This window comes from Miscanthus floridulus, chromosome 4 (assembly GCF_019320115.1).
Source record: "Miscanthus floridulus cultivar M001 chromosome 4, ASM1932011v1, whole genome shotgun sequence".
NCBI lineage: Eukaryota > Viridiplantae > Streptophyta > Magnoliopsida > Poales > Poaceae > Miscanthus > Miscanthus floridulus.
Genome location: NC_089583.1, coordinates 114,859,390 through 114,923,951, shown reverse-complemented (window position 1 = coordinate 114,923,951; position 64,562 = coordinate 114,859,390). Strand labels below are relative to the sequence as shown.

The 64,562-nt window shown below is 45.8% G+C and overlaps 4 protein-coding genes and 1 pseudogene across 5 annotated transcripts; 4 read left to right on the top strand and 1 right to left on the bottom strand.

Moving 5' to 3' along the window:
- The first annotated feature begins 19,540 nt into the window (after positions 1-19,540).
- Positions 19,541-21,126, top strand: LOC136552735 (F-box only protein 13-like). Its single transcript, XM_066544302.1, has one exon. It carries the CDS (start codon positions 19,713-19,715, stop codon positions 20,952-20,954), a length of 1,242 nt encoding a protein of 413 aa, XP_066400399.1. The 5' UTR covers positions 19,541-19,712; the 3' UTR covers positions 20,955-21,126.
- A 2,237-nt stretch (positions 21,127-23,363) lies between these two features.
- Positions 23,364-28,272, bottom strand: LOC136552734 (alanine aminotransferase 2-like). 2 transcript variants are annotated; one of them, XM_066544300.1, is made up of 15 exons: positions 27,920-28,272; positions 27,511-27,561; positions 27,152-27,202; positions 26,996-27,061; positions 26,845-26,906; positions 26,180-26,258; positions 25,997-26,101; positions 25,736-25,846; positions 25,320-25,457; positions 25,043-25,117; positions 24,810-24,930; positions 24,548-24,702; positions 24,396-24,470; positions 23,960-24,163; positions 23,364-23,852 (listed from the first exon to the last, which is right to left on the bottom strand). In XM_066544300.1, the coding sequence occupies exons 1-15, from the start codon at positions 28,121-28,123 to the stop codon at positions 23,736-23,738; spliced, it is 1,614 nt and encodes a 537-aa protein (XP_066400397.1). In that variant the 5' UTR covers positions 28,124-28,272; the 3' UTR covers positions 23,364-23,735. The 2 variants fall into 2 exon arrangements, with proteins under 2 accessions (XP_066400397.1, XP_066400398.1); XM_066544301.1 differs by having other exon boundaries at positions 23,367-23,852; positions 26,180-26,253; positions 27,920-28,057.
- Positions 28,122-31,972, top strand: LOC136549140 (glycerophosphodiester phosphodiesterase GDPDL4-like; annotated as a pseudogene).
- Positions 31,973-44,401: 12,429 nt separating this feature from the next.
- Positions 44,402-53,646, top strand: LOC136549139 (uncharacterized). The gene is made up of 7 exons (XM_066540425.1): positions 44,402-44,447; positions 47,320-47,815; positions 48,011-48,131; positions 50,461-50,538; positions 51,615-51,840; positions 51,921-52,910; positions 53,006-53,646. Exons 1-6 carry the CDS (start codon positions 44,402-44,404, stop codon positions 52,379-52,381), a joined length of 1,428 nt encoding a protein of 475 aa, XP_066396522.1. The 3' UTR covers positions 52,382-52,910; positions 53,006-53,646.
- LOC136552733 (uncharacterized) lies at positions 50,103-51,899 on the top strand. The gene is made up of 2 exons (XM_066544299.1): positions 50,103-50,350; positions 50,461-51,899. The coding sequence occupies exon 2, from the start codon at positions 50,936-50,938 to the stop codon at positions 51,509-51,511; it is 576 nt and encodes a 191-aa protein (XP_066400396.1). The 5' UTR covers positions 50,103-50,350; positions 50,461-50,935; the 3' UTR covers positions 51,512-51,899.
- Positions 53,647-64,562: the final 10,916 nt, after the last annotated feature.

Here is a 64,562-nt window from a genome sequence, read left to right as displayed (position 1 = left end):
GTTATTTCTGGAACGGGGAGGGGTTGTTGTACTGGCTAGTGGCGTGGCGGCCATTGACAAAGGATGAACGACAGCATACGGACAATAAAGAGCCAACGTCGTCGCGTCGTCTCCTGTAGTCACGTCGGCCGTGTCTTTAGGAGTAGGAGTAGGAGTAGGAGCAGGAGTAGGAGTTGGAGTACTGACGGTATCTCCCTCCGACGCCGAGGCACGGTAAACACAGTTACCAGTACCGGTTGGCAACGGCGGATGCAGAATAGGATGGGGCTGGTCTCATCTTCTTCTCTTTTTTTTTTCTTTCCTTCACCTCTTTTTCTCCCTCACACTCCACCAGCTGCTATAGGGGCTGGAGCCCCCTGTAGATCCGCCCCTGCCTGCCTGTTGGTAGGAGTATCTTCACAGAGCTGCCCTGCACGGCCGTCGCAGGGATAGGAATATAGAGATACGTAGGAGAGGGAGAGGGAGAGGGAGAGGGGGTGCTCTACCTCTACTGCTCTGCTCCCTCAGTAGTCTGCGTCCCTGGAGTGTGGAGATGATCCGGACCCGGGCGTGTTACAGTAGCCATTACATCGAATCTTGTGATACATGTATAGAGCATTAAATGTGGATGAAAAAAAAAACTAATTACACAGTTTGGTTGGAAATTGCGAGACGAACATTTTGAGTCTAATTAGTCCATAATTAAACACTATTTGCTAAATAAAAATAAAATGCTACAGTAGCTCAAATTCCTAAATTCAGGAACTAAACACGCGCCAAATCTACGAGAACGAGTCCGTCGAGCACCTGTGCGGCGCAGAGCCTGCCTGCTGATCGCAGCCACCAAGCAAGCATTGGTTGCTTTTGTCAGTGACGCTGTGCCTGTGACGGTGTGCATGTCTGTGTCGCGCCGCGCAGGCGCAGTCGCAGCAGCCCCCTGCTCTCAAGTCTGAAACCTGAATGAATGGGTCGTGTCAGGGGTCACCTCTTTATCTTTGGTCCGAGCTGATGTGTACGAGCACAGTACTCGCTCCAACGTTTGTGTACGTGTACGGGGAGCAGCATCTTTCTTGGTTCCCGGCAAGTTTTGGAACGACTCTGCTGGCTGCTGCTGCATGCACATGACGCCTGCCTGATCATCATTTGCACGGGTTTCCAAGCCAAGCTGTTGGAGAACGGGAGGGAACCTAGTAGTAGCTAGCGCTAGGAAAACCATGCATTGTTGGTAGTTAGCCGTAGGTTTAACAACGAAGACTTGTCGGTAGTAGACACAAGGAAAACCATGCATGGTTAGACCGTCTCCCACGAGCGCGACCCAAGATACAAGAACCGATTTGTCCTTTATAGAGCTACAGACAAAGAATTTAATATCTATTTTTAGTCTTCTTCAATAACAAAATCCAAAAGATAACCCTATTTGTAAATAGGTCTTCAGATATATGTATTTTATTGGTGGCTATAGGTATCGTGTTGGAGACCCATTTTGGGTTTAGGTTCCACAATAATTTTCCTGTTGGAGACAACCTTAGTATTGCATTGGTGTCAGGGTAGATTACTCCTCTGCGTAGTACCGACTATGGATATGGAGTAAGTTGAGTCACTTGTTAGAGAGCAGCGCTACAGAGCAACTGGTTTCAGCGTACTTTAGTGTAGAGGGAAATGGATCTTTGGAGGTCTTTTGGGCCCGTTCGATTCGCTGAAAAAACAAGTCAAAACACTGTTCCGGCTGATTTATTGTGAAAGAAAAATAATATTCTGACTGAAAAAGACGAATTATAAGAGAATGGAACATGCCCTTAGTGTGAAACAACACCATAGGAGTAGGATAGGAGTAACAAAAGAAAGATGCTTTCATTTAGTAAAAGATTTTATTAAGTTAAGAAAGATACTGCGACTATACGGTGAGTGGCACTGCTGTGCTATGCTGGGAACAGTAGTTGTACGGCGTCGGCAGCGCCCTGTGGCAGGTGAGGTCCGTCCAAGCGTGGATGATTACAGCGTTGAAAACTTTAGCCTCTGGGCGGGCATCAGAATCTGAGACGTGCCGTCGTCTGCCTGCCCCTGCCCTGCCCTTGTTGCCAGGCTGACTGACTGGACTGACTCGCTGAGACGCGCGGTGGTGGGCGCTCTCCGTCCGACTCCGACGCACAGTCAAAGTGGCAGTCACACACGCGCAGGCCGCACCGGCATGGCATTGGCAGCGCCTCTCGCCGCCTCTGAATCCGAACCATACGAACGCATCGGATGCTGCGGGCCCGGTCCCCTGCTCGCAGCCTCTCAGTGTGAGGGCAGGCGGCACTGGGGCAGGCCTGAGCTTGACCGGCTCGCGCCGCAGTGCTGCTGCATTGCATGCAGCGGACAGTAGGTTCAGAGACGCCGGCTCGAGGCTTGGGGTGTTTAGACCCGGTACAACCGACCTGACACGGGACTAAAATTTAGTCCGGACAACCCAACGTCTCCAAAGGCTAGGAGGTATCACTTGCGGTGTCATATAGAGTGTTCGAATATTAATAAAAAATAAATAAATTATAGAATTCGTCAATAATTCACTAGACGAATTTATTAAGCTTAATTAATCCATCATTAGCATATGTTTACTGTAGCATCATATTGTCAAATCATGGTCTAATTAGGTTTAAAAAATTCGTCTCGCAAAACAGTCTCAATCTGTGCATTTAGTTTCGTAAATAGTTTATATTTAATACTCTATGCATATGTCAAACATCCGATGAAACAACGACTAAAGTTTTTGGATCATCAGCCCTCCTTGGGGAGCTAATTTGATTAGCTAAAGTTTAGTCAACTAAGGGCCTGTTTAGGACACCTCCACCAGCTCCAGATCCACCAAATTCATATCCAGATCTAAAAAAATTGCCAAACACCTCCAGCTCCACTAGTGGATCTTCTCAAGGGGTGCTCCACCAGATCCTGCTTTAGTGAGGTTGAAAGAAATTACCCACCGATGCCACTGATTACACAAAAATAATGTTTCGATTCGTTCTGTTTCGCTCTTCAACGTCGTGAGCGCCCCTCCCCCTTTCGCATCCCCACGGCCGTCGAGCACGCCGGAGCCCCCTACGGCTGTCGAGCTCACCGGAGCACCACCCGCGGTAGTCTCGCTCGCCAGAGCCCCTCCCGCTGCCATCTCGCTCGTCGGATTTCCGCCTGCGGGGCTGCGTCCGCTGGAGCCACGCCCGACAGCCGAGGCCACGCCCACGCTTGCCCACAGGCAGCTCGTCGGCCGTCGGCCCCGCGCTACGCCCGCAACCGCTCGCCTCGCGCTCCGCTCGTCGGCCGTCCGCAACGTGCCCTCCTCATTGGTAGTCGGTCCAGCATCCGCCAGAGCCGTGTCTGACCAGTGAGGCCGCGCCCACAGGCCGTTGGCCCTGCGCGCGCTGGCATGCCGCGCTCCCCGCGCACCTCTCTTCGGCCATCGGCCGCTGCCACGCCCGCAGGTCGCTCGCCAGCGTGGCCGCACACACCCGCGAGGCCGAGCGCCCGCCTTGCCTCCTTCGTGCATCGAGAGGGAGAAGAAAGGCCAGTGATTTTTTTTCTAGCGTAGTTTTTCAGTTTGCCCCCTGATGCGTGGGGCCTAGATGGAAGTGAGATAGATATGGAGTTAGAGCTATACCAAACACCTCTAGCTCCACCAGCTCCGCTGGTGGATCTACTCCGCCGTGGATCCAGGTGAATCCCAATCCAAATTCACTTTTTGACTAGGTGGAGCTGTCCTAAACAGGCCCTAAAGTTTAGTGGGACTAATTGGATCTTCTAGCTAATGGGTGAATGTTGTATTGTCTCTTTTTTCCTCCGCCCATCCCCATTGCCCTCACTGCCGCATCTGCTCGCCCTCACCTTCTCCGTCGTCCCACGCGCGTGCTCGTCAACTGAACCCAAGCTAGGACCCGGGAGCCGTCATGCGTTGCTGCCCGCCACCGTCGGTACCACCATCCCTGATGAGGACATGACACTCATACATATGACCATGTTTGGCACATGGTATGGAGGGGTAGGAGGCCAGCAAGGGTGTCCAAGTCAAGAAGGAGGTCCGAGGCTAATTCGGTTCGAGTCCCCGAGGTGGCAGGCCCAAAGCAACTCAAGTTCGAGTCTGTCTCGGATTTCAGGACCAGTCTACCTTAAACTGGTCACCCAGGACGCATCCGGACTCCGTTTTCGATGATCCACATATGGATGGAAAGCTAATTGGATAAGGAAGCCAACCCAATTAGTTTCATGTCAAAAGCCCTTCAGAATCAATAGGAATCGTCAAAACAAGTCAGCAGTCTAGAATCTGTCAAGGTGCTGCGACACCGTCTTTTGGTCCGTTGGACCGTGTATCATGTTTGGGCCCATTAGGGGGCGCGTCCAGGGGGGTGACGCCCAAGACTCTATAAATACCAGCCGTCGCTCTCCTTAGGGTTTGGGATTTTGTTTAGTTCTTGATTTCTCGTGAAACAGACATCAGTTTTGCTGCAACTGTGTCGCCAAGGCTGCTTGCTGTGAACCAGGCCCCAGTTCTTGATCTTATTCGCCTGTGGCGATTAGTCCTTTCGAATAAAGACTTGAACTCTTTCTCATTATCATAAGCCTCATATTTATTTACAATTTTAGATTGCGTTTATCTCGTTCTTGCTTGTGTTCTCGATTCGCTTGCAGGAAAGCCTTCTCGGCGAGGTCAATCGCGTTCACGTGGTTGATAACCAATGGAGCAGTGGTGTAACGGTTACGGGGGTCTGAATTAGTCTTGGTTCGTAGCCTAGATCATGAACGTCGAGTCTCCACCAATCGACGCTATCATACCTATCGGAAGATCGGGCCTAGTCTACATCAAGTGGTATCAGAGACCTTGTTGCCCGTTAGGTATAACTTTGTTTTTTCCCCTTTAGATTGCTACTGTTTTTGTTTTACCTATAGTCCACAAAAAGCCAAAAAATATACACTATACATATCTCTAGTCCTATAGCCCTGCCTGTGCCTTTGCAATTTTTTAATTTCAGTTTGCTTTATTGAACTGTCGTCCCTCGCCTGCGTCTTAGTGTTCGTTGTGTTCTGATCTTGTTCTTGGTCTAGTGTCAAGTCTTGTTTCCTAGTGTGGCTTGCATCAGATTGATCTCTAGTTTTTCTTTGGATCTGAAATAGTCACGGAGTGGGTTGCATGATTGAGTTTGTTTTGTCTAGCAATTCCTTCTACGACTTCCTCGATTAAGTATTTTTCTTCCACGGTAGAAATATCTAAAGTCTAATCTCTTATGTGCGGCACTTTTATGAGATAAAAAAATCATAAAACAAAGAAAAAGGCAAAGAGGTGCAAAAACCAAAAGAAGGAAAAAAAGCCGCACCTAAAAGAGAGAGAGAGAAATAAAGAAGGAAAGAAAAAGAAAGTGAAAAAAAGTTCAGAAGTGCTTGCATCCTTTTGAGTCCTTGTGCTGAGTTGTATTGTATTGCTTGCTTGAACTAGGTTCAGGACGAGTTTAGGCCAGCGACATAGACTAGCTTGGGACTACTTTTCAATCTTGCAATTTCTGAATTAAATTATTGCTATTCCTTGCTACTATATTGTGTCTGTCCAAGCTCTACTTTCTTCTAATCAAGTACAGGTTCGCCTTGCAACTGTTACACTCAAGCTACAACGGTATTACAGTCACCGACCGATTGCACCGCTTGTTGCTTTGATAAGAACACTTGTAAGACCATGGTAAGACGCTTAAGAGTTGAGTGCCTTGATTTTTCCTTGTCCACAACCTAAGTAGTTGGTAGGGATAATACTTTTGTGTTGTCTTTTGCTATCTTCTAACAATGACAGGTTGTTCGTATCCTACCGACTTATAATGGTATAGGTGCTGATGAGTACATGGAGTGGGAAATTGCCATCGATAACATATTTGCTACTCGCTTTATGTGTCCAAGGAGGAAGGTAAAAAATGCAAGTTAGTGTTTTATGCGACATTCTGCTTTATCTTGGTGGGAGTCTTTAGATCCTTCTGATAAGCCTCAAACTTGGAATGATATGAAAGATCTTATGAGAGAAAATTTTGTTAATCCATCTCTTGTAATTAATTCAAATGCTGAGGTGCACCATTTAGAGGATGAGTCTGTTGTTATTCCTCTTGCTATGACTAACCTTCTGCAGGATAATGTACATAAGCGAGAGGATGACATGGAAGAAAATGAGGAACTCACAACCTCATATGCAAATTCAGAACCATCACTTCACAATGCACCTATTACTCCTACTGAGAACATAGGTAATGCCCATGGTGCTACACTCACGGAAGGTGAGAATAGTTTTAATGTACTAAATTCTTCCACAAACCATGCTATCATAGAGCAATTGTTAGTGGAAACCCTCTCTTGATTCATCTCTGTCCCATGATAATTTGCTTGAAGTTCCTTATGATAAAGATGAATTGGTTGATGATGCCTCAGTTTTACATGTTTTGGAACCAGTCACTTGTGCTGAAAATAAACATGTTATTCATATTGCTACTAAAACTGATGAGTTCAAACTGTTGTCTTCTTCACATACTTTGGGTTACATTGAATTTGATATTTTGTGTAACCTATATTGTTTGGAGGAGAGCCTATTTAAATATGTTGATTTGCCTTAGGTTTTCTAAACATACATATCATGTTATTGGCAAATATAACAACAAGGGACAATATATGATACATCGAGTATACATTCGTAGTAATATGAATTCTCCTTTTGTTGTACAAGATTATGATCGTTTAGAGGGTAGCCATAATAATACAAACATTTTCTCATGTTCCTCAAAGAAACAAGTTCACTTCCAAGAAGGGGAGCATTGTTGGTTGCTACCTATGTCTGCTAGATCATCTATTCCTACATTGTCTTTGGTTAGTTCTAATCTTTTGCAGGATAGTGTTAACATACATTGTGTGCATTCGGATCAAGGAGTCTACATGCTTGCTGAAATTTTTATGCGAGATGACACGCTAAAAACTTAGAAACATGGTCATGTTCCTTCTCACAATTATTTCAGTTCCTTTTGTCTTCGCAACCCCGTTCTCCTTTGTGTTGTGCAGGATCAGTTTCAAGCACAATCGACGTCGAGGACGGCTTTTTGTCAAGAAGGGGAGGATGATGAGGACATGACACCCATACATATAACCATGTTTGGCACATGGTATGGAGGGGTAGGAGGCCAGCACGGGTGTTCAAGTCAAGAAGGAGGTCCGAGTCTAATTCAGCTCGAGTCCCCGAGGTGGACGCCCAAAACAACTAAAGTTCGAGTCTGTCTCGGATTCCAGGACCAGTCTGTCTTAAACTGGTCACCCAGGACACATCCGGACTCCGTTTTAGATGGTCCACATATGGATGGAAAGCTAATTGGATAAGGAAGCCAACCCAATTGGTTTCACGTCAAAATCACTTCGGAATCAACAGGAATCGTCAAAACAAGTCAGCGTCCTAGAATCTAGTCAAGGTGCTGTGACACCGTCTTTTGGTCCGTTGGACCGTGTATCGTGTTTGGGCCCATTAGGGGGCGCGTCCAGGGGGGTGATGCCCAAGACTCTATAAATACCAGCCGTCGCTCTCCTTAGGGTTTGGGTTTTGTTTAGTTCTTGATTTCCGTCGTGAAACAGACATCGTTTTGCTGCAACTGTTGCCGCCAAGGCTGCTTGCTGTGAACCAGGGCTCTAGTTCTTGATCTTGTTCGCCTGTGGCGATTAGTCCTTTCGAATAAAGACTTGAACTCTTTCTCATTATCATAAGCCTCATATTTATTTTGCAATTTCAGATTGCGTTTATCTCGTTCTTGCTTGTGTTCTCGATTCGCTTGCAGGAAAGCCTTCTCGGCGAGGTCAATCGTGTTCGCGTGGTTGATAACCAACAGAGCAGTGGTGTAACGGTTGCGGGGGTCCGAATCAGTCTTGGTTCGAAGCCTAGATCGTGAACGTCGAGTCTCCACCAATCGACGCTATCATACCTTTCGGAAGATCGGACCTAGTCTACATCAATCCCGCCTGCTCGCGTGGCCAGAGGCCCGCACCGCCGTTTGCCGAGGAGCACCCACCCCCTTCAATCTCCCCTGCTCGCAAGAGCCCGCCGTCGTAGCGCCGCGGTAGCCAAGCCACCGCCATCCATGGGGCTCCGCCGTGTGCACCGTCTTCGTCGACCCACAACAGTCGCGAGGAGCCACGGCGGTTCCACCTCCCTCCATCGGCCTCCCCTTTCCTCTCTGTGGCAGTGGCGGCGGCGAGGGGCCCGCGAGCACCGAACCAGTTGGGGGGAAAGCAGAGCGCTGAAGACGCGGGCGTGAGCGGTCCCCAGCGTGTCGATAGGGACAAAACAGGAGGACAATTTCGTTATTCACTGGTTTTAGCTACCATTAGCTGGGTTGGAACGGCTAATGGGATTAGTTGGTTCTCATTAGGTAGGAGTCCTTTTAGTTGCTAATGGGATAGGCTGTTTAGATCCACCGTAACTAAATTTAGCAGCTAAAATTTAACCGGTGGGTCAAAAAGACCTTGCTTCAGGGTGACCGGGTGAGCGAGTGACTAGTGCCACCCTCTGTTGAAGTGTTGAACGGCAGTGATACAACAAAGGACTACTGCTACTAGTAGTAGTGCTTGTTGAGTTGTTGTAGTGTTGGTGTTGACGTCCTGTAACGTGGCTCAGATACACTGTACTCCTACACTAGTACCAGTACAGTACTCGCTGTTATGTGTAGTACTCGGACAGTGTGGAGCGAACAAGGAGGGCCCACCTCGTATTCGGTTGCCCAGGCCCCGCCCATCCATTTGACTTGCGCAAAAAGCAAAAGCTCACCCATCCATGTCGAGACCACACATGCAGACCGCCCGACCCACAAGAGGATATATACTCCCTCCTCCCAGTCGTGATAAGGTTCAAAGCTAATTGTGTCTTTTTTCTGTACGAAGGAGTATAGAAAAAGAGATTCCCGCTGCCTGTGCGGCCTGCTGCCGCTGCCGCTGCCCCTACGACTACGAGGAGGAGGCGAGAGCTGAGAGGCGCACGCAGGGCAAGACGAGACGTGCAGCAGCGGAGCCTAGCTTCTTCGTGCCCTACCTCTTGTCGCTTGCATTGCTGCTGCTTTTGTTAACGACGGACGGAACGGGGGGCCTCAGGCCTCAGGCCTCAGGCCTCAGGCTTCGGCCCTCCTGTTTCTGTTTGCGGTGGAAGTGGAACCCAAACCCAAGCTACCCAAGTACTGTACCCAACGGGGCCGGCTGCTCTGCTGCCGAGGTCAGCCGCGGACCGACGGACGGGTTGAGTTCCCCAGGCCGAGCCCCGTCGCACTCGCACCTTTGACATAGGAGTAGGCACTCGTCGTAGTAGGCGCCGTGCGGGCACACAGCCACACAGTAGGGCGGCCCGGGAGTGCACATGTGCCCGTGCGCCGTATTTCCGCCGGGTCCCTTCTCCCTCCCTCTCTTGTTTTCCTTTGGCTGCACGGCATGCACCTGCCTGCACTGCACTTCTGCCGTGGCACTCGTCGTAGTAGGCGCCGTGCGGGCACACAGCCACACAGTAGGGCGGCCCGGGAGCGCACATGTGCCCGTGCGCCGTATTTCCGCCGGGTCCCTTCTCCCTCCCTCTCTTGTTTTCCTTTGGCTGCACGGCATGCACCTGCCTGCACTGCACTTCTGCCGTGCCAAGGAGGAGGACAGGACCTTGGCCCGTCTGCCGCCGTCCGTCCGTGGTGTACGCGCCCCTGTGCCAGGAGCATGGATGACGAGGAAGTGCAGTCCACCTTCCGGCCAGTGCATTGCGTCCAGCCGTCGAGGTCAAAACGACGAGGACGGCAGAGCAGCAGCAGCCCGTTGCACCGCCACCCGTCTTCAAGACTGCAGGCTGCACGCCTGCACATACTAAGACGTCTCCAACACAGCATGCAATCCGAGACCTAAACACAAAATAGGTTCGGCACATTGTTTTGGCTACCGAAACAACGCTCCAACAGAAGACCCAAACACCTCACCCATTTTGGATACAGGCTTCGCCAAAACGCAAATCTGGGTCATCGAGAGAGAACGACGCAAATCTCTGCCGACACGCAAGGAAGGGGGGAAAGGGCGCAAGTCACCTGGAGGCCGGCGCGGGCCGAATCAGCGCAGATCAAGGGGCGAATCGGGCGGATCTCGCCGCCGATTCGGGAAATCAAACGACGAATCGCGCGAATCGGGCCGAGTGGGTTCGGATAAGACGGAGGCGGGGGTCAGAGCGCAGCGGAAGCCCCTGATGGCGGCATCGCGGGGCGGGAGCTTCTTGAAGAGCAGCAGCCACGCGGCGGCCGGGCCGCCGCCGCGCGGAGGACGCCGAGGAGAGGTGGTAGAGGCGGCGGAAGTCCAGGGAGGAGATGAGGCTGGAGAGCGGGCGCGCCACGGAGCGCACGCGGAGGAGCTTCGGGATGGCGAGGCAGAGCAGGATCTCGTGGAGGAGCTCCGACGGGAGCAGCAGCAGCGGGCCCAGCGCCGTGGCGGCCGAGCTCGCGGGCGATGGGTGGGGGTGCTCGCCGGCGAGGGGGTGGTGGTCGGCCATGGGAGGCGGGGAGCCCCCGCGGCACCATCCCTGCTCGCCCCCCGCGGCACCACCTCCTCGCCCGCGACCGCTGATTGAGATTGAGGAGAGAGGGACAGACTTTTGTTTAGGCTGTTGGAGAACGGCGAGTCTTGGGTGCGGGATCTTTTACTGTGCATGACCCAAAATATGGAATGGGTCTTCGATTTGGGTATGTGCTATTGGAGATAGTCTAAGGCACGTTTGTTTACTTGATGGAGCTGTCGTGTGCCAGGAATTTAGATATCTGGGACTTCAAATATCGCGCTTCACACTTTTGTCATTTGTAACATTAACTTTACAAAAATAGGAGTCAAAGGAGAGGTAGATAGATAGGACGAAGTCTTGCTTGATCAGGACCCTTGCTTTATTGCCAATGTCATTTTTTTTGTATTTCCTCTCTTTTCTAATATCTCTCCTTGTATTTGGCACCTCAAAGGATACTTTCACCCTCCTAATATCATAATCATTTTATTTTTCCTCATCCATGTTCCATTTATTTCTACGATGCTAGACATTGGTCAAGCAGATATCGTCTCAAACCCAATGACTCATAGCTGGGTAGCCCAAACACACACCTCGTCTGTACCACAAGCACAGACAAGACTGGCCCTTCCCAAACCTGTCACAGGCTCCAGAGTCCTTGCCCAACTCGGACTCCAAGTCCCAACACTGCAGGCAATGCGGCAAGCTGGTGCCCTTGCAACTTATAACACCTTCGGTGTTACGCCCTAAACAAACTACTAAATCATGCCATGAACATCATGTTTATATAATAATGCATGTGATAAAATGTGTTAATAAATTTCTTGTAGCCTAAAATGACCAATAAAAATGTTAAATAGAAATTTATTCAATAACTCATGTTATGTCAAGTGGGGGTGGAAAACCAATTTTTGTTGAGCAAAAGTATTATAGAACATGTGTGTGACACCTAAATAAGGTTTGAAATACAAACTTTGTAGATGACAATGCAACTCTTGCCGTAGAAAAATAATATGACCAGCTAGTATTTCTAATGGCTTGAAAATGGAACTTGGTGTCAAATTCAGCTCAAGACTTGGAAGAAATTTTAAGTTTGAAAACAGTGCGACAATGCCACGTTGGTGAATTAATTCTGAAAAATCTAGCTAAAGGTCAATGCTGTGTTTTTGCTCCTTATGGTAGACTGATGTACCATCGTTAGCATGGTCGAGGTAGTATAGTTTCAACCGTGTTAGGTTAGTTTCTAGACGCGCTTTAAAATTCGTGCACATCATATGCATGGCTCGCGGTCACCTCGCGCGGCCGCTCGGCGTCATGTGGCTGGCCGCGTTCCGCGCGCTGCGGTGTCGAGCCCGGTTGGCCTGTCTGGCCGTGGCCAGCCCTAGCGGGCCACTGTCATCGCCCTGCAGCTGCTAGTCGTCGCGCTGCTGCCCCACCTCGTTGTCACGCTACTGCCCCCGCTACCGCCCTTCCCGCCTCGCGCTGTGCTGCTGCTGCTGCTGCTGTCCTTCTCGCCATCACACATGTGGGCTTGTCCTTGCTGCCGGCACCGTGGCGTCGCCGTTGTGTCCTCGCAACAACTGGGTTTGCATCATCATCAATTGCTCTAGGGTAACAAGAGGTGGCGGCGGCAAATCCTCGCATCCTTTGTTGTTTATGCTCGTGTTCACCATCTGTAGATACATCATATAAGTCTCATATGCCCAAAATATATATCCTTCAAGAGATAATGGCCTAATGAGGGTAGGTATCACAAGATCAAAGACAAGATATATATATATATATATATATATATATATATATATATATATATATATATATATATATATATATAATAATTGTTCTGAACTTTCCAACGAGTTGGACAAACAATAGTGTAGTAAAATGAGCATATCTCACTCTCTGTTTATCATATGAATGCGAATTTTACCTTTCTGGAAAGCTTATAAAATTCTCTACAACTTTAATTTAGAACACACTTTCAGATTCTGACGTTTAATCAGGAAAAAAATAGACGACAAGCAGTACTGCTCTAGATTTCTGATAGCACGGAAACATCAACTTATAACAGCTGTATCTCATAACTCGTAATAGGCATTGAGGTGATTCCAGTGCCAAAAGAAAGATGCAGAAGTCTACTTATCTCCATAAAATTTTCACGACCATTAGACATCTAGAACATGAGATATGAACTAATAAAGGTGGACTGCTCAGATATAGAACAGACAACAAGATAAAAAAACCAACTATTTATTCATATCATCCATAAGCCTTAATCTTAACTAAATGACTGTGGACATGCCCATAAATCATCACAGTCATGACAAAAATCCAAATCAAACATTATCTATCATGACAATCATCCAACCACTCAAGTAACAATTGTTCAACCATTAAAAAAAGAAACTAACACACTCTCGCAAATCTATGCGTGTTTATTACATATTTTTGGGAAATCCTCCTATGGGTCTATGTTGGTGCTGGTGTTGGGGTCTCCATAGCCTCCTCTATTCCTTGGGGGTGATTCAACGGGAATTATTGGCGTCTCCACATCAGGACCACCTTGCTGCTGCTTCAACGTAGCATTTTCAAGAGCAAGCTGTAGGTATGCCTTCCCCATGACATCTAGCTCATCCAAGGTTTGAACCAAGTCAGTGTTGGTCTAGGCCAAGCTCATCAAGGTAGGCCTAAGCCTATGGTTCTCCCCCCCCAAGTGGTGCGGCGATGTTGTAGGTGGATTGGCCGCTCCGACGGCGGGGAAGATAACGATCCTGCTCTCATTTGATGTCGTCGAAGTGGCGGTCGTGATTGACCACCAACGCTTGTCGAGCAGCATCCCGGATGGTGGCTGCACGTGTGAGCCATGCAGTGATAGCACGATGGATGTAGCGCACCCGACTCCCTTCACGGATGTACACCTCTGTCTCCCAAAAGCCGGTGTAGTCGGGGTGGGTCCAATGCTCCGTCCTGTACTGCACGGTGCACCTGGTGTGGTAGCAGCATACAAGGAAGAGAAGCTTTGGGTGGTAGTAGGCATCGCTCTGTAAATCATAGTGGATCTTCGTGGTCCACCCCTTAGCCAACAGTGCATCATGGTAGTCATCACCATCTTCTCCATCTCCGTCACCATCACCACCATCATCTCCACTGTCATCACCATCACCACCATCATCTCCATCACCACCATCATTACCCCCATCATCAGAATCAGAGCTGTCAGAAGCATCACCATCATCAGGATCACCAGCTCTATCCTGACCCCCTGTTCATCTCCCTCTATGGGCTCCTCCTCAAATTCTTCTATCTCTATGGGCTCCTCATACACGAGCCTCTCTTTAGTCTCCTCATCCATAGGTTCATCCTCCATCTAATCCTCTAGAGGTTCCTCCATGGGCACCTCCATAGGCGGTTCCTCCTGGGGCTCCTCCACCATGTTCCTCAAAGCCTCAACTAGGTGTGGAGGAACACGCTTGCCAAGTGTGAACCTCGTCCTCCTTGTTGGCATCACAATGGTACACTTGCAGGCTGTCAGCTTGGTGCGGACCATCTATAAGATTGAAAAGGTTGAGTATTAGAATAAGATAATTTTTGCAACAGATAATAGACAGAATATAAGCAAAAAAATTATAGTAAATTAAAGGTAGCAAAATAAATATAATGTGATCCTAAAACATGTATTTCTAACTAGGTTGATCGTCCTACAGTCAGTTATAGCTTTGATACCAATTTGTCGCACCTAATTTTGCATAATAAAACTAAGTGCTCATATATGTGCACCCAGGATGTCCAAACACACATATAATCTCAAATTCCAATAATATCAAAGTAAAGTACTTTATTACATCGCATAATCTCATCACATAATTGTCACAAGCCTTGGTCGTCAGCAATATTATTACATAGAGTAGATCATTAAGCCCACTATGCCATAGGGACTCCAACTGGGGGACATCTTTCTAGTAGTCCTAGACATCCTCTGGAAACTCTTCATATGTATTATCTGTTACCCATCCGAGATTTTCATTAAATATAAAACAAGTGTAAGCTCGCCATGCTTAGCAAGTATATCAAAGGGATCTATGAGGCTCAAAGGCTAGACACGGTTTGACTACGGTTAGCAATTTTAGTTGGTCAAGTTTTAGCATCCTGAATCACTACTTTAGTGAGTAAACCCAACCCAAGTGATAGTAATGAATAATCAAGATTATGTCAATTCCCAACCATCTATAGTAACCACTAATCATGAAGGATCCAGATCGCTCGTATCCGTGAGCACGACTGTTATAACAGGTTAAATATTTTTATAGAAATTGTACAACTTTATCCACCGAGCTGTGATTCCCAATGCCGGGGTTTGCAAAGCCCACATCACCTCTACCTAGGAAGTGTGGCAGGGTTTCACTATGTAACCCTTCGCTAGTCGCACTAACAGGTCGTAGCTACAAAGGTTTCAGCCGTCTAGCCATATGTGGCCCTCCTCTAGGAGTGGCACTCGTGGTCGTGGCACGGTACACACCCTAGCAGGAAAAGAAACATACCAACTGATGTAAGTAAACTCAAGAGTAATAGTGCAGCCCCTCTTCTGCAGCCACATCTTTGGGTGGAGGTGGAGCAGTAACTAACACTCGGCCTACTAGTACTAGCCGCAAGTTGCTGCAACCACTGATGTAAGTAAACCCAAGAGTAATAGTGCTAGTGGCAGATTGTATTTATTAGTTACATATTGCTTGTTTCCCATGTCCTGCATGCCATGTTTGTTATGCCTGATAAATTTTTTACATGATTGTCGTCAAAACTCTAGAATATAACTCTCACATAAAAATGCCTCCATATGAGGTAAGTTGCCTGTCTTTTAGCTTCCATGTAACAAAAGGTTCGTATATGAGTATGGCTCATGTGGTCTGTAGCACATCTATGCCAGCTCATTGGATTCCAATATAAGGATATTTTTCACCTTGTTAATAACTACATGATTGCATCATTTTGATAGTCGACATGATTTAGGACTCAAGCCATCTACTGAAATTGAAATATGTGAGCAAGTGCAATTAACTATTGACAATAAGGGAGAAATAATTAGATTTAGCTGCGAAAACATGGATGCATTTTTTATCTAGTTCTAAAGCATGCAGGAAAAGAACTGCAAGCACACTTACCTTGTGAGAATATCCAGGTTGCTAGCATTTTTTTACTCCTCCATGGTACCATAGGCAAGGGCAAATAAATCTTCTCATATTTCATGTCATATTTTTTATATGGTATAGATCAAAAAAATGAGTTCTAGCAGTGAAGGTGAATGCTCACAAACTGCAGTTCAGATCTCAGAGCCTATTGAAATAGAAGACGATGAAGATCCTATTGAAGAAGATGAAGATGGTCCTGCTAGTGGTACAAAGAGGAAGCTCACCTCAGTGGTTTGGAAAGAGTTCAAGAGAGTTAAGTACATGGGCACAATAAAGGCAAAGCGCATGTATTGTTTCAAGAAGCTATCAGGTGAAACAAACCATGGAACTAAGCACTTACATGATCATTTGAAGTCGTGTACACTTAGAAAGATGAAGACAACAGGGAACAAGACTTTGTCACAATCCTGTTTGAGGTTTGGTTCCACAGATTCAGGTACCGTTCAAGTTGAAAACTACACATTTGACCAAGAAGTAGCTAGAAAGGAACTTGCTGCAATGATTATTCTACATGAGTATCCTTTGAGCATGGTAGACCATGCTGGTTTTCAGAGATTTGCAAGTGCGCTTTAGCCACTATTCAAGATGGGTACTAGGAATACAATAAGGTTTGTTCCTTAATCCTTACTGTTTGGTCTTGCTGCCATTGTAATTTTCATATTCATTTTTTAATATTCCTTCAAAATTTTCAGAAAGGATATTGTGATGCAATATGAGCTAGAGAGGAAAAAAGCTATTGAATATATGGCTAGTATTGATTCAAGGGTGGCCATAACTACCGACTTGTGGATGTCTGACAACCAGAAAAGGGGCTATATGGCAGTCACATCCCATTTCATCGATGAATCTTGGACTTTGAGAAACATTATCATGAGGTACATCCCCTATAACATGAGGTGCTAGATACATGTTTTATTAGACTGTTCTAGTGTTTCAGACAACACTACAAAACTGTTTTAGCATTTCAAACTACACTGCACAAAGTGCACATAAGCTTTAGTGTTTTAGTGCTCTATTTGTATCTGAACTGCAATTAGAAGATTCTAGTTACACTTGCTGTGAAAGTATAATCTCATGGCTACATCCATGACATATGAAGATCTCATGAATGGTTCTATATATCTTGTTTTGATTGTAGAGAGGGACCGGACATGTGCAGTAGCTGCTGCATTGCCATCACATGGCCTGTTAGGATAGTTACATGACTTGTATTTCTTACATTTGTAGCACTGCAGCTTCGGTCTTCTGAGTTTATTTTGCAAGACAACTAGAATGTAGCTTAAGATTGATATGTTGAACATTGTACTATCTGATCTATGTACAATGTTAAGATATGGTTATATGTATTCTATCTTCCCAATTGTTGGATAATGTGGCTGTACTGATAACATGCTGTCGCATATGGAGCAAAGTGACAGGAGTGTGATCATGTGGCTGTACTGATAACATGCTGTCCCAGTTGTTGTATAGATTGAGGCATATAATATAGATAAAAAAAATATTGTATCTCTGTCGTATCTTTAAGATGTAAGTACTATAGAAATCTGAAGATACTAAAGAAAACATTTTAGAAATTTGAGTATTACGATAACAGAACACATAATATCCTGGACACACATTATCATGAGGTACAATCTAAAATCTGATTACATACGTTGTTACATGTACAAGTTCATCTATGTACCAGCCCCTCACACATCTAAAGTGATTGGTGAAGAACTATACGAGTCCTTGGTTGATTGGAACCTTGATGAGAAGATATCCACAATTACCCTTGACAACTTACAACTAATGATGCGGCCATCCCTTATTGGTGAGGAAGATTAGAAAAAGTAAGCTTATAAATGAAGGGAAACTACTACACATGCGTTGTTGTGCTCATATTCTCAATTTGATTGTTAAGGATGGTCTAGAACATATTAAAACTACTATTGAGAATATCTGTGAAAGTGTGGCTTATTGGACAGCAACACCAAAAAGGATAGAGAAGTTTGAGGAGATAGCTAAGTTTGTTAAGGTTAGTTTGGATCATAAGATAAACATTGACTGCAAGACTAGATGGAATTCAATATTTAAGATGCTTAGTGTTGTAGTCCCCTATAAAGTTGTTTTTATTAGAGCAAGTCGTGTTGATAAGCAATATACATGTTTACCTAGTGAGGAGGAATGGAACTTTGCTGCTGATGTTGTAGAACGGCTTCGAGTGTTCAATGACATAACTTTGTTGTTTTCTGGAACTGAATATGTTACTGCCAACATATACTTTATAAAAATTTGTGAGATTAGGAAGAAAATCAGACAATGGTCAACTTGTGGTAGTACAAAGATTGAAGAGATGTCTGTTAGCATGATAGCCAAATTTGACAAATATTGGTCGGACATCCAAGGATTGATGGGTATTGCAACACTTCTAGATCCTCGTCTCAAAAAAATTGAGCTTGCTGATGTGTTTTGAGTGGCTAACTGGTACAACTGGTTACATTTGTGAAGATAAGGCTGCTGAAATCATAGATATGTTAACTGAATTGATGATTGAATACCATGTGGAAGAAGACTGTGACAATAGCGAATCATCAGCGGCTGCACCAACTGAAGACATGGAGTTCTTATCTTCATTTAGTGCAAGAGTTGCTAGTACAAGGCCATCTGCTGTGTGATTCAAATCAGAACTAGATCGCTACTTAGAAGATGAATTGGTATCTCTGGAAACTAAGGGTTTCAAGGTGCTGGATTGGTGGAAGGTGGCTGGAGTACGTTATCCAACCTTGAGAAGGATAGCAAATGATATTTATGCAATTCCTATCACTACAGTGGCATCTGAATCTGCATTCAGCACTAGTGGGAGAGTACTCAGTGAGCATCGCAGTAGGCTGACTTCAAAAATGATAGAGGCTCTTATGTGCTCACAAGATTGGTTGCGGAACAAGTACAAAAGTATGTCAATTCTCTTCTTTTGTAGTTTGATTCTCTTTACTTTGATTTTATCTAATTGCTGGTTTTTCTTTTTAGTTGACAACAAGGAAAAAGAAGCTGCCACCTTCTGGTCAGAAGCTGCCACCTTCTGGTCTTGCCTCCCAGACATTCAAGAGGGTCTACAGGAACTTGAACTTTGAGCAAAGCAAGTTTGTAATTGATGCTTCCCCTTAGAACATGTCTTGCTCTACAAATTCTGATATCTGAACATGGCATATTGCCATTGCTACTCATCTCAGTCTGTCGTGAAAAACAGAAACTGTGTGTTTGCATTTGTTTGTTGTCTGGAGGTGAGTGAGACATTGCTGCTTCAACAGGAGGTAGGGTACTTACAAGATGGCTACACTCTTCTTCAGTGTTGCAGTGCATCACTTGTTCTAGACTCTTAATTTACAGAAGATATTATTATATGCTATTATTTGTCTAATTTTATGTGCTCTGATTTTCATGTGTGTGAATAAATTATTGACGGGTACAGATGACCCGACGGATATGATTTACCTGGCCGGATATGGGTCTGGGGAAAATTCTCCACCCATAACGAGTATGGATATTCTAACGGTACCAAATTTTTATGACGATGATAAATCTAGAGTGACCATACCCGATGGAGATTTACCCATTGCCATCCTTAGGCTCAACGGCGGACCGAGACGGGGAACAAACGACCTGCAAAGGTGGTGCCTACGCTACACACGCTCGCTTGTGACGCGACGAGTCCACGGCTGCCTCGCCCACCACCACCACCACCACCACCACCTGCTCACGCCGGCCCAAAGCCGCTGCGCCTTTCTCTTTCCCTCCTCCCGTGCTCCGCATGTCAACGCGACGCGAACAAAAAGAGCCCCCCCCCACCCCGCCCCTCCCCCCCCGGTCCATCGCTGCCCTGCCACACAAGGAAGGTTCGTTCCCACCACCGCCGCTCCTCCGCTCCAACCTCCAACCTCCACTAGTGGCTCTTGCTTGGATTCCCTCCGGCCTCCGCTCCGGCTCTGCTGCCAAGCTCTTCTTGAGCCTCCTCCTGCCCGCCCGCCCTTGCGTCGGGCATGGCGGCCACGCTGGACGGAGCTGCCGGAGGCAAGAAGCGCAAGCGCGCGGCGCCCGGCCTCGCCGACCTCCACGACGACATGCTCGAGCGCGTGCTCGCGCGCCTCCCGCCGGCCAGCTACTTCCGCCTCCGTGGCGTCTCCCGCCGGTGGCGAGCCGCGGCGGAGTCCCGCACCTTCCGCGCCGCCTGCGCGCGCATCACGGCACGGGACCCATGGTTCCTCATGCTCGAGGACCCCGACCACCAGGACCAGGACCAGGACGAGCGGCGGCGGCGCCCCGCCGCCGTCTTCGACTCCGCCGAGCGCGCCTGGGCGCCGTGGCGTGGCGCGCCGGGGCCGCTGCAGCCGGTGGCCGCCGCGGGCGGGCTCGTGCTGTACCGCGACCCGGGCACGGGTGGCCTCACGGTGGTCAGCCCGCTCACGGGCGCGTCCCGCGCGCTCCCGCCGCCGCCGGCGCGCGCGGCGGGCGTGCTGCAGGCTGTCGCCATGTACGGCTCGCCGTACCGCGTGGTGCTCATCCTGGGCGAGCTCCCGGACCTGTCCACGGTGGTGTACGACTCGTCTACGAACGCGTGGGGCGACGAGGCGGCGCTGTCGCGGAAACCGGCCGAGGACGCCTCGTCCCGGGAGGAGCGCGTCGCGGAGGACGGCGACGACACGGTCTACTTCCTGAGCAAGTCCGGCGACGTCGTGGCCACCACCATGCAGCGGAGCGCGTCGCGGCAGTACTCGTCCGCCGTGGCTTGCCGCGACGGCGACGCCCTGATCTACTTCCTGAGCCGCTCGGGCACGGTGGTGGCCTGCGACGTGGCGCGCCGCGCGTTCGCGGAGCTGCCCCGGATCCTTCCCGCGTACCACGAGTACTCCATCGACGTGGTGGCGTGCGGCGGCGGCGCCTACGCGGTGGTGCTCTCGGAGTTCCTCGACGCGGCCAGCCTCCGCGTGTGGGAGTTCGCGGGCGGCGCGTGGCGGCAGGTGGCCGCGATGCCGCCGTCCATGTCGCATGCCTTCCGCGGCGCCAAGGCGGACGTGAACTGCGTCGGCCACGGCGCCCGCGTCATGGTCTGCGTCAGCTCCAGCTCCGCCGGCGGCGCCAGCGGCTGCTTCATGTGCGACGTCAGGACCAACCGGTGGGAGGAGCTCCCGCGGCGCGCCGGCGTGGACGTCGCGGACGAGGACGCCGTCACGAGCTTCGTGGCCGCGCTCTCGTTCGAGCCGAGAATGGAGGCTGCCGTCTGAGTCTCATCTCCTGGAGCCTCCGGCATTGCCGGTTTCTTTCCTGCTTAGCTTAGCAGTAGATTGTTTGGCGGCATCCCTTGTGCCTAGTGAGCGTGTGCGTAGTGTGATTCCATGATTGTTCGCGTGTGATTTGAGATGATTTTGTCTTGTGAATCAAATCAACAGGCCTGTCCGTCCGTCGCTTCCATCATTCCATGCGTGTTGTGGCATTGTGCTGCGGATTCTGTCTGACCTCAGGCTGCTGTCGCTTCTTGAGCCTCCTGCCACTGGCACACCGAGCTCTCTCAATCAGTCAATTGAGAGCGCACTTTTCCTTCCTAAATTAGCAAATGCCAGATGCCAGTTGTGTGAGAAATGGATCCGGTTGATGATCCATCCTACTCCTAACCATCATGAATCGGCGGCTTACAATCACCAATGACAACCTATAGTGACCCTGCGAAGTTTGCAGAATCAGGAAGAGCAACGAGAGCAAGAACAAGTGCTAGACACCGGAGGCAAACGCACCAGGCCTGGCCGCCTGGCCTTCATCTCAACATCTCAGATCAGGTGATCAGGCACGCAGAGCTTCTTCAAAAGCTTGGCCACCCTCGGCCCTGCAAGAAAGAAAAGAAGACCCCAGGGGAGTCGAAGAGCCGACGACGGTCTGGACTCTGGAGAAGCGGAGCACCAAGCAACAAACCAGCGGCGGTGCCTTTTCCTTTTTGCGCGCAAGTGCAAGGCCACCATGATGCGGTGCTCGCCCATGCAACAGCGAAAGCGCCCTTCGCTTTGCTTTGGAAGCGGTCTGCTCTGCTCTCCCACTGACGCCGCCCGGCCGGCCCCGTCTCGCCGAGAGACACGGCCTGTAAAGTCAGTCACGGGCACGAGCACAACACAATCCTTGTGGGGATATCGCCGTCTCATCTTGCTGTTCGTTCATGCTCGCCACTGCCTCCCTCTCTTTTACTCTGCTCCATGTGTTCTGTTTGGCCACGAGCCAAGCTCCCAGCTGCGGAGCTGCGTCGCGTTTGCTTTGCGTGGATCACTGTGAACTGATCTGTGGCCGTGCAATGCGAGTGCCTAGTGTGCGTGTGCGTGGCTGCGCGCTGCGTGCTTTTCTTGTGGATTTTTTTGGTTGCTTTGTTTGCTTTGAGGCGTAGTAGTGGTGACTGGTGTGGGTGTGGGTGTGGGTGTGGATGGAGCTAGGGGCTGCTTTGGCAAGTGCAAACAAAGCTCGCCCAAAGCGTGCTTACGCCTTTAGTAGTTGCAGCCTCTCGCGGAGGCCTTTCTTTTCCCTGCCCCGTTTCCGTTCGGGCTTCTTTTAGCCAAGCGTTAGTTACTGCTGTGACCGGTGTAATCCTATGCTGGTGTCCCTGTGACACTTGCACTGACGGACCTACCACCAGCTTCTTTTACACTAGCATTGGTATATCCATACAAGCGATGCTGCCTGCTGCCATGGTGAGCTCTGAATTGTGCCGGATCACTGAATTCGCCATGCATGCGTGGTGCCTGAACTTGTGACTGCTTTGTGTTTGTGGGCAAAACGTGAAGGGGACAGGGAATCATGAGCTCGTGGATGCAATGCAATGGAAATATGATGGAATGGTTGACAATGCGGCGAGGGATTATATTTACTATCATTGCGCTTACATCTGGCAGCCACCGATGCCCGGGAGGGACAGCGAGCAACGCAAAAGCCACAATCCTCGCCTCTGGCGGGTCGCTACAAAGTCTAGAGCTAGCTTATATAGATCAGTTGGTAGAGGGTATTATAGATGTATGCCCAGACTATCCAGGTTCTAACTCATCGTCGAGTCAAATTTTGGTGCCTAGTCTCTTCTTATTGATATTGATATATTACTATAAAATGTCACCTAATTGTTCCAGTTTTTTTTTACAAGTCTAAGCTCTGCGTGCTTAACGTCAACGAGGGGATGGCTACTGGTGTGGTGACCCATTGTTTCCTACGGGTATGCTGAGAATTTTCTTTCCAGTGACTTCCTACGGTTCGTCAGTTAAACAAGTGGTCAATAAAAACACAGTGAATTGTAATGATGTGCGGCTAATCGTGAAGGGTTTTCAGAAGCTAGATGCTTTGTTAAGCAGCACGAGTGCAGTACTGAAGCAGGCAAAGCTAATCCAGGCTGGGCTGAGGCGCTTTGGGCCCATCAGTGCAGGTGTCCGATGGACCACCTACACAAGGCTCTACTTAACCCTGGTATTGGACATATCCTGGCTGAAGCGAACATGCAATGCAATTGAAAACAATTTGCTCAAACTCTCTATGAAAGTGTTATTTTGTACAGGATCTCCACTCCCTGCATTAGTCATATCTGGGACAATGGTAGTAGATGCAAGTTCGACACTCCTACTGGTGTCTTTACCTGTAGCAATGTCAAATGAGCAGAAGCAGAGCAGTCAGCTAGTCACCAAACAGATCACCTGGACAATAAAGATTCTCCGCGACACAAGGCAGAATTTCAGGATGCGCCGAGACATTTCAGCTTGACCTCAAAATTCGGGTATGTTTGTACACATCAGGGCTCAGAACCTAGCCTAAATACACTTCTCACAAGGCAAACAGAAGCATGGAATTGCAGTGCCCGAGATTCTGTAAGGTTTCATAGGATCTGCCTGTAACAGAAGTTAGGATGGTGTTTGCCTGTAGCATCCATAGGACGATGAGGGGCGGTCACCAATTGACAACCTTATTATTTCAACAGAAAAATTACAGGATGCCCTCTGGCAGAAAACTAATGGTATACCAAGATTGAGATGGACGCCAGTGATGGATACTCAATCACGGAATTCATCCATAAACTTCTCGTGAAACTCCTTGAACCTAGATATTATTGCAGGTATTTTGTCCTCCTGCGGCAGTATCGTGCATCTGAAGTGCCATGTTCCAGGGACCTTCACAGTATCACAAAGTTAAAATCCAACAAAACGATGTCTCAGTACAAAGCTTAATGATGCTTTGAAACGACAAGGACTTTCACGAGACTTTTGAGATTACCAACCTGTCCAAAACCAGAACCAGGGACGACAACAATCCCAGTGGCTTCTAGTAGGCGTTTAGCATAGTATGCATCTGGGGCAGTGCCAGCTGCTTGGGCAGCTCCGATCGCCTTCTGGGGTAAATGAAGGCGTGGGAACAGATACATTGCACCTTCGGCTTTATTGCATGTAATACCTTCTAAACTATTGAATGCTTCTTCTAAAGCCTGTGACAAATAAGAATATGTAACAATAAGATGGTGCTTAAAATATTCAGGGGGAAAAATCTTTAAGTTGTTGCATATGTTAACGGACTACTCGACCAGGGGTAGCTTTTATTATTATTGATATTTTTGTATTAGGTCTCTAAACATGGAAGGGAAAAAGTAATACATTGAGACTTGCACTTTCAGCCTGGTACAATCAATCAATCTTAGAATGGGCAGAAGTAGCACAAACCTTTGCACGCCGAGCCAATGATGAAAGGATATCATCCCTCTCTAACATGAAGGATTCAAAGGATTCATCCCCAGCCTGTGGAGGTACAAAATATCTTAGTTACTGCCATCATTGTTGTACTTAAGAGTGTCCTATAAGCATCCTACACTGACCTTTGGTGGGTTCATTACAAGGCTAGCAAGAATTTGCCCTGAAACATTGGAGCATAGATTTATTGATGCCACCTTGTAAATTTGTTCCCGTACTTCAGGACTGAATCCAGTTATCTCCATATAACCACCTCGTTTTCCACATTCTCCGTAGTAGCCTAGCAGCGGTGCAGCACAAAGAGCAAGTTTTACAAAAAAAAAACTAGGAGAGGCAAACAGAATAGGACTATAGAGCATAGAACCACCTGAGTTTGATTTTGACTACCTTTAGAAACCGACTGGAATGATACCAAAGGAAGATCATCATCAGTGTATCCCAGTGATCGTGCAATTTTTTTGAATGAGTGGAATTGCTTATCTTCAACATATATATTTTCTTGGTAAACCTAGAGGGGATATGGATAAATAAATGGTGTTAGTAGACATACCATGTTTAAGTGTGTGAACAGCTCATGGGTATTGTTATGGTGAAAACCTCAAACACAAGTTCCGACTCACCTCATCTGCGAGAAGAACAAGTCCATCATTCTTGCAGAATTCGACAATTTTCTTTTGGTTTTCCTCAGCAAGAACCTACCAAGATCATAATTCTTGTAAAAAATGGGATAGGATGCCATTATTTGTCTTATAGGTAATTTTTTTTTATCTCGGCACCTCGCATAATATTACATGATGTTAAAATTTTAATCCGCAATGCCTTATGAGGTATATTTTTCCTAATGAGAACCATGCAAGATCTGTCATTTTTGCATGTAACAATTAGACAAATAATTACCTGTCCTGTTGGATTTCCTGGATTTATGACAACAAGCGCCCTGACAGTGATGCCCTTAGATCGAGCCTCTTCCAGTTGTTTCTTCAGCTCATCAACCTCGAGTCCCCACCCTGCCTCTTCATCAAGAAAATAAGGAACCTGAAAGAAAATTTGTTCACAAATCAAATTGTCAGACATACAGATCATATTACTGCAGGTTTGCTATGTTAGTAGCATATAACAGCAGTCATACATACAAACCAATTTTGACTGGTGATGATAGATTCACTAATCATTATGAAATGACTTTTACTGAACTCAGTGAATTATATGAAAGATTTAACTCAAATTATTGCCTAAAACTGCAAGTTGAGATGACATTGATCTGATTCAACAAGCAATAACAAGCAGCATAGAAGCATTGTCACAGAACATACAAGGGAACCACCGTGAAGAGCAATTGATGCAGAGTACAGTGGGTACTGTGGAATAGGGCAGAGAATGCCATCCTTCTCAGAACTTATCAACAACTGCATCATCATGTGCACCTAGTTGAAAAAAGAAATCACACTATATCAGTAACAAGGGCAAGCTTTTGTCCATATGTACAGTCAGCCGATTACAGCTAGTCAGATGAATAAGCTCTTATTCCACATAAATGGACTACCACTGATCAAAACAAGATATATAGTACATACTGCTGGGCTTGCTCCATCTGTTAGGAAGATGTTATCTCCGCTTGCATGAAACCCATCACGGGTAGCAATTCCAGCAGCAATTTCATCACGTAAACCTTTTACACCCTGAAATAGAGAGCAACATGGGTGATCAAGCTCATCCAATCATAACAGCATTCATCCAAGAGTGCATTATATATGTACCTGACTATGGCTATATGCTCCTGTCGCTCTACCTGGTATCTTCTCTATAATTTGCCATGCTCTCTCTATAGCATCTGAACTGTATGAAAACATAAATATAAATCAACATTCTAGGCCCCAAAACAAATTGTATGTAGTTAGCCACCCACCTAGCACCTAAATGATCAGTTTAGTGACTAGGAAAGCTGTTTAAAACTAAATGTGTCAATATGCAAATGTTCCTACAGATTCAAAGGGTTTAAGAGAAAGCTCAAGTGCATGTGACAAGACACTATAGATGACAGTTTCTACAGATTCAAAGGGTTTGGAAATTTCAGAACTAACTTATACCTGCTCGAGAAATTGAGTTCTCATTTCTCATGAGCCACAACATCATGAGTGCACCACGACAGAAAAGGTTCCTAAAAGATTAAGCAACTAATTTTGTCCCCAAAACATGAGCAGGCAGATAAATGGTTATGCTGAGCAGTTACTAAACTTCTTATACTTGTCTCTTACATACTGACATAGCTCTAAAAACAGTTACAAATGACTGAGACAGAAAGTTGGTTCTTGTCATTTTAGATTATTACTAGGCGTGTGGCCTAGCATATAGTATTGAAGTCAACTAACCAATTTAGCATTGATTTACTTGTGCTTATCTAATATTGAATTCTTGCATGTACCTGTACAAAGCATGAGTTTCACTTTTGTCCAGGAGAGCCGGATGATCACATAAAGAGAGAACCTGAAAAGCCAACATGAGCTAGTAAGCAACCATGAACATTCCATTGGTAGTTGCATCGAATAACCAAAATACAAGGAACAGAAACTCACTTCTCTGAAATAGGTAACTGGTTGTTGTCCAAGTGATTGGGGATTTCCAATATTACAGTAGAGTATCTGCCATTAAAATAAATAGATGTAACAAACTCCATTGACCATCGGAAACAATAAGTGCAGAGATGCAGTTCATGGGATCCAAATACAAACCTCGTCGAAAGGAAGTGATTCTGGATTTTTCTGCAATTCCTGTTGTAAATTCTGCAGAAGGAAATCAAGATCATAAACCGAGTCCAGCAGAGTCATATTAAAAACTATTCAAGATAGTGCAGTCCTCTTTCATATAAGAAACATAAGGTCATATCATGTCGGCATCAGCATATACACCATCAACTTCCACCCCAACCCTGGAATAAGTTCCTTGTTTCTCCCGACATGAAGTAGCATGGAGTAGCAGTTGATTTGTTTTTGAATTAAGACCGTGGGGTAGCAATAAACATCTCCAAGTTACTCGAGACAGCAAAATTTACTATCGATTATCATTTTTTTCAGTTTCATATTTGACGTACCTGAGCATGTGTAACAATCTCTCCCCGAACTGCATATTCACACTTCAAGACCTGAAGAAACATAACAAATCACATCCATTCAGGGTTATACAATTTGCAGGTTAAAGCAACGATGCATTGTAGAATTCGCATTACTACTGACCCCTCCCAATAGTGCTCAGAAGTAAGCTTTTTACTTCGATCTCTTACATGGACGGACACTGAACACCCAACAGTTTTTTTTTATCAAAACTCCCAACAGTCACAGTACGAACAGAACAGAGCAACCCAACTAATAAAAGCAGCAACACGCTTTCAACACACTCTAACAGAGATCGAAACTTTCAATCGCCCCGCTAATCGATCACAGAACAGAGCAACCCAAACTAGCTAAACAGAGGAATCAAAGAAGGGAGCACACAAGCGGCACCTTGGGGTTGATGGTGTCGAGTGACACTGGCGGCGCGCCCGCGGCCGCCGTGGACATGGCGGCCGCCATAGCCGCCGCCCCCACCGGGTAGGCTGGATGACGCGGCGCCGGAGGGTGAGGCGACGGCGCTGCTGATCTGGACGCTGCGCCGCGCAGGGACGCGGCCACCGCGCGGCGCGCCCTGTCGGCTGCGAAGCGGCGCATGGCGGCAGCGGCGATGCGATGCGATGCGGCGCGGGCGATGCAGGGATGGCGACCGAAGACGGCGCTCAGGCGGGGGCGTGATGGCGTGATGCTGATAAGTGGGATTAGGGAGGAAGGCCAAGTGTGAATTTTCTATCTCACCGCGGCTTCCGTTTTTCCTATTTTGTTCGAGCGGGTTTTGCGTTCTCGGCAAGAAAGAAACGAGGCGCTCCCGGTTGAATTTTGCTTGACCAAAAAGGCAAGGCGCGATCTACATTTGTCAGGCTTAAAAAGATTTATTTCTTGGAAAGAAGTACTAAAGATTCATTTTTTAGAAGAAGTGTATTTTTCATAGTAGATCTATATGGAGATATAAAGGATTTCTTAAAAAAAAAGACCATCTACACACATTTAACTATCATCACAAGTTCGATTTGTCATTTTTAATAAAAAAAACTAGTTTTTTAGACTCCTAAGACTTTTGAAACCATTCAGTTTGAATAGTTTTGAAACACATGTGGCGCCACGTCAGTTCAGGAAGATCTAGACTTTATAAAAAATAATAGTATCTTTTCAAAAAAAATTATCCAAATATTTTCTAAAATAAATATGCATTTAAAAATACTAAAATCTGATTTAATATTAGTAAATTGATACGAAATGTTTGAACTTGGAAAAATATAAAACCAATTTCATATTTTCTCTAAAATAACGCTCAATGCTTTTTCTGAACTGGGCGCCATAATATAGAACTTAACAGCCTGTTCGCTTACTCGTAAATGATCGTAAATTTCCAGTCAGAAACAGTATTTTTCTCTCATACTAAATCAACCAGCAGTAAATAATCCACGATTATTTACGGCCTCCCGAACAGGCTGATGAAGTTTGGTATCCGAGACCGCCCAAACCCTTTCTGCTCAATCATATCCTCTCGGTTCATGTGTAGACCAAAAGTAGTACAATAGCTAATCGACAGACGACAAATTAAATAAAGCTCGATTCCTGAAACGACCAAAGGTAGTATAGTAAGAGCCCGTTTGAGGGGCTTCCCCCGGTTCTGGCTCCTGGCTCCGACACTGTAGCAGTACATACTTGTTCTAGAATGTTCATTCAGGCCACCTCTCTTTCGCTGACGATTTAGGTGCTTTGTTTTCTAAGACCTTAGTAGCAATTTGGTTATTGCTTCTGCAAATTCCAGAATTCAGCTTCGGTTCTCTCCTGTCATGTGGGTTCAAGTTCAGATTTGTCTATGTCATTCATGAGTTGAAATGAACCTGGTATTTCATCAAAAAGAAAAAAATTCAACCTGGTAAAATTAATCGAGTGGTTATCTGAGCTGATATATATTCTCTGATGGGAAACCACGGCAACAATTATGAGCATCTGTTCTTTCTCCAGGCGCCGCTCCACTTGTGGTCGCCAAAGGTGGATTTTCGGGAGTGTTTCCAGATTCCAGCCAAGGTGGTGTGACGTCCAACTAACAAAGGATGGTGTTGGAGTCTGCCTTCGGGATATAAATATGAAAAACTGCACCACTGTCGACCAAGCGTACCTATGTCATCGATGGCGTGCGCAAAACTGGATGGTTTGTTTTAGACTTCACCATTGCTGAGCTTCAGTCTGTTTTTCGTGAGTACAACGATACCACTGCAACTATTCCGTTTAAATCGATTCCATCATTGCATTTTTTTGCATAATCTCTGTACATCTCACTATCTCAGATGTGTAGTAAGTACAAACTAATTAATAGCTTGGAAAACACCAAATAGATGCACCGCCAAGTTTATGAGTCTTGAAAATCATAACAGAATATCATGTTCTGTTTCGTTTTATTTTTGTTATATGTAACTAGTTTTACATTATGGACATCTTGAATTGTTTGCGTTGACATTATTACTACTATTATTTTTATCCTTGTTTGCTCAAAGCATTTCTACGATTATGTGCTTTTTATGGCCTACAAATTTATTTTAATGAAGTAAGCTATACTTCTTATCTTAACTGATTATCTACTTTATTGAGCAGTGACACAAGCAATTTGGTCTCGCACTGAGAGATTCGACGGCATCTATCCTATCGTCAGTGTTACTGACTTTCGGTCCCTTGTCATGCCATCTCCTGTTTGGTTGAATGTACAGGTTGAATTGTTATTTTTGGAACTTAACAAGAATTTACTGTTGCTAGTGTTATACTACCTTCAAAAGCTAATTTTGTTTCCATATGTATAGCATGACATCTTCTACAAACAACGTGGTTTGGACATGAGGAACTACATACTTTCAATCAAAAAGCGTGTATCCATGGATTATATCTCATCACCTGAACTGGGCTTCCTCAAAAATATATCTGGAAGAGTTGGCCGCAAAACAAAGCTTGTGTTTAGATTTCTTGATAAAGCCCTCTTAGATCATTCTATAAACCAAACATATGGTTCACTGTCAAGTAACCTAAAGTTTATTAAGTCTATTGCATCTGGCATAATAGTCCCTAAGAGTTACATTTGGCCGGTGACAAAGGATAACTATCTACTGCCATCCACATCAATTGTCTCAGAAGCCCACAATGCAGGGCTAGAAATATATGCCTCTGATTTTGCCAATGATAGAATTATTCCCTATAACTACAGCTATGATCCGTTGGCAGAATACCTGAACTTTATCAATGGTGGTGGCTTCTCTGTTGATGGTGTATTGTCAGAGCACCCAATTACTGCATCAGAGGCAATTGGTAAGCTACTAAGTTTTGCATTAGTACATGTTAAAGATCCAGCTACTCTATTGTTATCGATTCCCACCTTTTCAGCCTATGAACTACGTCCTCTGTTCTCCTATGAACAATATTTTGGATTTTCACGTTTACTAAGTAAAAGGCATAATATTACAATCCTCCATTGGAACTTGTCTTCTAACGCCTCATGTTGATATTAGATTGTTTTGTTCCCTCATCCCCCATTTAGTCTTATAGTGTTCACTGTCCAATGATGAAATATTTTATTATTGTAGGGTTTAAAATAACTTTACCGTATTTTAAGATATGTCTGTGCCCATCGCAGAAACATAGTGTGATGTTTAGTTGTTTTTATGAACAAATAAGTGACATATATTTTTAATGCATTTGAATCTCCTTATCTGCAGGTTGTTTTACCAAACTGAATTCAAATAAGAATGATCATGGTACGTATCGTATGGGAGTAAGGCCTACTTAGTAATTGTACCGTGATGGTTGGATGTCTTCTATTTCTATTCAGTTTAATTATTTGTAGTTCTTTTTTGCAGGGGAACCCTTAGTTATCTCACATAATGGTGCTAGTGGAGACTACCCGGACTGTACAGACCTGGCCTACCACAGTGCAATTGATGATGGCGCAGATTTCATTGATTGTCCTGTTCAAGTGACAAGTGACGGAATTCTTATGTGCATGAGTTCCATTAACCTGCTTGACACCACGAATGTTCAGAGAACAACTTACACCTCTCTTGTTTCTGTTGTTCGGGAAATTCAGCCTCAACCAGGAATCTTCACATTCAACCTCACTTGGGCCGATATTAACAGTAATGCTTTAAAACGTGAGTTTGTTTTGTAGCATTATAACATTACAAATACATGAATAGCTCACAAAAGGCACAAACTTATAATTAGCCTTTTGACTGGCCCTTTATATACAGCCAAAATATCTTCCCCAGTAAGTGGTTATTCTCTTGTAAGGAACCCAAGGTACACAAATCAAGGAAAGTTTTTGAAGTTATCTGACTTTCTAGCAATCGCAATGGATAAGGACTTGTCTGGTGTCATGATCATCATTGAGGTGATACTTTCGCGCGAAGTTTTGCTTATTTGTTATGATCTCAGAGAATTGAACTTTCCACCTGATTTTTGTCTCTCTATTATGAATTTGTGACACCTGCCCATTTCGTTCAAAAAAAGTAGGAAAAAGTCTACTTCACCCCCCCCACCTTTCATACTTGGTCTACTTCACCCCCTCAACTATGAAACCGTCTGTTTTACCCCCTCAACTTTTCAAAACCGTCTATTTTACCCCCTAGGCGGTTTTCAGAGGTGGTTTTGCTACAGCAACAGCGGGTTTGCTACAGTAACAGCGGGGTTACTACAGTGTCGACGGTTTTGAATTTTCTTTTTTAAATTTATTTTTGGTGAATTTTTGAAAAATCATAGTAAATCATAGAAAAATCATAAAATGAAAAATCTAATTTTATTGGACTCCACATGAGTAGATCTGCACAATGAATATATAATACAGTATGCTTTAGTACAAATTTTTTTTTGTAGCTTTAGATTAATTGGAAAATCCAATTTTGTCTGTAATTAATTAGAATTTATCTATAACTAAGTTATACATAGTCCAAAGAGTACGAAATTTTTACTATAGTTCAAGCATACAATAATTAGCGTAGCATAAAAATTTCACCACAATTGGACCATAGAAGCTGCAGCTATGAATTATTCCAATTAATTTCAAAACTGTCGACACTGTAGCAAAACCGCCTCTGAAAACCGTCCAGGGGGTAAAATAGACGGTTTTGGAAAGTTGAGGGGTAAAACAGACGGTTTCATAGTTGAGGGGGTAAAGTAGACCAAGTATGAAAGGTGGGGGGTGAAGTAGACTTTTTCCTATGTTTATTTAACTACTTTATTTTGGAAAATAGAATTAATAAAGGAAGTTTTAGATATAAAAATATTTTTCTAGATCTAATTGATGCTTTTAGATTTTTTTCTAGATCTGATCGATGCATGTGTGATCTATTAGATGTAGTAATTTAATTACATAAGGCCCCTTTGAAATGCATGAATTTTACAGGACCCGTTCATTTTCACTGGAAAAATGCAGGAAACAGGAATTCTCCCGCAATCCAAAGGGGGCTTAATATTTTAAAAAATAGGATAAATATAAGAGATTTTTTAGATATAAAAATCTTTTTTTTCTAGATCTGATTGATACATGTGGATGTAGTAAATCTTTTTATTTTAACTTTGGATATAATATAATTTAATTAGTATAAACTATCTTTTTTTTATGTAAGTCACCCATGCTGCACATAGGTGCCCAACGTGCGTATGTGCCCAGTGCAACGAACATAAAACTTTACTCGGTCGGTCCCAAATTAATTGTCGTTTTTAATTTCCGTGCTGTAAATTTAACTCGATTTATAGAAAATATGTGCAATATTTGTATCTCTAAATAAATTTGTTAAAAAACTAGATTCAAATATCTTTTCGATGATACTAATTATGTAACATAAATATTAATATTTTTAATAATATATTTAGTGAAAGTTATTTCTCGGAAAACGAAAATAATAGTTATTTTGGGACGGAGGAAGTAAATCCGTACATGAAATTTTGCCTAGGCACTTTACGTTCTCAGTATACGTTTTTTTAAGATAAAGAAATATAACAACGGAAGTGCTAGCACGTCCGGATGCCTGCGCTGCACTCCGTTTCATGTGCGCGCGCCTGCACTCGATGCCCCGCGCTTGCGCCAGCACGGCTTTGCCCGCGCCTGTGTTTTCGCGCGCTCATGCGGGGCCTGCGCCCCCTGGACGTCGCCCATACCATTTCCCACGCGCATCCTATGCGCGACACCCGATCTACTTTTGAAACATCCAGATGTAACAACTGCAACATACGTCTAAAGATAAATGAAACACTTAAACATGCTTTTTGAAACACTTGCAAAAAAACACATAAAGAAATACTTGAAAACCATTGCAAACATACGCAACATCTATTTAAAACACGTGCAACGTACAGATAAACACACTTGCAACATGCGTCTGAAACACAGATGAAACATTGGGGACAGAAGCTTACAACATACGTGTACAAACATTGTAACATATGCAACATCTCGATCTATTTTTGCAACATCCATTTAAAACAGTTATAACATATCTCTAAAATATTTGAAACACTTAAAATAAGTGCTTGCAACATGTGTTTTTAAGCGCAACATCTGCTTATTGTTTTGACAAATGTAGGCGTCGAAGTGAAGCTCGATGCCGCGGAGCAGGACCGTACATTAGCAGGTGTAAAATGTGCGACTGTTTGGAGCCTCCAAAATTATAGAGCCTCCAAATTTACACATGACACTAAGTAGTAAGACGTAGCAATTAATTAACAGCCAGGCCTGTAATCAATAATTTGTTAATTGGAGTTGGCCCAACGTAAGGCCCATGGCCATCCGCCATGCCTAGCCCACCAGACTGCTTGGGTAACTCCTTGGCTTCCCCACACGAATAGATTGGCCGGCGCCGCTGCTAGACGTTGGCAGTTCGGCACCGCGGCGACCGCGCAACCATTGCCAAGACGCCAAGCCGTCATCCGCCGAGAGCCAACACGTCGGCAGCTCGGTACGCACACGCCTTTCATCCCCAGTTGTTTACGATTGTACCTTAAAAAGCAAATTGGTCGACTCAAGAGCTTCTCCAGGGACGTGTGCTGAAAAAGGTTGACTCTCTACTTATTCGTGAGCCCTCCAAATAGCCTCGTGCTAAGTCGGTTCTACCATGGCATAGCAGGCGGTTGGCGGCTCAAAGCCTCTCTCGAGTACCTGCTTCCAAGCAAGGTGAGGTGTTGATCATGCAACATATGGGCTACACCAAGGGTCCATCAGCGCCACCCGCATCGGAGCTGGAGGCCTTTGACCGACGACAACCTGGCTGCATCCAATGTCAAAGCATTGGACGCGCTCTTCTCGGACGGTGGAAAGGGCTCATCTAGACAGCCACGAAGGAGCAAGCCACCTCCTAGGTCGCACCGCTGCGTCGGTCTTGGTTGTTTTCCATTTTATGTAATATCAAAACTAGAGCTCTTTCGCTAGGATGGTTCAGCTACGACTGTTTTAGGTCGACCTCCTTCGGTGCTCGATAGAAGCACATTGCCTGTATGTTTAAACTCTTCTACTTAATTCAATGATACGCAAATCTTTTGCGTATTCGAGAGAAAAAAAAAGAAAATTGGTGTAAAAATTTGCATTATAATCAGGGAATATCAGAGGAGATTTGCATCATGTCGATTATAAGCTGCAGGCTGCAGCTCAAAGTCAAAGGCATGCTCTTGATAGATATGTTGTCAAAGAATCTCAGTTTAATTCTCAAAATCTAACTCCTGATGCTAATGTTGGCTGAGGGTCATGTTGAAGATGGTAGCAACACAGTAGAATGATGCTTTTCAGTAGAACATAAGGTTAGTTTGTTGCTTAAGTACTTTTTTTATTGTTTTAGCATCAAGATTTAATATGTTCTAAGTACCGTAAGAACAACGTATATTTGAAGCTTTGTAATGAAGTAAAGTATGCTTTTGTTATATTATTTTCTTATAAATTTTAGGACCACATCCTCGTGTTTCGTTCAGGGTCTTACAATCGTAGGTATGGGCCTGCCGTAGACTGGCGCAGGGAGGGGATGCCAACGAGTGGGCTGCTGCGTGGCTCCCGGCGATAGGGCGGGCAGGTGTAGTCCCCTACACCGAGGCGCCGCCGCGGTGGAGGTGGCTCCTCGGCGCGGTCCATGCTCTCCCAGCGTAGGGTCGAGTGCATCACCGCGGAGCAGGCCACCGCGATTAGCACCCACACGGTCGCTCTGATTTTTTTTAAATTTTAACACTTTTTGGAAACTAATTTTAAATCTAACACGGGCGTCTTTTAAAAAAACTAACACTTTTGGTTGCGCCTATTTTCCTGGCGCGGCCAAATGCCTGTGCCACGCCATGCATGGTGGCGCGGCAGAGGGCTGACGTGGCGGCGATCGGAATCGCTGACCGCTGACGGGTAGGGCTTGTTGCGCCACCGATCTTGGCGCGACAGAGCCGAATAAAACCACCGCCGTGTCCCGCGTCCGCCAGTGGCCGAGTAGGCGTCGGTGCTCGAGCAGCGCAGCAAGGCCTCCTGGCCGCCGCACCCGCGTCCGGCCACGCCAACCCACCGAGCACGCCGGCCGCCGCGGCCGCGTCCGCCCGTGCCAGCCAGCCCACCCGCGCCAGCTAGCCCGCTGTCGAGCATGGCATGGCCGCCGCGCTCGCACGCCGGCGCGCCACCCCCTCCGGCCACGCACGGCGGCTACCCGCCGAGCCCTGCGCCCACGCCTCCCGGCCCGGTCTAGCGCGCTGCAGCAAGGTACTCCCCTAATATAGTTAGTATAGTTGATAAAGTTAGTAAAATTATTAAAGTATAGTTAGTAAAGTTAGTTAGTTTAGTTAGTATTGGTAATATAGTAAGTTAGTATAGGTAGTAAAGTTAGATAGTTTAGTTAGTACAATTATTGAGTCTAGTTATACATTGGATTTAGTCTAATTAGTTGTTGTAGTTAGCCTTGTATAGATGTTAATATTAGATTAGTTAGTATAGTTATAGTTAGAATATGTATTAATATAACTATGGACATTACGTACGATAATTTCGACGACTTGATGAAGTTCCTTGAAATGCTTTTGCAGATGGATTGTTGTGTTAGTGTTTTGTATAGAGAAAGTGTTAGAAGAGAAGATGGTATGTTTAAGGATATGGAAGAAGAATTGGAATGGTTTGATGAACCTCCTAGCTTCAACGACCTTTGTGTCCGTTTGAATACAAAGTTTGGCGGTGATTTCACACTGAAGGGGAGGTTTGATACTGGGAAGACTAGGGCACACTATGTCCTCATGCCCTTGCGTTGTATTCGAGATAATTTCACCCGATTACGTTCGTTTTAGAAATTTTGAACGCATGATACAAACAGATGTGATCACTTAAGATCGATCATAGGTAATCCGAGTATATGATACATGGGTACAATACATCAGTAGTTCAAATGGAATATAAGACAACACAATAGAATTTCTACTATATAGCTGCATTGATCATTAATAAAGCATGGAACTAACAGACGGCGCAATAAAAAACCCTCAGTCAGAAACATACTGAGTAAGCAACTCGTCGTCCGAGTACCAATCCTCAACCACAACCCTGTTGCTGTGGCTAGGCTCACCTGCATTGCCTGATCTGCCTTTCGCCTGTAGTAAGCGGCCTCCGCTTCATCTGCGGCCTCTGCGGCCTGAGTGAAGAACGCATCGTCATCCTCCTCCGCCTGCAAGCCCGCCTCTGCTAGAGCGATGAGCTCGCTTAGTCTGCCAGTGTCGTCCTCAGCGTTCTCCGCCTGCAAGCCCACCTCTGCTAGAGCAATGAGCTCACTCAGTCTACCAGTGTTGTCTTCAACCTTATCCACCTATAAGTACACCTCTGCTAGAGCGATGAGCTCACTAAGTCTGGCAGTGTCGTCCTCATCCTTGTTCCCCTCATCAGACAACACAACCAATGATTCAACGATGCGACCAGCTCGCTTTCTGTGCTCATCTAACTTCTTTTCCTCGTACCTTGCACGAACCACCTCTGCAACATGGTCCTCGCTGCATCCAATCCCTTCATGTATAAAATGCAATCAGTTAGCAATGCGACTATATTACAATTAAAATCAGGCAACGAAAAAAAAGGCTTCCAAGCACTCACTGGCACATAATGAAACAACATGCTCGTTCAAGACCTGCATCTGTACTCTTGTCTCGTCCCTTGCCTCCTTCCTTACCCTCTCCTCCTCTAATGTCATTTGTCTCTCTAATCCCCATTTGACAAGCCCAATGTCGATCGGGCTATAAATACCACGCTATCTAGCAAACTCACGAACCTTGTCTTTGTAATATTTAACAAAAAGGTTGACATAGTCAAGTCCATATCCCCTCTTTCGTGCAACTACTTGCTTCCCCTTTAGTTCATCCAAGAACTTAGCTTGACCATCATAACATTCCCACCTACATTTCCTAGTGCTTTGTTCAAACGATGAATTATATCATATATGTCTTAGCAAAAGAAACAAAATACGATTTCATGGTTACCACAAAAATAACCAACCTCATCATAGTCAATCATATGGCCACAATAATGGCCTATTCCAAGCTCCGAAGGGACTAGACTATAGTTGGATTTAACACCACATTCACACTTGACTGGCGGTGCTTTGTAAATTAACCTTTCTTTCTTCTTTTGCTTTGCTTTTGGAGGTTCTTCGGGCCATTTGTTCTTAGGATCATACAACCACTCCTTGAAACGACACTTCACCATTGAATACACCTAAATAACGTGATATTAGTACATGACACATATAGCTCAACATTTCAACACATACACTTTGCACTTACTTCATGCTTGTTTGGACACACAAACTCCAACATATTGTCAGGGTTTACATGGCTCGGTCTCCGTAATGGCACAGAAGAGGTTCCTCGAGTCGTCTAACTATGGTTAAGTGCTTCTCCTTAGCCATCATTGGAGAGGGGTTAGGGGGACGTGGAATCCACTGCTCGAAGTGCTCTCATGGATGTCGCCCTCTCCACCAATCATCGAAAAGAATGTACCTGGGGTCAAACTTGTTTGCACAGTCGATCCACTGAAAGAAAAGGCACCTCTCATGGGCCTACACAACAAAATTCCAACAAAATATTAGTAACCTAGTAATACAAATAAAGAAAAAAACATACGGAAATAATTACTTACATTAAAACGACTACATGTGTAGAAGCAATGAGCCGCTGTGTTCGGATGTCTTGATTGAAACACGTCAGCCGGACGACCACAGTCACAGTTAGAGATAGGGAGTTCAGGAGGGACGGGGGCATCTTTGCTAGACTCATCGGGGTATAATTCTCTAGGACAACCCTGTTTTCGCCATAACTAATCCCGAAACATGTCTTCCATCTAATAAAATGGTTCAAATTAAACATCAATCAAAACAATGCAAATTAATGTAAAATATAATCATTTGCAATGCAACTAAAATAATATAACCGTCAATTATAGCAACAAAAAAAATACATGGTAAACATACTTCTAACTAAATAATTAACCTTAACATTGACAAAATCAAACTAATATCTTCCTTCAAACCATAGACCATAGTTCCCAAATATAATTTTCCTCCTAACCTTAACTCTCATTCATAATATCATATCTACCATTCAAACGAAAATAAAATGTGTGTCATTACCTTGAATGAGGACGAGGAGGGAGGGAGGTGGTCGGGGAATGGAAGGGAAGGGAGGGAGGCGGCAATGGAGGGCTGGGCGGGGGGCGGGTTGCTGGCGTTCGTGGTGCGGCGGCTGGTGTGCTCGGCGGCAGGCTGGCACGAGCGGACACGGGCGTGGCGTCCAGGCGGCCTTGCTGCTTGGGCAGCGGGACTGGCCGCGGATGTATTATTCAGCTCTGCCACGCCACGGATCAGGGCGCGGCACTGCCGCGCCAAGATCAGTGGCGTGGTAGAGCCCTACCACGTCACCGATCATGATTCTGGTCGTCGCCATATCAGCCCTCTGCCGCGCCACCATGCATGGCGCGGCTCGGGCATTTGGCCACACTAGGGCAATAGGCGCGGCCAAAAGTGTTAGTTAAAAAAAAAACCTGACAATGTTAGATTTCAAATTAGTTTTCAAAAAGTGTTAAAATTAAAAAAAATCATCGTTGCCAACCCCCCTCAACCTCTTGTCCTTGCCCCGCATTACTTGCCCCCATCCCTGCCTCTGCCTTTGCCTCTATGCCCCCAAATCTACAGCTGCTCCTCCTCTTCCTCCTCCTTCCCCTACAGTAGCTGGAGCCAAATAGTTATAGCAGAAGCAGCATAGGAGAGTGGGAGACTAGAAGGAAGCTTGGGGATCTAGAGAGGGAAGGGCAGGCGGGGTGAGGTAGCTTCTCAAAAGAGGCAAAGCTTTTGCAAGTCCCCAGACGCAACAACTGCCGTTGTAGAGAGAAAGAATATGGCCAACAACTGTTCCATTGCATCTCATTGAGTATATATACAAGTTACAGCCATGGGTGCACGGTGCACACGTCTAAGACTCGTGGGTGACCGTGGTCACCACGCGCGAGAAGCTAACTGCTAGTACAAAACTGAGTGTCTCTCGAACCCCCCCCCAGTCGGTGAGTTCTTCACATGTTTATCGAGACAATGCATAGACTAGAGCAGAAGGCTTCGAAGGTTGACGTAGGCAAGCCCTTTGTCATCACATCGGTGTATTGCCCACCGGTTAGAACATGTAGAACGCGGAGGTCTCCTAGTTGAACTCACTCATGAACAAAGTGGATGTCCAATTCGATGTGCTTGGTCCACTTATGATGCATGGGGTTTGCCGACATGTACACGGCGGAGACATTGTCACAGTAGGCGATGGTAGCCTTGGTCACGCCACAATGGAGCTCACCGAGAAGCTATTGGAGTCATATACATTTAGCCGCGGCGTTCACGATAGCATGGTATTTAGCCTTGGTGCTCGAGCGGGAGACCATGGGCTGCCGTTTCGATGACCAGGACACCAAGGCATTGCTAAGAAACACACAAAAGCCTAACATTGAGCGCCTAGTGTCTGGGCATCCTGCCTAGTCGGTGTCTGAGTACGCCATGATAGTGAGGCCCGGTGAGCCACGTAGGGAGAGGCCCAGTGTCGATGTGTCGCTAATGTAGTGCAGTATGTGTTTCAATAGAGCAAGAAGCGGCGCCTAGGGATCATGCATATGCAGACACGCTTGCTGCACGACGAAGGCGAGGTCTAGCCGCATGACAGTCAGGTACTGCAGTGCCCCAACCAAACTCCGGTATGTCTTGGCGTCGTCGATGGCCGGTCCATCGGCGTAGAGCTTGCCTTTGGCGTCGATCAGAGTTGTCACCGGCTTGCAATTTGTTGTACCAACGCGCTCGAGGATGTCCTCGGCATAGCGCTGCTAGGACAAATAAAAGCCATCGGTAGTGTGCTTGACGTCGATGCCAAGGAAGAAGCGTAGGTCACCGAGGTCCTTGATGGCGAACTCAGTTTGTAGATGCCTGATAATCTCTTGAAGCAGCGCTGGACTGGACCCCGTGAGGACAATGTCATCGACATACAAAAGAAGATAGACAATGTTGGAGCCATGGCATAGGACAGAGAGCAATGAATCGAAGCATGTCGGGGCGAAGCCATGCTTGATGGTGAAGGCGACGAACCAGTTGAACCACGCTCGAGGAGCTTGACGAAGACCGTATAAGGATTTGTCAAGGAGACACACTATGTTTGGGCGTGCGGCATCAACAAAGCATGTGAGTTGTTGGCAGAGAACGTGTTCCTGAAGAGTGCCATGGAGGAACACGTTTGAAACATCCAGTTGATGTGTAGACCAGCGGCGAGAGGTAGCAATAGTGAGGACGATGTGGATTGTGGCTGGCTTAACCACCGGCGTGAAGGTTTCATCGAAGTCAATGCCAGCTCATTATGTGAAGCCATGGATAACCCATCATGCTTTATAGCGTTCGAGGGTGCCATCCGGATTGAGTTTATGGTGGAAAACCCATTTGCTAGAGATGACATGAGCACCGGGTGGGCGATCGACCAAGCACCATGTGCGGTTAGCTTGAAGAGCATGGAACTCATGCTCCATGGTGCCATGCCAGTTAGGATCCCGGAGCGCAGCACGTGCCGAGGATGGTAACGGAGATATGGCGGTGATTTTAGTGGGAGGAGGAGATGCAGTTGTGGCTAGCGCATAGCGTGGGTTGGGTTTGATGATGCCAGCCTGGGCATGGGTGAGCATCGGGTGACCATGCATAGGTGAAGGTGCAGCGGCAGTGACCACACTAGGAGACTGGGATGGCGTGATGCTCGGGGATGTCGCTGCGGGTGATGCCACGATGGGCGCAAAGGGCATAGCCCCAGTGGCAGAGACGGGTGATGGTGTAGCTGTAAGAGCTAGAACACGCGGAAGAAGGGTGATGTGTGGCTGGGGAAGTTCCTAAATGACGATAGTGTCTGTTGTCGGATGAGGAATAGTACCGATAGAAGAGGAATTGTAGCACAGGGAGTAGAGTGGTAGGGAAAGGTATGCTCGTCGAAGGTCACATGATGAGAGGTAATCACCCGGTGTGTGTCAAGATCAAGGCACTGATAGCCGCGGTGGTCAGTGGGATACCCTAGCAGGACATAGGTGGTGGAGCGAGCGGCGAGCTTGTGGGGCATTGTGGCAGCCTGATTTGGGAAGCAGAGGCAGCCAAAGACCCTAAGATGGTCGTAGGTGGGTGGTGCGCCGAGCAGGCATTGGAACGGTGTCTGAGAATCGGTGGCTTGGCAAGGACGATGATTGAGAAGATGCGTCATAGTGGCTAGAGCCTCGACCCAGAATGAAGTAGGCATGTCGACGTGCAAGAGCAGACTGCGAACGTGACCGTTCAGAGTATGGATGATGCGCTTAGCGGTCCCATTTTGGGAAGAAGTATAGGGACATGACAAGCGAAAAACAATACCATGAGCTACAAAATGTGCGTGCAAAGCTTGATTGTCAAATTCTTTGCCATTGTCAGGTTGGAAGGAGATGATGGGAAGCTAGAATTGGGTACTGACATAGGCGTGAAAAGACAAAATGTAGGTGAAAACATTAGATTTGCAGCACAGTGGAAATTTCTAGACTTAATGTGTTAAATCATCAATCAAGACAAGATAATATTTGAATCCAGAATAGCTAGAAACAGGTGAGGTCTAGACATTAGCATGTATGACTTGAAAAGGAACATAACTAATAGATTCAGATGATAAAAATGGTAATCTAACATGTTTTCCAAACTGACAAGATGAACAAACATGCGAGGATGACTTTGAACACATAAAATCAACATGATGAAGAGCTTGACGAAGAGCATGATGCCCCGGGTAACCAAACCACAAATGCCATAGATTAGTAGTAGCAGTGGTAGCAACGAGTGCTTCTAGCGATGGTGGTGCCATGGGGTACAAGTCGCCATCACTATTACATCAGAGGATCACCGTGCGGGTTGGGAGGTCCTTGATAGAGAAACCATAGGGGTCAAACTCAACGGAAACATTGTTGTCATGAGTGAGAGATCGAACGAAAATAAGATTCTTCACTAGAGAAGGAGAAACAAGGATGTTGTGTAAGTGAAGGGGAGAGTGAGCTGTGGCAATGGCGGTGGTAGCACGATGAGTGATAGGCAACGTGGCGCCGTTGCCAACGGTGATAGAAGAAGATTGAGAGAGGGGAAGAGGGGAGGGAAAGTTATCGGTGTTGGAAGCCATATGAGACATTGTGCCGGTGTCGAGGAACCACTCCATGGCCTGTGGCCCAGACGGTGGCACGCCAGAGGTCGCGAGCACGGCGAGGAGGGAATGGTGGTTCCACATGTCCGATGAGGCTGGTGGGGCGGCGCTGGTGGGAGGGATCCACCACTGGCGAAGTATGCCTACTGAGGCTGTGTGCTGGGGCGAGGACCCAAAACACCGACACCTAGGACACAGAACAACATGGGCTAGGCCTGCACCATGCTGGTCCATGGGTTCAGCCCAGGAACCCTTGCGGGACCTTATGGACGAGCTATAGAGGTGGAACCACCTAGTTGACCGCGCCCATGCCCTTTCTTCTTGGGAGCACAATCGGAACCTTGGGGCTTGGCAGCCGAGTTGGAACCGCCATTGATGGTAGGAGTGGAGGTAGAGCGGCCGCCGGCAGTGGCGAGAAGAGCCTGATGGTGCATCGCCTTCGCCTGCTCCTTGTCGTACTGCTCCTCTAGTAGAAGATAGAAGCGCACTGAGGAACGTATGCGGTGGGTTCTTGGCGGTGATCACAAGGATGGTGTGCTGGTATTTGGAGCTAAGCCCACGAAGCATGTTGAGGACTTGGGAGGTCTCGCAGACCGGCTAACCAACGTCATGTAGGGCATCGTCCAGACACTTGAGCTTGCTAGTGTGGGCCATGATGTCCATGTCGCCCTAGACAAGACTCCTGAACTCTGCCTCCAAGTAGACAGCGCGGTGAAGCTCGTTGTCCCTGAACTGGTCATGGATAGCGCTCCAGATGGAGTAGGTCATAGCCTTGGGAATGCAAATGATGGCGCAGATGTCCTTGGACATCTAGTTGTAGAGCCAACTCAGGATGCACTAATCCTTCATGATCTAGTCTCGATCACGGTGATCATCGGCTGTTGGCGGGGAAGAGAGGTGGGAGCCAAGGCCGAACTTGCCGATGAAGGCGTCGAAGAAGCAGCGCCACTCGGTGTAGTTCGATTCGGTGAGGTCGAGCTCAATGGGGACATGCGCCTTAATGTTTGCTGTCTTCAAGACGGCCGCCGACAGCGCAGCGATTGGGGGCGCGTCGAAGGATGCATCGAAGTCGATAGAGGATTCAGAGGAGTGGGAGTCAGTGGCAGACTGGTTGAACTCGAAGAGAGGGTTGGTGTTGGTGTCCATGGCACCAGAGAGCGAGAGCAGCGGAGAGGAGAGGGAGCAGCGATGGTGGACGGTGTCGCCGGAGGCAAACGACGGTTGCGGAAGAGAGGTGAGCAGGATCAAGCTACGTCTACTGATACCATGTAGAGAGAAAGAATATGGCCAATAACTATTCCATTGCATCTCATTGAGTATAAATACAAGTTACAACCGTGGGTGCGCGGTGCACACATCTAAGACTCGTGGGTGACCGCGGTCATCACGCCGAGAAGCTAACTGCTAGTACAAAACTGAGTGTCTACCAACAGCCGTAAAATAATTAGCCTATGACTAGCTGCTCATGGACAACGTTTTAGGCTAGTCCGCAGGCCCACTTAGGGCGTGTCCAGGAGGACGGACGCCCTGAGGAGAGCATCGCTAATATAACAATCCCAGTACTCATCTTCCCTAATCTTCACCCGCAGGATCTTGGTCGGGCGGCCAGGTCGGCTAGCTCGTGGAACATCCTTGTAGATGACGCAGAGCTTCGTTAGTGTCTGTTATGGGCTCGTAGTCAGGCACCCTACGGGGGTCAGCCTCCTATAGCCCCGCCAACAGCAGTAGGCCCGGCAACACTAGCGCCACCACGGTGAGACACCAGCTGCTCACCTTCTTTACTGCCATGACCGCCGCATGGCCCTTCTTTTTTCGTACCCTAAGAAATATGTACTCGTACCTGCTTGCGGTTTGTGCTATGTTTGTTGTTATGTATGTACATAGACATGATACATTTTGGAGACATGGATCCAATTCTGAATCAAACTCTATATCATCATTGGCTGCGAGTCTGATGGACCAACCTCGCTCGTGGCATTTTAATTCATTTCTCTACCTATACATATTGATCGACTGTTTTTTTTCTTTGAAGGAATATGAAAGACCCCTGCTGGATGAATCAATTTCCTACAACTAAAAAGAACAAAGCGTAGACATTTTTTTGTGTGATATTTGTTTTGGTTCGTCTGTCTGTCCACGCCTATGATCCCACGACATCTCCCGAATGCTGCGTCCTTTGGTGCGAAGAAAACACGGAAAGTCTTGACCCTGATTTGCATGTGCTACAAACATGAAAAGTCTTGACAATAATTGCCTCAAATAAGGAAAGTGATCACCCACGTCTCACGCTCGATCATACCGCCCTCATGCCACAAATATGAAATTCTTGACCCTGATTTGCATGCGCTATAAACACGGAAGGCCATCATCACTCGTCGCTGCACGATCGAACGCGTCTTCTTGGTAGGACTCAAGCGCGTCACTGGTCACTACACGGAGATGATCGTCGCGCATCCCATTCCTTAAGCCCCTGCACGATCGAGCTGCCCCTACTTCTTCCTCATCGTGTAGTGGAGAAGCAACAACAATGGACCATCCACCGTCTGCCTACCAGTGGATGCACCTGTGGCTACATCATCAATCGCCGCAAGGTCACCGCAAGATCACCTCCCCGTGCGATCTCCCTTCCCCATGCGATCTCCCCTCCATGACCTGCTCCATTGTTTGGTCTGTGCGCCCACGTCGTCATCCTCCCCGTGCGCCATGTACACTGCCACCTCCACGATGTCGCGCCGTCGTCCTCGCCGTTCGCTCACATCGTGCACCTAGAAACATCACCACCTCCATGACATTCGCGCCGTAGTCCTCATCGTTCGCCCACGCCATGCACCTGAGCCGTCGTCCTCGGCTACCGCGCCGCTACCTCGACGCCACCTGAGTCGTGCACCCGAGCCGTCGTCTTCGCATATGTAGACCGATTAACATCGCTCGTCCCCCATCGCTCGCTTTTCATGATGTTACACAATCATAGTTCATGATGCTGCAGACGTTCTTGTTATATAGTTAATCATCTATTTTTCGATATTGTGTGCCTGCACATTGGATGCCATTGTTTTTTTTAGCATAGTTAGCCCTTTGTCTGTACCAATCTCGTTTCAAGTAGCTCGAGCCTTATTTATTTACTGATAGTCTCAATTTATGAGTTTGGTGTACCAATGTTAGATACTTTACTGGTAAAATATATTAGATACTTTTCTCTTGTCAGCTTTTTTTATGGCCACTGAATTTTTGGCTTGCTAATTTTTTTATTACACTGGATGATATTAAGATGTTTGGCATCAGGCCTTTGCACCTCTAGACCTCGCTCGCTGAATTGGTGTTCACGTAACAGCAACACCAAGTTAGGTCACAAAGTTATCTCTGCACTGCAAAATGTTTGTGGATTGATCTTTGTTTATTTTTGAACAATCTGATGTAGGCAGGCAAGAAAAAGAATGATGATTTCTCGTTGAAGTTAAACCTTGAAAAGGAGGGATTTCTCACTGAACTTGCCCTAAATTGTTGCAATTTATTATCATGGCTTACATTTGTAAACTCTAGAGGATGAGTCAATGGTTGGCATTGATACACTGATGCTTGATGCGATATTTTTTGGTGTGACATTTGTTTTGGTGCAATATTTATTTTGGTTCGTCCGTCTACCCACGCCTGTGATCCCACGATATCTTAATTACTGATTGATCGTGCCATTCTCCTTGATTGAATATTGCCGGTCATATGATAGAGGAATCACGGCAAAATAGAAAATAGAAAATTATTGTGCTATCCATATACACATTGCATGTTTGCATGCACTAGCATACATGGCAACATGCAAAAGGAAAGAGAATTAACACCGAAGGAAAGAGAATTAAGACAAAAGGAACCTCTTTGCATTTCTGAGAACCTTGTTAAATCTGCCTACATTTAATTACTTTCCCTCTTTGCATTTGCAAAAGGGACAACTTTTTCCTTCTTTCATTTGGTTTCACGCTCACGTGTTCCATCGCCCTCGTTTGTTGTTTCTTGCGTGAACCATAGTTGATGTCATCCATCTTCCATAGCTCAGCCTCCCAATCCCAAGAGAAGGTCCCTACCTCTCTCTGACTGGAGATCTGGCCTGCCAGAGGATCTCCTCGAGTCCATCGGGCAGCGTCTCGCGTCAAGCCACGACGCGGCGTCCTTCCGATCTGCTTGCTCCCCATGGTGCGCTGCCGTCCCGTTCGCTACCTTCGAGCCGCTCCTGCTGCTCCCATTCGACCCCGACTCGGACTACGTCGGCTTCTACTACGTCCTGGAGAAGAAGGTCTTGTCCAAGACGTTGCCCGATATGCGCGGCAAGGTGGCGTGCGACTCCTTGTGTGGGTGGCTGGCACTCATGGATGAGGCGGCGTCCGTGACGCTGCTGAATCCATTCCTCGGTGCCCGTGCCCCCCGCGTTGAGCTCTCGCCTGCAGGCGAACACGTCACGGCAGCGTCCTCATCGAAACACGTGTCTAGGGTCCACGGCCGGTGGATCCTCCATCCCACCAATGGCTACGAGGACGCGGATGTCGCAGGCAGAGCCATCAAGCTAGAAGATATGAGGGACGTGTTCTTCCATGAGATCGTGCTCTCGGCGCTGTCTGACGCCGCCGGCCGCGAGTGCGTGGCCATGGCCATGCTTGGGTGCTCCACGGAGGTGGCGTTCTGCCGGGTTGGAGTCGACGGCGCATGGACGCTGCTCGATACCAAACTGGAGTTCTCCGTGGGGTTCATCGTCTACTGTCAAGACAAGTTCTGGACGATCGACTGCACTGGAGAAATCTCCGTCTGCAGCAGCAACGCCGCCGGCGCTACTCCAACCGCGACGCTGCTACCATCGTTGTCGCCACCTGTAGGGCTCTACCTCCGCAACTACCTGGAATCAAACGGTGAGCTACACATTGTGGGTGCCATGGTGAGCACGTTCCACGAGACAAAGAGCTTCACCTACAGCAGCGCGATCTACAAGTGCAACCTCTACGACCGTACGCCGGAGTGGTCTAGGGTGAGGGACATCGGTGATCAGACACTCTTCGTGTCTAAATATTTCAATGAAAGCTTCAGTGGAACAAGTGTATCCAAGTACAAAGAGAACAAAATCTACATGTCTGAGCCATTGTATGGGGATCCATACGACTTGGTCCATCGACTGGAGATCGTTGATATTGCTACCTGCGCATCCAAAATGAAGCCCGTCTAGGAAAAGATGTAGGGTTCCGAGGCTTTAGGTTGAATTCGACCCAATCTCTGGAAGCTCTAGAGTTTGTGAGCCTGCGACGCCGTGCACTTCGTGACTATATTAAATTCATAAACTTTGTTTTTTTTGGATTAAATGTCACTTTAACGTTAGTATTTAATTTAACAGTATTGTTATCTTATCGTGCGATCCGTGTGTTTTTAGTATAAATTGTTAGTTATCCTATAGCAACCCACGGACACGCTACCTAGTGAATTAAAAGCCAAAAGGTCCACACAAAAAAGATCCAAGAAAATGGAAACAAAGAAAATTAAGTAAATTAATTGTAGAATGGTTTGCAACAATGAATCAAGTTGCAGGGCATGGAACTGCTGTCCCTACATTCTCACGGGACAAAAGCAAAAAATACATACTTGATCAAATTAATATAAGAAGAATCTGTGAGCAGTGGAGACCTCGAGTGCATGCTGCCTTTCTCGCGTGATCAGATTCAGCTGGGTGGCCAGGCCAGCTCCTGCAGCATCGCGATCTGGTGTATATACACATTTATTTGCAGAGCCCGGATTTACTTAGGATAGCGCACATAGTCGTCCCTGCCGGCGTCGGCCTCCTGCAGCCCCGCCATCAGCAGCAGGCCTAGCAGCACTAGCGCCACCACGGCGCTGCTCACCTTCTTTGCTGCGCCTGCCATGATCGATCGGCCGACCGAGAGATCGATGATGACTTGTACTTTATTCTTGGTGGCGCGGCGGGCGCTGCTGTAATGTTATGTTATTATGGCAAAATAAAGATCTTATCTTAGCTTATTGTATAGGGGGCGAACCTGGAAAATTTGAGTGGACACTAGGAAATTTAGGGTCCACTGGTTTAATTTGTTCGTTGCTATCATTAGTTAAGGGTTTTCCGTCCCACGCCCCCGCCCGCTCGGGAAGAGACATGCAGCGTGGAATTGCCTTCCTCGTTCCTTACGGTAAAAGATCGCCCGAAATAGAAACTCCCGATTCAAGAGTACCAGTGCAAAATATTCTAAGCAAAAACAAGTCTCTCTTCCCCATCTAAAACAACACATGCAAGTGCGCACGTCCATCCAATGTAAAGAATCTTACGATAATACGTGTATGCAAGTGTGCCCTGTTACGGGAATACTCCTACACTTTGTATGTAGAAAAAAAAACAACGTTTGAAGTTTAGGTTTTATGTATATATAGGTAGCGTGTCCGTGCGTTGCTACGAGACAACTAAATCTTTTGTACTAAAAACACACGGATCGCACGATAAGATAACAATACTATTAAATTAAATATCGACGTTAAAGTGACATTTAATTCAAAAAACAAAGTTTATGAAATTAACACAGTCACGGAGAGCGCGGCGTCGCAGACTCACAAACTCTACTGTATAGACTTTTTCATGATATGGCTAAGATAATATTTTATATTGGCAAAAAGAATTATCCGATATTCATTTCTTTCATTGTAATCCATTTATCTGGACAATGTTTAAGGTGAGTCCAAAATCCGAGCGGCCAAATCCACGGCAGTCCCAAACCTTAGACGATCGTTTGGTTTGATACCAAAGAATTGGTGCGCCGAACCTTCCAGCCGAATCGGCGGCGGACACGAGACATCGAGCACCAATATTTTGACTGCCCTCACGGCACCCCTATTGCCCTCCTTCTTATTTTACAGTATCACCCTCCCACCGACACAGTAGCCACCACTTCCCTCTAATCCCCTCCTTCTCCGTCGTCACTTTTCACGTCCGCCGCCACTTATCTCCTCCGTCGCCTGTGCCAGTCCTGAACCTCCACCAGTCCATGGGATCCCCCAGTCCATCACTTGTTCCTATCGTAGATTAAAGGGACATATCCTTCCATCCCTACCTTCATAACAGATCCCTTAATCCGTTGGGGAACAAGGAGCATCTTCCCTCATCTGGTGGCCTCTCATCTCCGATTAATCCATCTATTCCTACTAGCAGTGTTTTCCTCCTTCAATCCTCCATCCATTTTCTAGGTATGAGTGTCTAACCTATCATCCGTCTACAGATCTGCTGCAACAAAGTGCAGAGGAAAACATACCAGGTGGCAATCGCCCCAGCTAGATCCGTTGGTCCACTCCTGGAGGTAAAATCTTTCAAATCGAGTTCCTTTGGTCTCTCTCCGAGTCTCTACATGGCTACAGGCTTACAGCAAGTTACTACGATTGTAGTTGTTCAGTTGTTGTTCCTCAGATTCCCAACTGCATAAGCCCATTGCATATTCCTCGGTTAAGATTTCAGCATTATTTATATGATGGTTAAACAATTCACTTTGCCCATTAAAAAAATCTAGATATAACTGACAATTGTTTGACGTTAGTTCAAATCATTTTAGTTTAGTTCCATATGTTAGTTTCAGTTAAACCGGCCCGTTCACTAAAGTAATATAATTTATTGGCTACTATACATGCCAAGTACTACTTCCTTTGCCATTTATTGCTTGTGCATATCAAAAGTTATTTTAATTAACTTGCTGCTGATACATGCTTTGCATTTTATTTTTCATTTTTTGTTGCTGCACATTGCCTACACGACTACACGCCTACACCTTGATTGGCAATATTCAGCAAAAATTCCTCTATTGCTGTATGTCGAGGCAAAAGGCCTTAGCTTTTTTTGTTCTACTGCTGGCCTTGTGGTGGAGGAACAAAAATCAGAAGAGGAGTACAGCCAAACGCATAAAGTATGCTCCACTGGTGCAAAGGGATATATGGCGTAGTAGTGAGCTAATTAGGTTGATTGATACCTCGGACAGAATATATATGCATGAGCTTAGGATGTCCCGGCCTGTATTCTACAAGCTTTGTGCTCGGCTTAGGGAGAGGGGACTATTAGTTGACACACTTCATGTTTCAGTAGAGGAGCAGCTCACAATGTTTCTAAAGATTGTTGGGCAGTACCACACATATTCCTCTGTAGCAATAGCAATGTGGAGATCGGGATGGACAGTGAGTACGTACTTTAATACCGTCGTGCGTGCCATTGTCAAGTTAGCTCCTGAGCTAATTTATGTGAGATCTATATCCACGCAACCAAAGATCACTGAGAGTCCTAACTAGTTCTATCCATATTTTGAGGTAACTCTCAATAGTGTAAGCAATATATGTTTTATATGCAATTTTAGATATAAGTGCTTTGACACATGTTTGTCTCTGTACATAGGGTTGTATAGGAGCACTAGATGGCACTCACATCAAGGCATGTGTGCCTGCTAAATCTGTGGATAGGTTTAGGGGCCGCAAGTCATACCCCACACAAAATGTCCTAGCAATTGTCGACTTCGACCTACACTTTACATATGTCCTAGCAGGGTGGGAGGGATCCGCTCATGATTCTCTCATGCTGCAAGATGCCCTTTCTCGTCCAAATGGACTGAAAATTCCTAAAGGTATTCATGGATTTTGAAAATTGTGACATAGTCTCACCGTTATGACGTCACATTAGGCATTATGTTAACTTTGGTTGTAGGGAAGTTCTATTTGGCCGATGCTGGATATGGCACTAGGCCAGGCATATTGCCGCCCTACCGTGGAGTTCGCTATCACCTAAAAGAGTTTCATGGAGCCCAAGACCCAAAATGTCCAAAAGAGCTTTTCAATCACCGTCATTCCCAACTTAGGACAACAGTTGAACGAGCATTTGGTGCTCTCAAGAATCGCTTCAAGATTTGTAGCAACAAGCCATTCATACCCTTGAAGTCACAGGGCAAGGTGGTCATTGCCTGCTGTGCCCTTCATAATTGGATACTAGACGATGGACCTGATGAGTTCATATATGATGAGCCAACTTGGTACAATCACCTACCAAGGAGTAAGAATCATGTCTCCGATCGACAGGCTGATGTACGTGAGTGGGCTGCGAAGCATGATTCAATTGCCCAACAGATGTGGAATGATAGACTTAATAACGATGTTACCATTGACAATTAGTTAGTACTTGGCTACTTGCTGCTGTCTTTTGGTTTTGTGTAGTTTGGTGGGTGTGTGCTTGTACGCATGTAAATAATATTACTGTTATGCTTAATGGATTACCTTTCTTTCTATCAAACAAAACATTATTTATTATATGTTTAATAATGTTTGTTATTTACTTTTAAAATGTATTCTTAGCATGGGTAAGGAAAAGAAAGATAGGAATGCAGATGTTGGATCTCGTCAGAAGTACAAAACATGGACTGATGACAGCACCGAGTTCATGCTTCAGCGGTATATTGACTACCTGAAGGAAAAACCTGCTGCCTCTACGTGGAAGCAACACCACCACCATATGTGCGCAGAAGCTTTAAATGCTAGATTTGGACTTGCAGCTACCACACAACAAGTTGATCGCCATTTTAGGGCATTCAAGGAGAAGTGGAATAGGATAAAAGTAGCTATGGACAAGAGTGGCTATGGTTTTGATTCAGGATCGTGCAAGTTCAATATTCACTATTCAGAGAAATCACCTTCCAAGCTTGGGGTAAGTGTATCCGCTGCATACATGTACGTTTACTTTTTCATATAATGTGTGTAGACTCCAAGATTACTGGGCTCACTTGTTAATAATTATTGCAGCCTGGAAAATACAACTATCTTGCTCGACCTATTAAATTTTTCCATCTTATGGAAGAGCTATTTGGAGAATCTGCCAAAGCTAATGGATCCTTGGCTATTGACCAGTGCACTGTGGATGCTGAAGATGATAATAATAGATCAGGGAGTGATGAAGTATATACTCCTGAACATGCTGAGAATGATTCAGACACTATTGCTCTTAGATGCACACCACTTGTAGGCTCTAGTTTCAGCATTAAACGAAAGAATAAGAAGTCGCCTGGGAAGAAGCATGTAAAGGATAATGCAAAACGTGCTAGAGCAACAGGGGATGATGAAATAGCTACAAGTATTGCTATGCTTGCCAAATCTATCGCATCAAGTTGCCCTGCAACTACATATCCGTATGCTTCAGGTGGAAAGCATATGGATGCATTGACTAATCTGGTGTTATTTTGGGTATTTTGGACGTGCTTCATGTCGTCAGCATATGAACTTGTTTATATGGTTAGGATTTTAGTATCTCGTTGTATTATTTTAGCACAATGAATATTATGATGTGGTCTTCTTAGATGAAGATAGGTGTATATGATGATCTGTACATGCACATAATATAGTAATATGCTATCTGGACTAAATCTGTGATGTATATTGTGATTATTAGATAATTGTATGTGTTAGGCATTGAATCATGGACCTTGACATATATATTTTGGCATCAAACCAATCAAGGTCCAAAATTTTGGCTGTCCCAGTTTGGCACCCAACCAAGTGCTATACCAAAATTTTTGACAAAGTTTTGGCAACCAAATTTGGCATTCCCTAGTTTTGGCAGGGCAACTTTTGGATCCGATCCAAGGCAGGCCCAAAGTATAGAGGACGAGTTCGAGTAGCTTGTTTGGTCACAAACATGATAGTTGAATACACGGCGGGGCGACCATAAGCAGAACCTGTTGTTGCCGACCAGTCGGCTGACGCCCCCCTCCACACCGCGAATCTGTTATTGGGCTGCTTTTTTTCTTGAGCAGCCCACACGCATGATTGGAGCAGCAAAGGAAGTGGTCCATGCTAGCAGCGAGCAGAAGGCGCGTGCGGCGGGACTGGAGCTCTAGGCCCATGTGCGTTAGGACTGGATACACATGATGTTTACGTAGTGTATATATATATATATATATATATATATATATATATATATATATATATATATATATATATATATATATATATATATATATATAATGTTCTTTGTGTCAACATAGAATTTTCGCCTCTGTGCCAAGGACACACGCAGCAAGCCGGAAGGGTCCGCTCAATGGAGCAGATCCGCCTAGCTTCAGCGCAAGGGTGGTCGATCTTGCGCAATCATCCCAAGACGTGCCAGTCAATTTGACCCTGCAATTGACAAGGAGAGAAAGCTTATCGGTAATTAAGGGCAGAACGTGCCGGTGTTGCCAGACAGTCCCGAATGTGTGGCTTTGAGAGCCGATATGAGAGGAAATCGACTAAATAGCCGATCCCAGCATATTCACAAGAATGAATCGATTAAAGCTCGTGGGGTTGTATAAGAAGGATCGGTTATCATTCAGGATAAATGTTATTTAAGCAAATATTAATCAATGGCAATAAGATATCAATGATGATTAGTTTATACTGAGCCAATGATTACAAGTAACCAAACTCCTTTTATTTAAAGAAACAACTCAACACCTCTTAACCATTTAATAAAGGTAAATCTAATGAACATGTTAGATCTTATCTATCGCCATGACTAGTGGGGCATGAGGCAGAATCATGCAGGCCGTAGAAACAACAATAGACTCGACGACCCTAACTCATTACTAATATCAGTGGGGCATGAGACAGAATCATGCAGGCCATAATACCATAACAAGATCATGGGGCTAACGCATCTTTCAACTTATCTCTACTTCAATGATCTTGTAATTTTGGAATAAAAGTAATTTTATTCCAAAATTATCACGTCTTCATCAACGATGGGTCTACAGTCATGGGTAGAGAATCTTGATCTGGGGTCTACTGTTTATCGCTGCCTATGTCAGCTCATGAGCCCATGCTTCACAACTTTTATGAGAGCATCATCGTTTCACGGGCACTTGGATTCATCTTCCCAGGCTGGCTATAAAATGTCTATCCGCCCCCCGGTGAGAGCAGCTTAATGATTTAGCTATGTTTCTCTTCTACCTGCCCTCTCAAGCTCTGACTTTGCCGAACCCTCCATGGTCCATCTTTTGCTATGGAGGTTTTGAGTGGCTAGAAGAATTCTTATGTATAGGGCGATTGTGTCGCTCATTCTAGCGCCTTGTCGAGCAAGAGGATCAGCTATTGCGGCTAGAAGAAGTCTTGTGATACCACCTGAGTCTTCTCTCCATGCTAGCAAAGCTGTTCTAGTATTTACAAGGGCTAAAATGTGTGGACACTTTCTCCTTGTTTGCTTCATCAAACGCTCGCTGGGAGAGCCATAGGCTTCTTTCTCGTAGTTCCCGATCTGCCAAGCGAGCGGCCTTTCCCCTTCTCCTGGTAGAATTCCATTATCTGGCCGATGTAACCTGGTTCATGATGACCTTCGGCCTTGTGGGGGCCTGGACTCCCTTCAATCCAAAGAAGTCTTGGTGGGTTGATTTCTGATTAAATGTAAATTCTTCGCATCCATCCCACGACGTTTCGTAATCTGGGGAAGCAATAAGTCCAAATATGTTATCTCTTCGTTATCTCTCCCCTGAAATTCCAAAGTGCCGATCTGTTTCCATATCTATTTTTAGTTTTCATACCCTCGGTGAAATCTACCTCCTCGCCTCCTTAGGCTATATATGTGAGACATGGCTGGGGCTCAGAAAACTACCCGTCTCATCTCAAACCTCCTGCGTATTTAGCATAGTCCCTGCTTTTCTGTAGGTTTAAGATCATGGAGAATAGCAAGAGGCTTGCTGAGGAAGTTCTTAACGGGTCCGCATCATCGCGCCAGCGTCTTCATCGCCGAGAAGGCGCTACTCGGGATGTCTCCACCACCCCAGAGCACAGGGTTGACTTGGTTCAACCTTCAATATTGTCTTCAACACTGACTCGTCGCTAGCTTCCTAGTTGTCCGAGGAGGCAGATCGATAATGACGATATAATCACTTCCATTGATCGGACTTATCAAAGTTTAACCAACTGTCTTTCCCTCACGGAGTTGGCTCTGGCCATGATTCGATGTCGATCACCTCCCATGGCTGATTCGGTGGAGGATAGGTTGCCAAGGCCGAAGCCAGAATCGCGGGTGAGATACCTGTCATAGCTCTCGCTTCTTTTCAATTTCATTTTTGAGACTCTGATTGTCTTCCCTTTGAATCCTTTAGATCTGTCTGCTCAACTGGAGAGTCTCCGAATGGCTGTGGAATACGCGATGGGATTCATCAATGCCAGAGGCGTCGTTCTGGTGGTTTGTCTGCACGACATCCCGAACCACGTCAGGAAGGTTGCTTTGCACGACGTTCGCCATGGTGCCACTATGGCGTTGGTATCTATGCAAGTCCACTCTGGCTACGAGCTTCGATTCCTTCCTCATGGCTTTCTAGCCACGTCGCACTCTGGGGATTATGAAGGCTTGATTGAGGATTTTTCCAGTGCCGCTGATTCCGTAGCTCTTATTTCTCAGGCCGATGGTATAATAGCCAAAGTGTTTTTTAGCACATAGTTTGTAATAGGTGATATTAGCAAGCAATCTCTCCGTCTCAAGTGATTTTCCTTTTTCTCTTGTATAATATATGTATCACTTTGTCCGTGTTTGCTTTGTTCCTATAGGCGATACATTCTGTACCGGCTTTAACCCTTGTGGGGTTTTCTTCGCATTAGAAATGATACCTTTCTGGTATCGGCTGTTAAAGCTGTCAATCGAGTAAATTGGTTATCAAATACTAATCCAAACGTTAGGGTAATATTCCTTCAAATATTCTCCATTCGATTGCTCTGCTGAATTCTTCTTCTCCTCCCAGTGTCTCCAAAATGTACCAAGCGCGCAACGCCTGAGTCGATAAGGTTTCTCCTGATTAGGCGACCATACCGGCTATTTCGCCTTTTGGTCGTCATAAGTATGTCTTTGAGAGCATCTCTAGATCAGCCGGAGAAGTCAATAGCCCGCGGGAGCTGATGCCATTTGACTATAAATACCGAGAGCGACCCATGATGTTCCAAACTTGAAATCCATATGTCAACGCGTACCTCATGTAGAACCGATCATATTCTCCATTGTTTACTCACGCCTCCTCCTTCGGCTGAAGAGCCGATTTAATACAGCCGATCTAGGCCTCTAGTTCAATCAAGTCTGAAAACACGACTTTCACTAAGAGAACCCTTCGATTTTCTGCCTTTCGGTTGCTCGGTGCCGTGTTCCCATCGTCATTAGTGAAGTGGTGCTTTGCCTTCCATTAATTGTCGTTGCCTTTTACATGTCCCGAGGCGTCTGCCTCTTCGCTTCAGGTCTTCAAATACCGGCTAGTGGTTTCGGCCTCGAATACATCCCCACTCGCAACTGTTCCCTTCTTCTCCACCCGCCGAAGTCCTGTAGCGGTTTTTTCTTCTCTTTCGTAGATCCAATCATCCCTCATGGCCAGCGAAGATAACCGAGGCAAGCGTGTGGTAGAGGAAATCATGGAGGGGAATATGTCGATGAACCAGCGTCTCTGATGCATGAGGTGAGATTGACATTTCTTGTTTGTGATGATGAAAAGTTTTGACTCGCCTATAGGTTTGTTGTGAATGACAATCTCTGTCCTCTTCCTAGGGCTGGTGGGCCTTCCAATGCCGCATCTTCTTTTTTGGCCTTGTCGTCGGATTCTTCTGACTCCTACAATGGAGACGACGCCCGATGCTACCTTCATGAGTGGAGGATAGCTCAGAATCGCTATTCCGAGGCGACTTGGGAGAACGGCCAACTGGAAATTTGCCTTGGGGTTTCTCAGGCCGCCCTTCATGCGACTGAGGAGGAGGCCAGCGCCGTTCGAGCGCGGCTAGCTAAGTCTGATGCCACGGTTGCGGGTAAGATAAATTCTAGGAATGCCTTTTTCTGATTTCCATTATCTCTGTCTTGATAGTCCTTTGTTCCTGTGACTGTCAGCCCTGACGGTGCAGTTAGAGTCCCTCCAACTAGAAGCGAACGTAGCCGCGGAAGTTGTCAATGCGTGGGGTTCCCATATTGACGCTCGTCTCCAAGACATCCCAGCCCATGTTTGGGAGATCGCCCTCCACGGTGTTCGTCAGGGTGCGGCGGTGGCGCTGACCACGGTGCAAGTCCAAACTAGGTATGAGCTCTATGCCATGGAGACTGGTTTCCCAATGGGTGATGGCCCTGAGGAGCGTGAAGACCTGCTCGAAGAATTCACCACGACCGTGGAGGCCATAGTAGACATCACATCCGCTCAAGATGTAGTGAACAAGGTCTTTGATTAGTTTGTTCTTAGGGTAATCCATTGAACAAAGACCCCTGTTCTTCTATGGATATGCTTCAATGCAATGCCTTCGTATATGATTGTGAATGTTTCTTGCTCTTTTTGTTTTTTGCTCTATAGGCGATACACATCGTATCGGCTTTTACTGTCTTTGAAGATTTTTACTCTTTAAACTAGAGGCGATACCCTCCTGGTACCGGCTATTGGAGCCGAGAACGATTCGGCTATCAAATTCATATGTCAGAATAACATCTCTTCATGCATTTTTCATTCCAAAGATCAAACGATCGATCAATCCGAGTCAAGCATCCTATTAAGCAAAACAGAACTTCTCTTAAGAAATCCATTAACTATGAATCACACTTACACTTTAATTCAGCATTCACATACATTGGCCTAAACCCATTTCTAGGACTCAATGTTTATTTTCCCTTAACTCAATGGCCGACACGACACCACGATTACTGATTAAAACAAACTTTTAGAGCCGATTGCTTGAACCGGCTATTGGCCTTCATTATTAATCCTGATGAAGCCTCCTTCCCATATTTTTCCAAAAAGGCATTCGAAGTCTCCTAATTCCCAAAACACTGGATCAGCTATTGTGATGCTCACAGACTCATCAGCATGAACCACCTCGACATCATCCCCATGCCATTGAATCAAACATTGATGCATGGTTGATGGCACGCAATAGTTTGCGTGAATCCAGTCATGACCGAGGAGTAAACTGTATGAGCCTTTTCCATCGATGACAAAGAACATGGTGAGCAGAGTTTTACTCCCGATTGTTAACTCGATGTTTATTGCCCTGCGGGGTCTTAGATGTATTCCCTTCGAAGTCTCTTAGCATCATGTCGGTCTCAAGCAAATCTCCTGGTCCCTTGCCAAGCTTACGAAAAGTAGTGTAAGATATAAGATTGACAGAAGCACCTCCGTCCACTAATATTTTGTTTATCGGCTTCCCATCAACAAAATCTTTCATGTATAAAGCCTTCAAGTGCTGATGTTTGACTGGCTTATCAAATATCGCTTGGTGTGTAACCGTCAACTTGGCAACCATCTCTTCATACTCTAATTCATCGAAGTCTGGGTAAACTTCCTGATCCGCCGGAGCTCTAAATTCTGATGGCAACAAAAAAGCTATTTGGATATTAGTCGATGGTTGTTTCTTATCAGCTATTTGCTTGGTATGCCACACTTGAGTTTTACCGGATGGCTGAGCCTGTTCCATCTCCTTATTCCTTAGGAGTTGCACTCTTCTCTTCTGGCTTCTTGTTAAACCTCCGGGGCACCATTGGTCTTCCTGTCAAACATGTTCCCTCTGGTTATTTCCTTCTCCATGATCAGCCTAGTCTTGGTCAACAACTCTCTTTCCCAATCAATCATAAATACTTTTATTTTTTAAGTGTCGATCCATGTTATTATGATGATATGCATTCTGGGCATGGATAGACCGGTGATTGATTTGAGATTGCCTAAACTCTCAATATTGATTACTGCATTCTGGACAGTCATGTCTGGTAGGCAATTTCAAACCTTCATTCTAGTAGTATTTGAAGAAAGGACAATTCCAGTGCGATTCAGCTTGCTTCCTTTCATACCTTTCTTCTTCCAGTTGACGCTAGTATTTTTGATCCTCTAACCATTGCTGATGATCTTTTTCCTTCTACCGCTGCCACTTATTTAATAGGATCCAAGATGTAACTCATGGCCTCGTCGCTCCATCCTTTGACGTTCCTCCTGCTCGTATTGGCTCTTCTGCTGATCACGACATTTTTTAATCTCTTTGTATTCATCGGCCGATATTTGCATCTTGGGATTGACTGTTCCATCTTTTCTTGATTTGGCTGATGTTAGGACCTTAGTTTTTCTTTTGTATATCCCAACATCAATCATATTTTGATCTCCTAGGAAAGGATTATCATCAACTTTTATCTTCTGAGGCATATCGAACTTGAGTCTCCCTTGCTGAATAGCCCTCTGTATATGCTGTCGGAAAATTCTGCACTTATTAGTGGAATGAGAAGTAGCATCATGAAACTTGCAAAACTTCTTATTCTTCAATGGTTCAGGGGGCAACATAACATGATTGTTCGGCAATTTGATCTGGCCCTTCTCAAGTAAAAAGTCAAAGAGCGTGTTCGATTTCGTGACATCAAAGTCATAGCTCTTCTCGACTCCTCTTCGCCAAGGATTTGGCACCATTACTGTCTTCTTGCTCCAATTCCATTCAGATGCAGCAACCTCCTCTTCTTCATCTTCATAGCCATCATCTGCTGAGTATGGATCATAAGCTTCGGCTATGGTTGTATTCTTCTAGAATCAAGTGTCTCTGCGCATACTCTGGAATTGGCTATTGAGCGTTGCTACTCGTTGAGCCAATTGACCCAAGTTGTCAAATTATTATCCTAGCAGCTTTTCCTTCCATATTGGTAGCATTCCTTGGATAGCTAAAGCAGCTAGCTGATCATCGGCCAAACTCAATGAGAAGCACAAATTCCTAGTCTCTCGGAATCTCTAAAGAAACTCAGTGCCCGATTCATTAGTCCCCTATCTCATGGTCGTCAGATCGGTGATCTTCTTTTCTCTAGTCCTAGTGTAAAAATATGTATGAAACTTCTTCTCCAGGTCAGCCTAATTGTGAAAGCTCTAGTTTGGTTTTGGTGAATTAATGAAACCCTAAGTGCTAACCTAGTTTATCAAGTGATCATGACATAGGTAGCACACTTCAAGTAGAGAAGCTAATGAAGATTATAGCATGACAATGGTGATGGCATGGCGTTGATCAAGGGCTTAAACTTGAAATGAAGAAAGAGAAAAACAAAAAGCTCAAGGCAAAGGTATAAACCATAGGAGTTATTTTGTTTTGGTAATCAAGACACTTAGAGAGTGTGATCACATTTAGGTTTGATAGTCGTACTATTAAGAGGGGTGAAACTCGTATCGGAATACGGTTATCAAAGTGCCACTAGATACTCTAACTCATTGCATATGCATTTAGGATCTAGTGGAGTGCTAACATCCTTGATAATATTTGTGAAAATATGCTAACACATGTGCACAAGGTGTTTGCAGGGTTGAGATGGGTTTCGGCGCTTTTGGGAAAATATAATGCCTATTTTCTATTGTGCTGGATGCAAATTCTTGGTGGTTGGCACATTGGAGCAAGGGTGGAAAAGATAGAAGTGAGAACAGAGCTGATGCTAGCATCGGTCCAGTGACCAGACGCTGGATCCAGAAGCACCGGACGCTGACTGCCTGCGTCCGGTCGCGTTGACTATTGGTACAGTGGCTAGGGTTTACCACGGGACACTGGGCTGTGTCCGGTCGAGGTGGACCGGACACGTCTGATCGAGGAAAACTAGGTTTCGACCCTTACTGTACTCGACCGGACGCTGAGGTTCCAACGTCCGATCAGTTTTAACCGGAGCGTCCGGTCAGCATCATAACCGTTGGAATCTGATGAACAGCGTTTGACCCCTCACAATCAGTTTTAACCGGAGCGTCCGGTCAGAGCGTGTTTTGCCCAGTGAAGGGGTATAATAGCTCTATTTGATGGAGGCTCTATTTATAGCCCCATGGCTGGCTCAAGGGACCTCTCTTGCACATTTTCATTGATATAGCAACCTTGTGAGCTTAGCCAAAGTCCTCCCACTCATCTATATCATTGATTCATCATCATAGTGAGATTGGGAGTGATCCAAGTGCATTACTTGAGTGATTGCATCTAGAGGCACTTGGTGTTCATGTTTCACTGTGGATTTCTCTTGTTACTCTTGGTGGTTGCCGCCACCTAGATGGCTTGGAGCAGCGAGGATCATCGAGCGGAGGTGGTGATTGTCTCTGGCTCCGATCGTGCTGATTGTGAGGGGTTCTTGACCTTTCCTCGGTGGAGCGCCAAAAGGTACTCTAGTGGATTGCTCGTGGCTTGTTTGATCCTCATCTTGTGTTGGTTGTGCGGCACCCTATTGAGGGTTTGGTGTGTGATGCCAATTAGCACGTAAACCTCCAAGTGAGTGAATCGCCACAACGAGGAGTAGCTTGCCGATAAGCAAGTGAACCTCGATAAAAAATCATTGTGTCTATCTTTGATTCCGAGGTGATTGGTCTCCATTGTTATTCTCTCTTGTGATTGATTGGCCCCTTCCTCTACACGACGGTATAACTTTTTTGATCACTTTCTTTACATTATCATAAACTAGTTGTCAAGCTCTTTAGTGTAACTAGTTGTTAGAGCTTGTTTGCTTGGTTGGTGTGGCTCTTTAGTTAGTCTTTAAGAGCACACTAACATAGGGTAATGTCTTTGCTATTGTGTGGATAGATACTATCTAAACTAGAATTGTGGTAGGTGGCTTGCATTTTGAGTAGGCTAGCGCAACACTCGCTTCACCTCATAATTATCTAACTGGTTTGTTAAGTGTTGTTGTAGAAATTTTATTAGGCTATTCACCCCCTCTAGCCATTAGGACCTTTCAAATTGGCAATAGAGTTGACTGGTAGTGACGAGAACCAAGTGAAGGCTGGCCCTGACAGGGATAAGGGGAAAAAATGAACTCGATGGGCATCCTCAACTGATGCTTCACCCAATTGTGTAAGATACCGACTGATATGTTCTATTGTGCTTGTACTGTCTTGACCAGTGAACTTGGCGAACTTTGGGAGCCTGTAATTTATAGGAAGAGCGACCAAATTATACCATTCTGGATATGAACGTTTGTATGAAAAGGATAGCCCCTTCGGCTTCAAACCGAACTGATTCTTCATCATCTCGGTCACCTTCAGCAGCAACTCATCAGCTTGCAGATTTGGATTTCTCGGTACTTGCTGACCCATCTGTGCATTGAAATCTCACGTGCCTTGATATCCTAGATTTGGCATCATGTGGAGGGTGTTATAATCCATGACATAGTGATAGCCTTATGGAATCTCAATCTATTGGGTCCTTTGTTGGCTTGCTTCTTGAAGTCTCTGATTATAGACATAAGAATCTATATCTCTATGGATCTTTTGAATTGATGGTGCTATTTTTGAGCCGACGACGGTATGTGGCCTGATATGCCAAAATTAATCATCTGGTTTTGACTTTGTCCCGTCAGCTATTGTACATGTTGTATTGACGGTCCAGGATTGTACTGTACCTGATTCGTAGCAGTGCCTGGAGTTTGTTCAGATGAACCTTGAAGTGTCTGGACATCACCATTACCAGCTGGTACTACTTCTTGATGGCTGGTACCGACTTGATTAGTCCCTTGAGTTGACAGATCTAGAATATTGTAACAAGTCGATCCAACCTGACCAACTGGAATCCCATGAATCGCCTCTTTCATGGCGTTGTGAAATGCGTCAACGAAAGCTTCATTGCGGCTTGATATGGCATCACGAACAGATTTGTCTATGGCTTCTGTAATGAAACGCCTGTCTTCAGCTTCAACTATATCTGTCTGCCCGTGTAGTAGAACCCTTTATAGTGGAAATTTCTGAATAATTGTGTTGTCACGTGTTTTGGTGTAGGACAACAAACACTTCTTCTAAAATTCTTCTATAGCCTTGCCAATGGTATCCTTATCCTCATCAGGTAGGTCTTCATAGTGTACCATAAGGATGTTGTCGTTGTTGTGAGCTGCCATGACGATTGTGGTGTCCCACCGAGCGTGCCAGGAAATATGTGTCGACACAGAATTTTTGCCTCCACGCTGAGAACACACGCAGCAAGCCGGAAGGGTCCGCTCAATGGAGCAGATCCGTCTAGCTTCAGCGCAAGGGTGGTCGATCTTGCGCAATCATCTCAAGACATGCTAGTCAACTTGACCATGCAATTAACAAGGAGAGAAAGCTTATTAGTAATTAAGGGCGGAACATAACGGTGTTGTCAGACAGTCCCGAATGTGCGGCTCTGAGAGCCGATATGAGAGAAAATCGACTAAATAGCCGATCCCAGCATGTTTACAAGAATGAATTGATTAAAGCTCGTGGGGTTATATAAGAACGATCGGTTATCATTCAGGATAAATATTGTTTAAGCAAATATTAATCAATGGCAATAAGATATCAATGATGATTGGTTTATACCGAGCCAATGATTACAAGTAACCGAACTCCTTTTATTTAAAGAAACAACTCAACACCTCTTA

Bases quoted from the DNA above. Each gene is read 5' to 3' on its own strand.
- LOC136552735 (XM_066544302.1), top strand. From the start codon at position 19,713: ATGGCGGCCACGCTGGACGGAGCTGCCGGAGGCAAGAAGCGCAAGCGC.
- LOC136552734 (XM_066544300.1), bottom strand. From the start codon at position 28,123: ATGCGCCGCTTCGCAGCCGACAGGGCGCGCCGCGCGGTGGCCGCGTCC. The intron at 26,259-26,844 runs GTACATGCAAGA...GTTTTCATACAG, and splicing joins GAAACTCATGCTTTGTACAG to TTCAGATGCTATAGAGAGAG. The intron at 25,118-25,319 runs GTAATTATTTGT...TGATCTTGGTAG, and splicing joins CAGGAAATCCAACAGGACAG to GTTCTTGCTGAGGAAAACCA.
- LOC136549139 (XM_066540425.1), top strand. From the start codon at position 44,402: ATGGTGGACGGTGTCGCCGGAGGCAAACGACGGTTGCGGAAGAGAG. The intron at 47,816-48,010 runs GTCTGACGCCGC...CTCCGTCTGCAG, and splicing joins GAGATCGTGCTCTCGGCGCT to CAGCAACGCCGCCGGCGCTA. The intron at 50,539-51,614 runs GTAAAATCTTTC...CTCTGTACATAG, and splicing joins CCGTTGGTCCACTCCTGGAG to GGTTGTATAGGAGCACTAGA.
- LOC136552733 (XM_066544299.1), top strand. From the start codon at position 50,936: ATGCTTTGCATTTTATTTTTCATTTTTTGTTGCTGCACATTGCCTACA.